Raw genomic sequence first — 72,089 nt, 5'->3', positions numbered from 1 at the left:
ATAAAAATGTGTGAGTATTGGTTTCAACGTTTTAGAAGTGGTGATTTCGATACAGTTGACAAAGAACGCCCTGGTCAATCGAAGAAGTTCGAAAATGAGGAAGCATTACTCGACCAAGATTCATGTCAAACGCAAAATGAACTTGCTGAATCGTTGAATATTGATCGCACAACATTTTCCAAACGTTTAAATGCACTTGGTATGATTCAAAAGCAAGAAAATTGGATGCCATACGAATTGAAGCTGAGAGATGTTGAACGTCGACTTTTCACGTGCGAACAATTGCTTCAAAGGCAAAAAAGAAAGGGTTTTTTGCATCATATCATCACTGGCGATGAAAAATGGATACGCTACGATAATTCTAAGCGTAGAAAATCGTGGGGTTTGCCTGGTCACGCCTCAACATCGACGACAAGGCCGATTCATGGTTCGAAGCTTATGTCCTGTATTTGGTGGGACCAGCTTGGTGTTGTGTACTATGAGCTGCTTCAATCGAATGAAACCTGGCGAACGCTACCGAACACAATTGATGCGTTTGAGCCGTGCATTGAAGGAAAAACGGCCGCAATTCGAGCAAAGGCACGATAAAGTAATTTTTCAACATGACAACGCTCGACCACATGTTGCTCGTGTAGTCAAAAAATACTTAGAAACGCTGAAATAGGATGTTTTACCCCACCCGCCATATTCACCAGATATTGCTCGGATTACTACTTGTTTCGATCCATGTAACATGGCCTGGTTAAGCAACGCTTCCAATCTTACGAAGATACGAAAAATTGAATCGATTGATGGATAGCATCAAAAAATGAGTTGTTCTTTCGACGCGGAATCCGTATGCTGCCAGAAAGATGGGAAAAAGTAGTGGCTAACGATGGACAATACTTTGAAAAATAATAATGTACACAATTTTATACAATAAAGCCTTGAATTTACAAAAAAATCTCTCAAAATTAATTTACAGTCCTAGTATATTTAATTTATTTACTTATATAAATATGTATAAATTAAGTAAACTTACAAGATTCTTACGAAAACCTTCAACTGAAGGCATGATTTTGAAGATGACAGATTTTTTTTCCGTAATTTTACGGCCGCTTTGGTCACGTGAAAATTCAACATTAACCCTGATCATGTCACTAGTGTAATTGTCACCCTTATTCGTGGCCGGTTTCGAGAATATATCGATTACTTGGATGGAATTGTCGTTTTCTGACTTTCTCAGGACCTTCTCCATGAAGCACAGATTCAGCCATGTCGATGTTTCTAAGACCATTTCTGAAATTGGAATTGGAATTAGAGAATTTCCCCGGCGAATCATTTCCGGCGAATTCTTCTCGCCATGTTACGAAAATCAAAAACGATTCTTTACGATAATTTATTGTTCGCGATAAGATTTATCACGTTTTTTTTTCTTTCTAGCCAACTCGCTTCCTTCTTTCTCTGTTTCTCCCCTACATTCCAGCTTCTAGTTTCCTTCGTCATCCCTTTTTCGTCGTTTTTCGCTCGCTTTACCGTCGTTCCATAATGCTAGAATGCCCACGCGAGCAAAACGCAACCGTAGAGAAAAGGATGACGCGCGCAGGCGTAAACTGCGTACTGTGAAAAACGGAAACGTTGTCTCGGCTAGCTTTGGATAGTAGAGGAAAATAGAGATATTGTTTTCTGCCTCCTTCTCACTTTCCACAGTTGGCGACGAGGCAATGCTTCCCGTCCTCTGGCCTCTCACTTTATTTAATACGCATAACAGCGTTAAATATTTTTAATGGCAACGCGCGAAGCTTACATGTAATGTGAACGTGTAATATTGGCACACATTTACTTAATAACCAATATTGGTATTATTGGCACACATTTACTTCATAACCAATATTGGTATTATCATGGATGCAATCACATTGGCAACACATTTATTTTATATTTTTTTTGTAGCCATTATTGATCATCATGGGCACTGAAATATTGGCAGAACACTTGCATTTTGTTAACATCCAATATTAGTTTTACATTGGGAAATATTGGCTAAGACATTTCCAATATTGAGCCAAAGTATACTAATATTTTGTCAATGTTTTGTGCTACTAGGGATCATTTTAATATAGAGTTGTATTGATATTGATGTAAGTAATGATATTCATATAAATTACAAAATTGGACACATTTTCGATATGATTTCAAATACTAATTACAAATACGGAATAAATAGATTAAATAAGAACAGAATATTGTTACGCTCTGGGTCTCTCGTGACGACTTCACTCTGGGCGTCTCGCGACGACTTCGAGATTTATCGAAGACGCGCACTAAGAAAACGGCTGTTGCGAATCGCGTTAAATAAATTAACACTTTTCGAGAACACACAGGAACTTTAATATAAATACAGAACACACTAATAATAGATTAACACAACGGATTATTAATACAATTATGGTTCTTAAACGGAAACGCTTCCGGACAGCTCGACGGCTGTTTTTCGACTCTCCGACTCCAGCTGACTATCGTTGTTTATTAACATTCTTCTTGTCAATGGGATCCGGACAATGGCAGGACGTAACGACTCAGGAGCGCGCGTAACACTGTCCCTCCTTCAAGATTGTCATCCCAACAATCAGCAAGGGGCTTGATACCTAACCTAACCTAACTAATCCGGGCTTGATACCTAACCTAACCTAACCTAACTAATCCTCGCGGACTTCCAGAGACCCCGAACGATATCCTGTTCTCCCTGACCCATTGCTCCAGGTTACCGAGCATCGTTCCGGCCAGGTCCCAATCCACTGGGCAGACTCCCAATCGACTCCTTCAGAGAGTTGGCCAGACTCTCAAGAATCGACTCCAGGACAGCCCCCATTCTAGTCATCTCCCTCGTGCTCAGCATAAATCTTTCTCTCCTTATCTTCCCTTGTCTTTTTTCGGACAAGAGGAGGGTATTCATTGTGGATCCATCGTCCTAAAAGGACTCCTCAAATTCCTGCCTCGGCATTCGCCCTCTGGCTCAAAAACCGTGGGCGAGGCAGTCTTCAATTAAGATCTCCTCTTCAAGTGTTTGTCACAGTAGACCTCTCCGACGCGTTTCCAAAATTTCTTTCCTTTACAACAAAAAACAATAAAACAAGTAACAAGCACTAAACTTTTCCATGCATAACTCTCTCCTTTCGGGCCTCGGAATATAGAACTATTCTCTAATCAAAATAATTTAGGAGTCCCTTCCACAATATTTCGAGGATTACTCTATCAATAACAATTCATTCAAAGAAATAATTGAACCAATACGACCATTATTTAAACGAACACCCGAAGTCACGAATATTGTCATCCAGGCATTCTAATGAAAGAGGTATCCTCTATTCAAGATATATTCGAGTCCGCTTTAATTTTAAACACGTTAGTTCATTCTTTTTAAAAGAGTTTTTCTAAAAAGGAAACATTTTCTACATAATGTTTAAAAAAAAAAAATTACGCATTCGGATCTGACCACGTGCGATTTAGCCATATTTTTAAATATTGCAGCGACTTAGTGAACGCTGAGACCGGCTCCTCCGCAAAAGCTGCAGCTTCTTGTCCTGCTTTGCGGTGATTTCCTCGCGCATTCGCCGTATCTCAAACAACACAGTCTTTAGAGCCGTCGACTCTGTCGCTGCCGATTCCATCGCTTTCAATTCCGATGGCGGTTCCAATTGTTCTCGTCTTCTCCTTTTCGCAGTTATCGTCGTCATCGCTTTTGCTCACAATATCCCGGACGAGTCCCCAAAATGTTACGCCTAGGGCGATGACTTCGAGATTTATCGAAGACGCGCACTAAGAGAAGGGCTGTCGCGGATGGCGTAAAATAAATTAACACTTTTCGAGAACACACAGAAACTTTAATATAAATACAGAACACACTAATAACAGATTAACACAACGGATTATTAACATAATTATGGCTTTTAAACGGAAACGCGTCCGGACAGCTCGACGGCTGTTTTTCGACTCTCCGACTCAGTTGACTATCATTGTTCATCAACATTCTTCTTGTCAATGAGATCCAGACAACGGCAAGGCCGTAACGATTCGGGAGGGCGCGCAACAATATAATTAAACAGAATAAAAATAAACAGCATTGATCCGTTTTTATTTTTATTGCGCTTTTATTGCGCACTAACAAATTTCATTTTCTTTTTTTTCATATTTATATTTTTGTGATAGCTTTTTGATGAAACATTTTTAGTCTGACATATACTTATCATTTTTTCAATTTTTATTTGTAGAATATGCTTTGGCACAATTTGATTGTTTCATTCTGAGATACTTTGTATTTATTCTGAGATACCTTGTATTTCTAGCGATTTTTATATTATTTATATTATTTTATATTATTTAAACTTACACACACATGTAATTATATTACAGAGTATAAATTTGTACCATTCTTTTCGAAGCATAATAATTATCCGAAGGCTTACCATGGTTGCATAATATTTTTTTTTATTTTAATTAACCAAGAAATAAACAAACAATTATGTCTCTTTGATTGATCATTGATAGAAAGGAAATAAAATAACTGTGCACTTACTTATAAGTTGTTCCTCTCAATTTACTTCACTTAATGCTCACACTGCACTCGCCGCTTCACGAAGACCAAACGCGAAATGATATAGCCAGAATAGAAGACAGGTTTTATACTGGTAACAGTGTAATTGCATACTCTCGCAGGAAATTGCAGATCATAAGTATTCTATTTATTTAGCGTCGTGATGATGATGATCGCGTTGTAAATGATGACGAACGGTGACATCTAATAACTCGATTTCTGACAGACTTCCTAATTTATTTCAAGTTGGATAAAGTTTGTCAACATTAATTAATGATAATTTCACAATGAAACGCAAATCGTAATCGTCAATTGACATTGGACGATGGAGATAACAGAACATGATGAAGATAAAAGAAGATGACGGTGCTTATGCTAAATATAGTAAGTTAATAGTTTTAAAGGAAAATGATAACAAATATCTTACATACATTGCAATATATAGATTTTATATATATATCTTATATGAAAATATATATTATATACATATCTTATGTGAATTAATGATTTTTATTCGACACTCCTTAGAGTTTGAATTAATGTCTTATATATATGTATATGTTAAAACTTCTAAAAGAATCCAATATTATATAATTTGTTGGATTCCTTAGATTGCACAACTCATAAAATTAACTTATGCATTATTTGTTTATAATATCGCAATTTTAAAGATAATAGATAAGTTTTTTACTTTTTCCTTTGGAAAAGTACGATAAAATGTTATTTACATTTGTCACGTGTCTTAGGATGTGACATTCATATGTGATGTTTAAGATAAAAAAATCGTCTCTTTGTCCGCTGTTTTAATCAATATATTATTCTTATTGTTAAGAAAATTAACGATGCTGGGAAAGATAAAGCTTTATCAACTGAATATTAATAAATATTTAATGCATAATATTTATATAATATTGACTTATAGGATTTGCATATGTATATCTATGCATATTTAATCCATTTATTTATTCATTATAAAATTATGTACATTAAAAGTTATAAAAGCAAGATATTAAAACAAAAATATATATATATACATTATAATTCCCAGACAGCATACAAATATTCGAAAGACATCCATAAGATGATCATTAACGATATTGAGGATATCCACAGATGATCCGTTTTACGTTCTTCGGACGTTCTGTGGTATATCTGTTTATGAAATTGGTGGACATGTTTTAATCCCTAAATAATAATATAATTTATCTATTTCATATAAAATTTATACTCGCATATTGCACTTTACATTTTAAATCGGTAATGAACGGATTATTTTCGTTTATTTGCTGGACATTTACTTATCTAATTTATAAAGTCAATTTAATATCTGAAATTCTTGTATTGAGATCAGAAATTAAATCAAACAGTATATTTTTATTTGTTACTTTTTACAAACTTTACATAATTCTCATAACTAAAACTTAAATACGAGAAAGATAGCACAAAGCACGTCACATAGAGGTAAACGAACGAACTATATTTACACGCATACACACATCTTCCCTCTCGACTTCTGCTTTTTCTTGCTTTATTTTTCATTCTCTTCCGACTCTATCTTTTCTTCCTGATCGTATCCTCTCTCTCTCTCTTTCATTTCTCCCTCTCTTTCTCTCCCTTTCTCTCTCTTCCCCTCCCTTCCTCTTCCTGTCCCTCTCTCCCTTTCTCTTCTTTTCATTCTCTCTTATACCTCTCCTTCTTTTTCTTTTTATCATCTTTTCTCTCTTCTCGTGCCTTCCCTCCGTTCACCTCCCTCATTCGCCATTCTCCCTCTCCCTCTCTTTTTAAGACTCCCTCTATCATCTCCTGCCATCCCCCTTCCCCGTTTTTCCACTCACTACATCTCTCCCATGCATGCTCCCATGTTTCTATCTCTCCTTCGCATAATCTACACGTTTTCTTTTCTTCTTCCTCTCAATATGTACTCTCTTTCATTTCATTTCCTAGCCTGAACCTTATCACTCTTCTCCATCTGCTTTTTCTTCAATTTTTTTTTAAATATTCCGGAATTCTTTCCTCTTTAATTACTTTATACCACCTATTATATCTAGACTCTTCTTTTCTCTGCTATCTTTCTATATAATCTCTGTTCCCTATCTTCATTAATCAACTCCCCAAACCATATGTCTCCCTCATCTCTTCTTCTCTCTACTTCCTCCGCCCTCTATCCCCTATCCTTAAAGAATTTCTTTCTCTCCTTCTCCCATTTTGATCCTCCCTTTCCTTCCATACTTCTCTTCCTCATTTCATTCCAGCATAATCTTTGTTACTTTGCTTCCCCTCCCTCCAGTCTCCTCTCAAATCCCCAAGCTACCTTTCACGCTCTCTCTCTCTCTCTTAGTTTTCCTCTTTTTATCATATACCCTGGCGTTCTTCTATCCAATCCGAAAGTCCACCTTAAATATAATATCTTTCTTCTAATCTTTTCATTCCTCCTCTCCCTTTCCATCTCCATATCTCTACCCCGTAACTCATCACCGTCCACACTAATACTGTAATAAATTTTATTCTTGTAATAATTAATATCTTTAATATTTTTAACCTCTTTAATTTTTAATATTTAATATTTATTTCTATTTTTAATATTTTACACCGGCTTTGGTGCACGCGGTTCAACCTAGAAGATAATTAGTTTATACGGATGCGAGTTTGTGTAGCAATAAATAACGACACTCTTTTTGATGTAATAATTGGTCCCAGTTATGCAAGAGAAAATTAATTTCAAAAACACAATTTTCCTCTTGAAATTGTTTTATCGAATATATGTGCAATATTGTGCAATATTATGTAAGCGTTTATATATTTAAAATTCTCCAGTAGCAGAAATATTAATAACTATTATAGAATGACTTTTGAGAAATAGAAAGATCTTTTTCAATCAAGTACAAATTACATAACTAGGCATAATTCAAACACGCACGTAATAATGGATAAAATTGTGTCTATGTCTATATATTTTACTTGATATAAATATTGATATGTTATCATGAAAGATAAGTATCATGAAAGTAAGTACGTGAAAAGTACTTATCGTGTTATCATGAAAAATAAATATCTGATATCTATATTCATGATTTTAAAAATCGTATATGATTATGAAATGATGACAAAAGAAATATAATCGTAGATTAAATCAAACTATGTTAATAACTGCTTTAACATTGAGTGATTATCGTCAGATGATTTAACACTAGATATGTTATTTAGAAAATTTCTGTCAAATTATAACATCGTCTACACATGATAAAGAAAATCGATATCGAGTATATCGATATTTGTTGTCTTATTTGATGAATTATAGTTATAGATAGAGATTCGTGAATTATGATTATTAAGATTAGGCAAATTGATAAATTTCGATTAATTTGAAAACTTTGTAATCTATTATGATTAAACATAAGATTAACAAAACGTAATATATTTTTTATTTCGTTGTTTCTACAAATTTCCCTACAAATCTGCTATTTTGAATGCGATTTTCGCTATTTTCTCATCATATCATCTAGAAATTAATGTTTGATAATGATTCAGCACATCAAAAAATATAAAAAAAAACATCCTTAAAAATAGAAAAGTGCCATCGTTAAAATCGGATTATTTTACCCATCGTTCTTTGATGGATTTAACGATAAATTGCTCTCTGTAGAGATCTTTACAGACTTTATGAGCAAACTCTAAATTGTTGCACTAGCTCATTCAAAAGAATGTTGCAATTTGTATGCATTTTAATACGTTTTATCACACCAGTAAGCTTAAATCCTATAAAAAATTTACATTGCCATGTTCATATGCGGATTTACTCTACTCGCATTATTATGCACATTCGTTTAATGATGTTCTAATCTTTTGCAAATGATATACAAAATTTTGTTATTCGGATTATGCAATAATATAATGCAATGATACACTATTTAATAATGCGTGATAAATAAATAAATATATAAATATTTTTGCTGAAGTAATTTCGAATGTAGGTTTAATTTTAACAGAGTTTTAATTTAATCTTTATACAATATATTTCTAATGCTAAATACTTAAAACGAAGAAAAATTCTGCACATAAATAAAATTATGTATAAAATTAAATTCTGTATAAAATTCAATTTTTACAGAAAAAGTATAAAATAGATCTAATCTAATTTAAAATAATTGAAGAAATAAATAAAGAGAAATACAATTTCTTAATAAAATATATATTTTTCATTTAGACAGAAAATATAACTAAATAAATTGGTATATAATTCGGCTCTATGTATTTAAACAACATAATAATTAAGTAACGAGCACTGAGAGCCCAATAAACGCGGATGGCAATGCGTAAATTTTTACGAACATTAATTGTTCGCGAAAAATTTTTTAAGACATATGCACATATGCCAAGTTATAGATTCTCTTGGTTTGAGACTTCTATAACAACCCCTTTACCCCCCTGGAGAGATGTAGACAGGAAAAATATCGGGGCGAAGTCGCTGAATCGGGAATCGAACCCGAGTCTTTCGCTTGCCGGGCGACTGCTCTTACCACTGAGCTATTCAGCCCCACACCGATACTTCTCCTGTACGTTTTTATTAATCGGTGGAAATAATGAGAACACGATAGTTAGCTCCACGTGTAATTCTAAATAAATTGGTATATAATTCGGCTCTATGTATTTAAACAACATAATAATTAAGTAACGAGCACTGAGAGCCCAATAAAGATATAATTGAGAAAATATAACATTTTTCTGCATCTCTTATAAGATTAGATATAAATTATACAATTTAATTTCAAAGATTTTTGATTATTGTTAATCGAAAAAAGTATAGATTATTGCGTGTTTTTTTTTAATACATCATGCCATTAATTTCAATAAAACGACCGACACGTAAAATTTTACATTTCATAGCACAATGTTTACAATACATGATGCTCCTGGAAGCTTAATTTGAGAAATGTCGTCCGGCACATTTCAACATTCAAATATAAGTTTCGTTAAGTCTTTGCATAATACGGATCATTGCGAGAGCTGAATGCAGTCGTTATGTTCTCATCGTGCTCGCTTTATCCATCCACGATGGTTCACTCTCTCGCAACCCTTCATGAAGTACTCGTTTCACAAGTTCTCTCTCTCTCTCTCCTATTATTCGCTCCTCGTTCAAGACAATTGTACAGCATAGGAGACGAAGAGAACTGAAAGATAGTCGAACACTAGCTTTCCGTAAAATCCTCCTTTTCGAATATAGTAACAATTTCTAGTGTTGCTGAAATCCCCTGGCCTAGCGAGCGACTCTCGGGTGAATCACGGGATAATCCCGAGCAATGCCTTCAGTATCGGTTTTACAAGCGATAGCACTTCTTCTAATGGAGCCCGTGTCTGCAATGCATATATGTTTACGTAAACGGCTGTAGCTATCTTTTAAATTTATTTCCGCTGAACGTCGTGATTAATCTTATGGTGGATTTTTTTAAAGCGAAAGTAATCGCAATCTTAACTATAACTTTCCAATGTTTTTAAGTTATTCTGATTAATAAATTAATCAGATAAATTAAATATTAATAAATAGAAATTAATTCTTCATGCATAATGTTTACAACGTATATAATTTTCTGTTAAATTTTAGTATAGTATAAGATTTTAGTATAGTATAAGATTGACATTTTGTTTAGTGAAATAAAGAATTATCAAATAAATTATATTAATGGAAATATAGCTTCTATTGAAACGAAGAAGCAAAAAGATTAATAAAAGTAAACATTACATGCTCGAATTATGAAACTGTGGAGAAATTTATGCACTGCTGTGTAAAATTTTAAAATTTCTGATTGTTCTGCAATAGGCGCGTGCTGTGATTTTTTTTCTCATTAAACTTTATTTAAAAGGACAGTTTAGTATTCGCTAAAATATTTGTGAAAGAAGCGCATTATATTTTTTTCTTCTTTCTCTCTCGTTCTTTTACAGAAATAATAAATACAGAGTTCATTACAATCGCCAACCATAATAATTGTCTCACTTGTATTTAATGCGGTGATGTCACTCGATAGTTATGCGTATTGCGAGACGCAGCGTCGATTGGAATTGGACTTGGCTCAATAAACATTCGCCGTTCCTAAGAGTCTTGTAAGATTATATTTATAATGATTGCTAGCTGATGGATGTTGACAGTAAATGTGTTCCCTGATCCGATGATTCGAAAGCGATATATGCAGTGATGCTCGTTCAATTATTATCAATAAATGTCGTTCTCAAGAGCTGCTCGCTGAGTGATTTTTTATGCTGGAAACGATCGTTAGGCTCTAGATAATCACTTGATAATCGGTGATTAATTTCTCGTTAATGTCGAGCTTCAAAAAGAATTCGATAAGGATTTCCATCAATGTTATGAATTTTTGCATTCTGTTATTTTTGCAGGGAAAGTTTAATGATTATGTTGATTTTTATGATTAGCTAGTTCGAATAATGTCTTATAATATAAATTTCATATATTAAATTTAAATTTTTTCTTCTATTTAAAATTTATTTAATTAATTTATCAAGGAGTTTAATTTATGCGTAATTAAGCTGTTATAAAAGAAGATAAATGGGAATAATTTCATTTTCATGATATTCATATAAAATAAAGATTCATACGAATAATATTACCTGAATAAAGTTACCTGAGAAATCCCGAATACGTTCACTTTGTATACGACCAAATTTATCAGAGGGGACCTAAATAAAGCTGATCCCTCTGTGAAGCTGGGAAGTCATATCGCCCCCGATCCTATGATCACGAAATCCCAATTCCCAATTCAGGAAATGGCGTTGTTACTGGTAGAGTCTGGAGTCTAGTTCGATCTGGAATTAAAGCTTTTTATCGCATGCTCGACAGTAATTCTCACTTCCGAAAATGCATTATTGAAAAGCTCTTAACTACGTAAAACATATTTCCGGACATGGTTAATAACGACTCGATATGCCAGAATGAAAATGTGAATAATTCAATGGAAATATTGCAGCAACGCAATACATGCATTAACATAAATTAAAAGTTATCGAAAATAAGGACATCTCTTTTTTTAATAATTTTTTAAATTAATTTTAATAATTATTTATTTCGCTTAAAAATTTGCATAGAGACATAATACAGGTCAGCGTCTCTTTAACGCTGCTTTTTAAGCCTATTCGTTCAGTGGCCCCTTTTCCGTAAAGGAATTTAATTCTTGTTACACGGGATGGGACCTAGTGCAATCTCAGGATTTAGGGTTAAATAATTAAGAACGGGTTAAATAATTAAATTATACATTAAATTAAAAATACATATATATTATAAAAAAAATAAAGAAAGAAAAATACATCTTAGTAGTTGTAGCTATGCGTGTGTAGGTTTCTGTGTGTATGTATATATTCTCACGTATGCGTTATAGTTAGAATTAAAATTTTTTAAATTCGGCGAAACACAGGTTCAAATTAAAATACAATAATAAAATTAAGATAAAAGATTTACCAAGTCTAAGTTCGAAAATTATTTCATCTATTTCAACGATTTCTCCAAAAGTAGTGATAATACAAAGAAAAATAATATAAAGAGAAAGAAAGAAAAAAAATAATAATAATGCAAGGAATGGGAAATTAAAAGAAAATGAAAGGGAGTAAAGAAAAAAATAGAAATGAAATTCTTGGTAAATAAATCAGAAAAGGCAACTAAAAGGAAATAAGAATTAAGGAATCGTACGCGAACCGCCTTGCGAAGATTCTTGGCGAACAGGGAATTATTCGCGAACCGCCTTGCGGAGATTCTAGGCGAACGGGGAATTATTCCCGAATCGCCTTGCGGAGATTCTAGGCGAACAAAGAAGAATAAGGAATGAGACTGGAGGGGAAGTGAGACAAGGATTAATTGATTGATAGTAATTAGTAAAAATTTATAAATGATTATTAAACCATTTAAAATTATTAGTCAGACATAGGTTTTAAATTGTGAGATAGTAAAATATGAGATAGGAAAAAAATAAAAATTACTCAATTTTACTCACAACTCGTTGGCATCACAAAAATGAGTGGATTGATAAAATTGCAATGGGTGAGGTCGAAGGTTTATAAAATGAAGAGCTGAGTAAGGAGATATTCATCAAAATTCACATGATGTACAATTAAGTGTTAACAAAATCATCTTTACTGTGATATAAAACAGATTAATCAATTGCATATAATAATAATGCAAGAAAAGGGATCCCCGAGGATACATAATTCTAAAATTGAATGACTGAATCTTGACTGGAACTGTGAAACTGAACTGTCAATTGTAGTGCTTATTAGTACTAGTTAACCGCGTTGCACTTTGCACTTGCATTTTAAAGTTATTACTCCTCCTCCTTACTGGATCCTATATCATGACAAATTAAGTCAAATATCTAATAAGCCCAATTCATCATACATAGGCATTCTGTTCATCATAATTTTTTTATAATTCTCATTCTTATAACCCGGAGTACAGCCATCATTGCCCATAAACTCATCCAAATCTTTTGCTTCATCCTTATCGGACATCATTAGCGGTAATGCCGTCATTGATATTATCATTCCGAAGGAAGCCCTTTGCTTCATACTGGCCTTCAGTTCCTCCTTAGTGAATGGCTGCGTTTTGCAATCTAATTGTTTCATAGTCGTCGACAAAGTATCAAGATACTCGTTATACAGAGTATCCCTATTATTTTTAAAGACATCCAGGGAAGGACTTGTGCTGAGGAAATAAATAAGATCGATTGCTGGCGATCCGTAGTAACATAGTTGAAAGTCCACCTGCAATATCAAACCAACTCTTTTGATCAATCTCTTTGACCTCTAAAATACCTAGCAATTGAATTGGAAATGAAATTCGTGCACGGAGAAAAAAGCAAGATTCCTGTTTAGAAAGTCGCGGCGGTCGAGAATTTGTGCGAGTGACATGGGCAAACAGGTGGCGGATGTTCTTGAATTCGATTAACTTTATTATTGCATTATTCATAACATGCTGTATTCTGAAGTATCGCATATTGTCATCAGCTCTTTATTTCGATCGATTTCATAGCTTGTATATGTGGATAATTGAAATACACGTTGTGTATTAATTGTACTCTCCACAGAAAATTATTCATTATATACATATATATCATATATAATTTAAATTTCTTTAAATTATAAAAAAATATATGTTCAAAATGATATAGCAAAGATTTATAGCAGTGTCAATGTTAAAAACTATAATTTTATTGTATATATACGTATATATATACGTATGTGTGTATATAATATATATATATATGTATATTTAATTATATGAATTAATGTATCGAATCTTTTAAATCTGATTATAAAGAATGATAAATAATCAATGAATTTTTATGTTTAGAGGAAATACATGATCTTTTATGATATATGATACTTACGAAAACATGATCAATAGGTTTGCCATCATCATTATATTTGAACATCATATTGTTCACCCAACAATCACCGTGATTGATAACGTTAAACTCATTCTCGGAAAATTTGCACGTATCTATTCCTATATTATATATGTGGTCGACCAATTTAGCAATTTTTTCAGCGTATCTAACATAAAAGTTATATAATTATGAAATTAACATTTAATATATTTTCTAAGCAACACATTTATAATTATGCTTTTTGTTAATGTGTTAAATTTGTTTAATATTTTTTTCTCTTTAAATATTATTTTACTACATTATGTTAACCATATTGGAAAATATTATCTTAGATAAAATATAACACATGTTATTATATTTTTGTGTGTGTTTTTTATGCAAAAAACTTTATTTTTTACTTTACTTTTTCATTCCTGGCCAATTTTCCATTTCCTCTGCTAATTGTTTAGTGCCTTGATAAAAAATTACTCTTACTTCACTCGGATATGCGTTGTTAAACATTGCTCTTGTATACATTTCTTTTTGGTTTGGTTCCTAATAAAAGTACTATTTAAAAAAAATTTTTAAATTTACATCTTTTATCTACATCTATAGCCATAAAATAAAACAAATTTTTATGATTCGCGATAGTTTTAATAGCAATTGATAAATTTATTTGTTAATCCGATTAAGATAATTACATAATATATAACTGTTGCAATAAAATATCTTATTTTATAAAATATCTTATTAATTTAATTTTAAATTAAGATTTTTATTCAAAGATACAAAGTTTCGTAATTTATTTGTCCATGACATATGTTTAATGTGTGATATGTCTAATGTTGACATATGTCTAATATGTTAAAAGGGCTTTATTTTTAATTGTTTATAATTTGAAAAGTTTATATTAATAGAAGTATTAGTAGAATACATTAAAAAAATATCGACTTTAATGGATTAAATTTTTTTTTTATTAATTTGAAAATTGTAAAATATAGCTTTTGAAAAAGGAATTTAAGAATTAAAATTAAAGTTAATATTTCTTTTGTTGAATGCACATAAAATTTTATAATTTTTATTTGTTCTGTTTTTTTAACTAAACATCAAGAGAGAAAGACACGCGCTGCAATAAAAGTTATAATAAAAGATATGAATTTTGTTGAATGTTATTCTTTACTAGAAATTTATCATTAAACTATTTGTTGTATGTAGTTTCGTATTCCCATCTGTCTACACAATTTCTATTTAAATTTATAATTGAAAATAATATTTTGCGAATTTTAAAAGTTTTGGCAATGCTTATTGTATAAAATATCTACTTCTATTTGCTATTATAAATCTAGGGAGTTGTGACAAGAACAGGTTTCGTTTATCTATACACAGTTCTCGATAAAACAAGGCGATAATAAAGTGGAATATTATTTTTGTATGCAATATTAAATCTTACTTAATATTGATTAGCAAATATTTCTATAACATACAATATAATTAAATATATTAAATATACATTATACTAAAGCTGCAATTTTATTTTGTGACTTATATTTTAATAAATTTATAATAATTTATTATTATTAAATTAATAAATATTAATATGTATATATGTGTGTATATATACAGGGTGTCCGTCAATTTTCGACCTTAATGAAATAAAGAAGTAGATTACCTCGAATTAAGAAGGAATGACCTGTATTGTTTTGGAATTGTCGCAATAATTAACGAAATATTAAATAAAAAAGATCGGCCAATCTGCGTGAGTAAAAGCGCGCGGCGACGAGAGTCGTCCCACCGTAATCCGATACTACGAGCGTGGCGAAGCAGTGGGCGGGTCGCTCTCCGAGACATGATGGTGGTTTGCGATATATCGCAATACGCCGAAAAATGACCCGTCCCCCCTTTTCGTGGCGAGAAAATGATGTGCAGAGAGAACGGTTCTCTCTGCGAACCGTTTTATAAGATGCTCTAACTTCGTTACTAAATTTGCGCTGAAGATGACTTAAAAATAAGTCGAAACGTCCGCACACACCTTTAATTCTTATATATATTATATCGATTTTGTGTTTTTTTGAGCTTGTATTATGAATTATTAATATATTTTTTGATTAATTTACCTACATTATTAATTTGATCTTTAGCTCTCTACGCCTATTTGACCACTTTAATATAAAATTAATTATCTCGATTATTGTATGCATTTGCCATGAAATGAAAGTGAAGTGATTTTTCATATATCACTTGCATCGTTTTATATTACTTACGGAAATGCTATTCACATGAATTTTATTATATGAAGTGAATTTCTAGTTATCGCAATAAAGTATTACGCATTAATTCGTAATGATTTACCTTCTCACATATGGCTACAGAAGTTGCATGAAATCTGGCTAATCCACGCAACGCTAATATACAATGATCTAAATCGAGGCCAGAATGACGGCATGCCATACGATAACCGAGAGGCGCAAGATCCTCTAATACCAAAAGAGTTGGATTGTCTTCTTGCACGTACATGCTTTTTCCGCCCAAACGATACTTGGGTTGTATCAACTTATTCATTTTGTCCAAGGTGTCTGTCATCATCGACATTTCCGTGTAAAAAATACGCGACTTTACAATCTGTAAGATATTTTTATTAAAAATCGGTAGAACAAATAGAGAAACTTTATCATATATTTGCAATATTAACCATAATAAAGACCTGAGAACAAAAAGAAGCTTTTTATAAATTAAATGCACGTGTGCCATTTATATAAATAAATGATATTTCTTTCTCAAATTAAAATTTTATAAAATTTTGAAGAATGGTTTATTTTTTATTTATTTGCTTGCATGATTCGCACTTAATTTTTATAATGCCTGAATATATATAAGATATATGTTCTTCAATATTTTTCCAAGAGAATGTCTATGAGGAATCGAATTAAATAATTGGTAATTATAATTAATAATTGGTTATTATGCATAAAAAGGGCCCATCTTCGCACAAATGTGTTATTGACGTATGTTGTGAAGATGTTATCCCTGATTAACATTCTGAAGGTTTTAGCAAATAAATGTGAGAAATATTGGGATAAAGATTCTACTTTATTTGTTCACCGATTTGCTTTATTTTTAAATATGTTATAAGAGAGATCTTCCCAAGTAGTTTCGTGTATATATATATATATATATATATATATATATATATATATATAAGAGTCGGACTCAAATAGTTTTGGAGATATAGGCTGAAGAAGGATAAAAATAATAAATACAAAAATAAGAGAAACCTTCGGGATAAATATGCATAATAACGGACCCAGTCCCAATGATCTTGACCTTCACATATGTTATCAAGATTACTGTGCTGAGTAACATTTAAAAGATTTTAGTCGTCGCTCGTTATTTATTAAAAAGTTATTAACAAAACAATTTTACAATTTTAATGCTTTTTATCTTTGAAAATATTGATTTCAGAAATTATTTTTATTATATATATAAAAATGTATTATTAATTTCTGAATAGATTTTTTCCTCGCTTAGAAGTAAAAATATACTTTAGGCCTTCGGCCCCCCCTCCCGCAACCACCTCACCGGCAAGGTAGACCTGCTTTACAACTTACAGCATATATTCATTGTGATTCAACTAGAGGATGCATTGCGAAGAGTTCAATCACAATGGATATATGCTGTAAGTTGTAAAGCGAGGTCCACCCCCTCTCCCTGCGCGCACATGTGTGTGTGTGTGTGTGTGTGTGTGTGTGTGTGCGTGCGTGTGTGTGTGTGTGTGTGCGTGTGTGTGTGTGTGTGTGTGTGTGTGTATGTGTATACATACATTTATGATATTTTTTAATTGTATTAAGTTGTATTTAATTCTATAAATTTATAATGTAAATTGTATTAAAATTTAAATTGTATTAAATGTATTTAAAATTATTATTTTTTCGTATAACAGCTAAAATAGTAGCTTTATGAAAAAAATGCATATAACCTTTTTTGTAGAGTTTTTCAACGCCTTTATTTTTTGCTTAAAATTTTTTTTCTCAAATCAATATTTTCGGACATAAAAAGCATTAAAATTGTGAAATTCTTTTGTTAATAATTCTTTAATAAACAACGACTGCCGGGTGAAACCTACAGAATATTAATTAGAGATATGATCTTGACAATATTTGTCAATGATAGATTTGTACGAAGGTGGGCCCTTTTTCTGCATAATTACCAAATAATTTTAAACTAAATAATAAAATTTGTTCTTTATTTATTTGTTTGTTTACTTATGTTTTATATATATGTTATATTTAATTTATTTACTCATATAAATATGTATAAATTAAGTAAACTTACAAGATCCTTACGAATGCCTTCAACTGAAGGCATGATTTTCAAGATGACAGATTTTTTTTCCGTAATTTTACGGCCATCTTGGTCACGTGAATATTCGACATTAACCCTGATCATGTCACTAGTATAATTGTCACCCTTATTCGTGGCCGGTTTCGAGAATATATCGATTACTTGGATGGAATTGTCGTTTTCTGACTTTCGCAGGACCTTCTCCATGAAGCACAGATTCAGCCATGTCGGTGTCTCTAAGGCCATTTCTGAAATTGAAATTGGAATTGGAGAATTTCCCCGGCAAATCATTCCCGGCGAATTCTTCTCGCCATGTCACGAAACGCGAAAACGATTCTTTACGATAATTTATTGTTCGTGGCAAGATTTATCACGTTTTCTTTCTTTCTAGCCAACTCGCTCCCTTCCGTCTCTGTCTCTCCCTCTCATTCCAGCTTCTAGTTTCCTTCATCATCCCTTTCTCGTTGTTTTTCGCTCGCTTTATTGCCATTCAGTAAAGTTAGAATGCCCATGCGAGCAACAGGAAGGGATAACGCGCGCAGACATAAACTGCGTACTGTGAGAGTCGGAGCTTCGGTTAGCTTCGGATAGTATAGGGGAACAGAGATATTGTTTTCTATCTCCTTCTCTCACTTTCCACAGTCGGCGATGAGCCAATGCTTCCTGTTCTCGTTGCCCCTGGCCTATCACTTTATTTAATACTTTATTTTATACTTTATTTAACAGCGTTAAATGTTCTTACAGCCTTTGTATATTATTATATTATATATTATGCATTATATATTATATAGCATGCATTATGTATCAAATATACGTATCTTAAAATTGCTAATATATAATACATAATACATACACAATATAAAATATATAATACATATACAATATGAACTAGCGATTACTGATTTTGCGAAATTTTACTTCCACTGACTATAATTAATGAGATATAAGATAAAGTAACAAAAAATAAGCGTTTCTACTAGAATTCAATGAAATACTGATTCAATGAAATAGTGATCTTATTCATATATTTGAAAGTAGAAATTAATATAGTTTCATAATTATATATTGTAACGTGACACTTGGCGGTCCGTCACAAGGATCGCGAGATCTGACTGGTATTATTTTTGGGCTCTCGTTCTCCCCCTGATTTAGGGAGAGAGAGCGAATATTGGAGGCGAGAGTAAGCTCGGAGTAAGACGGGTCTTCCGTTCATCACTGTTCGGCGGACCATTGTACGAGGACGACGGCCCATATTAATCGATCTATCGTGCGGATGCCGAGAGAGCCAAGGACTTCAAGGAGTCATCGGTGAGACGAGCGTCGACCTCCTCAGGCCGTTTTATCGTTAGAGAATCAGGTAGAATTAGCCCGAACAGAGTCCACGCCGAATTGCTGCCGTCGAAATTTCATTATTCGAGATTACTCCGAGTTTCGATAATTGCGTAGTAGAGTACGACGGCTGGCAGATATACTTTGTTCGAGCTACGATAATATTAAGTGCCCTCTCTCCCGGTTAAGCGCCGACAGTCACATTTATTGTCTTTTCTTTTGCGATTATTGTGCTTGTAAAATTTTGATATAAAGTAGTTTGTGATACAACGAACTCACACACGAAGGCGATCGCGATATTTGAGCCGGCAAATGCGTCGCGGCATCGACTCGCGTGTCCCCGCGACGTGAATCGTTCGATCTTTATTATAATTTATCGTTTACGCTTTTGAGATTATATTACCGTTAATTGTTTGCGCTTATGTTCGATCGTTTATCTTGTGTAATTGCCTAGTCGTTCTATCCCAGGTAGCACATAATCGTTTCAAAAACGTTTCTCAAATGTTTCTTCGAAACGTTTCATAACCGACTCTTGCAAACGTTTTTGATTGGTTAAAATGTCCACTCAAGAAACGTTAAGAGATACGTTTCTTGTTTGGCAAAAAAAACGTTTAAAAAACGGTTAAAATACGTTCTCTTCTTTTATTCATGAAAAGTTTGTTTTCTCATGGAATTAATAAAATAATGCATTAATACACACATACACACACATTTTTTAAATGAAATTAAATAAATCATTAATATACATACACACACACATATATATATTAATGATTTATATAATTTCATTAAACAAATGTGTATGTATATGTGTGTATATAAATGCATTATTTTATTAATTCCATAAAAAAAAAACTTTTCACGAATAAAAGAAAAAAATGTTTCTTTTTCCTTTATATATATATATATATATATATATATATATATATATATATATATAGTCATATAAATGCAATAATTTATTTGACTTTAATTTGAAATTAAATAATATATTTTCTGCAACGTTATAATAAAAAGTGTTACAGTTGAATATCACATAAAGTATTTAAATAAATTTTTAATAAGTAATTTTCATTAATGGAATTCTTAGATTTATGTGACTAAATTAAATTCTAAAAAAAAACTAAACATTATAATTATATTTATCAACAAATTAAAATGTGTGTAAAATTGTGTATAAAAAAATTAATTAATTAAGATATTTAATGATATAAAATTAAATTAAAAAATTAAAACAAATAAAATTTTATAAAATTAACATAAATATTTTAGTTTTTTCATGAATATAAATTATTTTTTCTGTACTTATAATTAAATCTCAACATAACATAAATTACTTTTTCTGTACTTATAATTAAATCTCAACATAACATAGCTAGGATATTATGAGGTTATTATGAGTATTTTGAGATCTGATGAATCTTTTTTTCAGTCCATTATTGTTGCTTTTTTCAGTTCATTATTGTTGCTGAAATGTCTTTAATGCCCTAATTTCTGCTAAAGCAACACGAGTAGATGACAACTTCAACCAATCTTTGATAGAATTTTCAATTGTGTTTATTGCAGCATTTGGTTCAACATGTCTTACGGTAGCTGAAAATTATACAAAATATATAATAGTATTATTATAGTATATTATAATTATTTATTATATAGTATTTATTTATTATATAGTATATAGTATCTTATAATTACACAGTAGTTATACAATATTATATATTATAGAATATTATAGAATATTGGCAGCAGTATTGTGGCAATATTGCAGCGTTGTAACAATATTAATAATATTGCTACAATATTCTATGCTGTATAGGCATATAATAAACACATTTAGTAAATATTATTAATGCTGACTGAATGCTTAAAACAAGTACAAACCTATAATCAAATCTTTTATTTTTAAAGCTTTGAACGCTTTTTTAGGTGCTCTTCCTGCCCAATTAAATTTCTTAGCATAATTATTTGTTATTACTTTTTCTAATGTTCTTCTTGTTATCTGTACAATCGTTGTACCACCAGATACAGATAAAATATTCATCTTAAAAAGAACAATGATAATCTTAATTTAATAAAAAAATAGATTAAAAGAGAAAAAAAAATGAGAAAATTTATAAAAGCGACTTAATGAGTTATATTTACCATATATTCAACATTTTGTTTTGTATCTAAAAATCTTTCCATATTTTCCAAATGTTCATCGGTGTCAACTGGTAGTTCAGGAACATTTTCCATATGGGGTATTTTTGATTTTTGAAAATGTGATACAAGTTGTTTGACCATCGGAAGAAGCAAGTTCATAGAATTTTCTAAGCTCATTAATTTTGTTAGAATGAGATAAGGGAAGTCTAGAAATAACATTTTATATTAGAGCTTTTAAAAAATAGAAAAATTAATTTATTTTTTCACTGTTATTATTCTCTTTATCGGTCAAATTATTTTTATTTTAATATATTTCGAAAGTGTGTGTGTGTGTATGAATTGTAAACTAGTTTTTAATTTCATAAGAGTAGCTCCTGACTGTAGAAGTATAAAAAAATGTAATATAAAAAAAATATAATATAGAGAAATTGAATGGTAAGTGTTGCACAGTACGTGGGAATAGTATATAAATATTCAACCAATACGTAAAATTGATACTTAATTAATTTAAGCACAATTATTGAAGAGAACCGACTTTTATATAGATCCAAGTGCAGATTATTCAGGATATTATTTTATACATTATTTCAAGAGCAAAGTTATTGTTAAACTATAGATAATTTTAATAATTACTAATATTATTGCAATAATTTTGTACATACAAAAAAGTTTAATATCTTACCTGATTTGTGGAATTCTGAAATGGTCAATGTAGTTCTGAATTCTTTTTTTTGTGGAGAATTAACTGCTCTTTCTGAAAATCTTGGAGGACTAATTGCAACATTAGATGTACATTTTGAAGAATTGTCAATATCGGCTGTCGATGTTGATGGTTTGTATGAAGCAATTGTAGGTTTTTTCGATAAAATATTATTTTTTGTAGATGCTATTTTAAATGTAGGAGGAGAGATAGTTCTGAATTCTATATTCTGTGGAAAACTAACTATTCTTTCTAAAGATCTTGAAGGACTAATTGTAATATTAGATGTATATTGTGAAGAATTGTTAATATCGGCTGTCGATGTTGATGGTTTGTATGAAGTAATTATAGATTTTTTCGATAAAATATTACTATTTTCTGTAGGTGTTATTTTTAATGTAGGAAGAGATGGGATTTTGCATGATGTTTCTTCAATTTCTGAAGAATCTGAAGAATCCGAACAAAGTCGGAAAGGTCTTTTCACGTTTCTTTTTGGCCGTTGGTATTCAATAGTTGGTTGCAATTCTACATCAGTTTCTAAAGTAGATGTAAATTCAGCATCTACTAATTTTTTCCTCGCATCATCGTAAGAAGCTAAAATAATAATGAAATAATAAATTATAAATTTTTTAAATAATGTAAAATCCAATATCATCAATTCAAAAATTGAAAGCATGTATAATAAAAAATGAAAATTATACTCGTAAATATTTTATAAAAAAATTGTATATTGCAAATATACACAATACTAATCTCCGACAGTACATAATAAAATTACATTATAAAAAAAAAGAGGAATATGTAGTATATATTGAAAAAAAAAAACAAGAGATACTTTAATAAATACGTAGATGAAATTTCCGATATATGTTAAATATTGATATAATAAACAGTATAAATGAAGAAAAAGTATAAATATTTTTACTTTTTCATAAAATAAAGTCAAAAAATTTACCATATGTATGCAATATTCTGCATTTATACTTTATTCAATTTTTGTCCGGTAAGTAACATTTTTCAATAGCCTTACGAATTTGTTTGGTGGAAATTGTTTGAGGCCAAAAACAATACCATATTTCCTTCTCTTTTTCTAACCAAATATTAGGGACCACTTCAACTTCAGGTTTTTGTTCATTTGCAAATTCTATTAGTGAATACATAATCTGAAAAAATAATAAAATGTAAAAAAATAAATATGAGTCCATTTCGTCAAGTCAAAATTCTTAAATATAAAATCAATATTGCACAGAAATATTTTTTTATAAAAACTAACTTTAAATTTCAATAAAATAAAATAAAACATATAAGCTTTTATATGATTATAAATCTCTCTCTAGCTTGAAAATCTTTTTAAACAAATTTATAAACTTACATTGTTTAAAAAATTAACACTGCTTTTCGCCCAAAAATAATATATAATATATACATATACATAGTACAAATATATACAATAATATATATAATAAAATAAAAAGATTAATTAATTAAGATTAATAAATGTATTATAATTCATGAAGAAGAGGAAAGGCAATATAAGTTCCTTTTTCATTTCCGGACAATAACATGTTTTTATATTTTACTGATGTAAAAGGAAATTCTTCTATATTAGATGATATGTGAGACACTTTAAAAATGTTCAATAATTTCGATGAACATGGATAATCATAAAACTCAGAAACTTTTAGGAATCGACGACAAATTAAGGAATAAAATTGATCTTTCAAGCACAGAATGTTTACTATCTGAACAATGATATCTCCTTCCATTGAAACACAATTATCAGGTGAAAAAACTGTCAAAATATATGTCGGCGTTTTCAATTTCTTGTACTGTAAAATCAAATCAGTTGTACCTCTAAGTGTAGGTCCTTCAAAATGTTTTTGCTTAGGCTCTAATTTAGTTATTGATAATTCAGTTTTTGAACAATAAAATAATTCGAATATACGTCTACAAAGTTGTGCATGAGAATTTGCGGATGATCTTACAAGTGTTTTTAATTTTCCTAAATAATTTTCGAAGGGAAAGCAACTAATTGTATTTAAATTACCAAAATTCCTCACATCTGTTACTAAGTGAATTAAACTGTGAACATTATATGTTACTACTTCTTTCCCATAAGATTTTTCAAAATACTTTACAAAATTATACAAAACTTCTTCTGCAAAATTAATATATTTAGAAATATGATTAACATTACTCAAAATTGTAATACCAACATGAAACATTAAAAAATGATTATAAAGTTGTTTAGGCAAAATATTTATTAAAGAAATTGGACCAATATATAATAAAAATAATCTAAACTCATTTGCTTTCCATCGATTTAAGTCCGATATAGGTCTAGGATTTCGAGAAAATTCACGAACTATATAAGGACGTAACGAAATTAATTTATCCGATAAATTATTAATGATTCTTCCAGATAATTTAAAAGGAGGTTTCCCCTTTAATGTCCATAATATCAGCAATTTTTTCATTATTCCTAAATATACTAAATGCATAGGATCTAATGGAAATTGACTCACTATATCTACATTTAGATCCAATAATGGAGATCTTCCCTTATGATGTTCTTCATGTATTTGTTCAATAAAAGTTTCTTTTGTTTTAAGTTGTCCGCTTTTATATGAAAAAATTATTTTATGATTAATATATTCTCCCTCAATATTGTATTTTTCACATCCATGCCTAGAATTATGACCTACACAGCATTTTAGAAAAGCTCGTGCAGGAGCATCACAAATCAAAGATCTAATTCTAATTTGAAATAATTTATGACTTATTTCAATACCATTCTTTAATATATTATTAAGTTCGTGTATCAAATTTTGTAAATAAAGGTCAATAGGTTCTGGCTTTCCTCGGCCAGTGAATAAACCTACAATAAATGATTTATTTGATGAAATTAAAGTTAATGATCTACAAAGAATAGGCCAGACAACCGTGCTATTACTTTTAAACAAGGGTAAACCGTCAATATTAAAATCTAAATTAATTATTTTTGAGCATGGTTCTTTTTCTAATAGAAGATGCAACTGATCATATATACCAAAATAAGTAAATTTTCCATTTTGCAAATCAATTGAATTTGTAGTTCTTGGAGTGTATAACAAAGACCTTCCAGATAATGGTAAAGGTATATTATAGTGATATGGACTTAGTAATGACAATAAGTCATCTAATGCTGATAGTGTAATGTTATGTGTTAGAGCCCACTTCCTCAATTTATTTAGGAAATTATCAGATAATGATTCACACTCTGAAGAATCATGTTCTTCACTGACATATAGTTCTTGAAATGTCTCACATGTAATATTAGAGGTTTCATTAAATAATTTCTTGTTTTTTAATTCATTATTATGAGTTAATTCCTTGTCTTCGAATTCATTATTCTGTTGATTATATCTTTGATCTAAATTCAATTCCGAATCTTGATCTACGTTTGATTCAAAATGTGCATCGATAACTGAATGTGATGTTGATGGTTCATCGGTAATTGAATATGATATTGATTTTGCCTGATTAAATTCATTTAATAATTCCTGGACTTGGTTTTGTATATTTCTTTTTGTTTGCTTTTTACTAAGAAATTTAGTTTCTTTTATTATATTCATATTTAAAAACAATTGAGAATTTTTTCTATTATTTTTTAAATGAGTTAAAATATAATATATATGTATATAATGTATATAATATTATATAATGTATCTAATAATATGTATATATGTATAATATACGGCCAAATACTTATATTCTGGATATATTATTTCCTGGAAACATTAATTACAAGCATTATAATTAAGGAACAAAAGAATAATATATAATTTTGTAAAATAATTTGAATAATATATAATATTAAAATATAATATTCATATATAATATTACATATATAATATTAATAATATATAATATTGTAAAAGTTCTTAATATATCCCTACATAGTAGAAAATGTGAAATGTCAATCAGATATTACACGCAAATTGATATTTTCTTATTAAATGTAAAATATATTACATGTAAAATGATATTTAATTCACATCTCATTGTCATTAAAAAATGTGTTTTTTGTATGTATATAGAAATATATCATGAAATTACGTAATTTAACTCATTCATCAAATATATTATTAAATCATATATAACTTACCTTATTTGTTACAGAAGTGTAATAAAATATATATATATATATATATATATATATATATATATATATATATCCGTGTGTATGTTATATTCCCAATAAGCAAAATGTAAGCAGTATGTCGACAGACTGGCAACAGATTTGATCAAACCATGTCAGCAGAATGACATCTACTGCGTTCTCATTCTGCTTCTAATCTGCTAGCAGAACCTGCTCACAGAATCGGATATCAGATTGTCGGCAGAAACTGAGCAGGATCTGCTATCAATGCTAACATGACTTGATGTCAGACTGTTAGCAGAAATCGAACAGGATCTGCGCGTGCAATTTGATGTTAGATTGTCCGCAGAAACCGAACAGAATCTGCGGATGCAACCTGATGGCAAATGGACAGCAGAAATTTCACAAGATTTGCACTTTTATTAATATTATATAAATGCAACAAAATTGATTATTACAGGTGCTAAATAACAATATTACCGCAAGTTAATTAGAATTTTCTTATAGAAAATGACATATATGTAATATGTTATATCATAGTTATATTTCATATAGCGAAGGACTAATTTCAATTCTATTTAATTAAATTAATAATAAAGTAAATGTAACTTGTAAAACTTGAGATGTAATTTATTTAGAATTAAATTCTTGCTTTATGCCTCAAATAGCCAGTGCATGAATAATTTTCCATATATTATATTGATTCCAATCAGTTTAATATTCTGAATTCTGACTCTCATTTGCTTGTATCAGATATCAGAAATTAAAGTGAAAAATTAAAATGATGATTACTATATTTTTAGTCTTTTATTCATATTCGTGGCTTTATATATATTTCTGACAGAAATTCAATTACGAGAAAGTACAGCTCACGTAGCGGTAAGTGAAAGAACTATCGAATCATGCAAATCCTGTTCCATTTCTGCCATCAATCTGCTATCAGAGATTGTATGCGCAGATCCTGTTCGATTTTTGCCGACAATCTGTTGTCAAATTGCATCGCACAGATCCTGTCCAATTTCTGCCACCAATCTGCCACTAAGTTATGCCGGCAGAATCTGTTCGATTTTTGCTGCCAATCTGGTAACTGATTATGTTAACAAGCTTTGTTATATTTCTGTTGACATTCTGGCGACATCACATGATATATCAGAACCTGCATCGATTCTGTAATCTTTCTGTCGACAACAATTTCTAACAGATTCCCTGACAAGATCTGCTTTAGCAGACTTGGCTATTGGGGTTAATTAATACTTTGTACTTTCTACGGATTTCACTGTGTAGTCGGTGTTTTCTAATCAACATAACCTATATGTGTTATGATCTAACACGTGAATCGATTATAACCTCACTGCTCTTTTTAACACTTTTCCGTATTTCACTCAAAGTATTCCATAGTTTACTTATTATTTACAATGTTTACAAGCACTATATATTCTTTAAACAGCAACGAAGATTTTATGATCGTTGCAAACACTTACTATAAGCGGAAGATAGTGGAATATCTTGCAATAAGACAACGAGGAAAGTGAAAAAGAGAGAGAATGAGTGTGAGAGAGAGAAAGAGAAAGAGAGTGTGAGAGAGAGAGAGAGAGAGAGAGGGAGAGAGAGAGAGAGAGAGAGAGTTGCTGTTACCATAAAATCTGAAATATGAATGTATATATTTTAATCTAATTAAAATAATTGAATTATAATTAATATAATTAATAAATAATATATTTAAAAAAAGGAATATTCATATATTTGGAAATAGAAATTAATATATAGTTTTCATAATTATTGTATATATATATATATATATATATATATATATATATATATACATAATTTAAAATTAATTTGAAATGAATTAAAAATTAGTTTTTATTATGTCCATAGAAACGTGAAACATACGTTTCTTTAACTATGATTTTAAAAACGTTTCTATAGAAACGTTTCTTATTTATACATTACGGTTAAAAAATATTGAATACGTTTAAGAAACGTATATAAAACGAACGTGCTACGATGTGCTACCTGGGATTCTTCCGTTATTACCATAATTCTGTATTTGTTTGATCGACTCACGTGAATAATCGATTCTATTAAGATCGCGTTTGACGAATTTAAGTACCGTCATTATTTAATACTTTTGGTTTATAACAGACGGATGTCATTATTAGAAGCATCATCGCGGTGCTTATTATTAATAATTCAAGCGGAATTTGTAGCTGGCGAGGCCCTGTGACGTCTCGTTTGGCGCAACATTCCAAGACTTTCTTACGCTGTTTTTTTCTATTGTGGGACACGTGATACCGCGGTGATCGCGCTCGAACGCCGGCCCGTTGCTGCCGGAAAATTTCGCTATAATCGATTGTAAATCATCTTGTAATATCCACGTGAATCTGTCTCGTTAAACTTTATCTATTTGTTAAATATATTCATTACTGTTACTCTAATATTTTGTCTTATTTGCAGTCACCTTGTATTCTCTTCACCTTCCTTGTTAATTATTAAAACGGACCGCCCCCTCTGCCATTTTCGAGACGGGGCTAGCCGAGCGTCCGTCGCGATTAATTGAGTAGCATTTTCTGTGTTTCTTATAGCGAGATATCGAATTACCTTTTTTGAAGTGGTGCGGATTACCGCACCTGGCGCCCAAAAACTTTTGGAGAATAAAATTGAGCAAAAATCGCGCCGAAGATGTGCCGTGGACCAATAACACCGGCCAGATCTCAATATCAGTCCTGATTAGTAAAATCAACGGTCACAATATATATATATATATATATATATATATATACAATATATATATATATATATATATATATATATATATATTGCGACGCTTTTCTTTTCAATTTATAATTTTGCAATACTCCTCGTGGTGTTAGGGAAGAGAATGCGAAGGGGAGCGAAAACGCCGTCAAAAACACAGGGCGAATATAGTATACTCACGTTCGGAGAAACAGGGATGGAGGATGTTTGCGCGCGAGTCGCGGCGAAGCGAAGGCCGTCTCGATATCTCGAAGTTGGACGCCAGATACGGCCTTTTACGCATCAATTTTCGCTAAACGCCACAAGGACGCGAAAAACGCTAGCTTGTTTCGCCACGAACCGACTAGCTCGCCTAACGGTAGAGGGGCAGGGTCTTGGAAAAAGTCAATTGATTATGCGAGTTCAGTCAGTTCACAATTCGACAAACACGGGATTCAACAATCATGCGAGACTAACATTCAAATAAATTACGCAGACTTAATAAAGACAAATATAACAAATTTATTAATAGGAAAATAATATAAAAATAAAGTAAATAAGAAATCAAAGTAAGAACGAATATTCACAATAAGTTCGGAAATTTGAAATAACGAAATATATAACAAATCAAATCAACAGTGGTAATAATAATAATAAATCAATTGGATCGAATATTTGCTCGAAATCGACAACCTAAGAGAGCGCTAAGTCATGTCTGATATTTATTCGAGCCCGTTTTTATGGCTGGAGTCTGCTAGGTCAAACAGTGTTCAAGGATGTAACGGAATTTCACCACTCAAATCATCGGCTTATCATATCAGTCTTTTCTCCGTAATCTTTGGTTCGCTATTATAATTGACCGCGATATCTTCGGCAGGATGTTGAATAATTGAACGAGAATAATTAACGAATTTACGAAGTCGATAGATCTCACTTGCGGCGAGCGCTGTTCCTACGATCGATTATCGATAGCCATCGGACGCCGATTACGCAGCTCGCACTTTACTTCTCGGCTCTTTTACTCACGCGACTCCCTCGAATTTCGACAATGTTACAATTTGAATTAGAATCTATCACACACCGCGAGATACTCACACATGCGACAATTATCACGAGATAAGTACGGATCATACAACGTAATAAGCGCGACAAAGACAGAACGATATTCGCAAAGTCACGGCACGCAACACTCACACATACGCAAATTAATACACGCAAATCGCCCGAAAATCGATTACGGGGATGTCTTACGCGGCTTCGACAACTCTATACGACAGTACGGGTAGCGTACGCATTTCCCGCGATTTACCGCGCACGTGGTCGATATACGAGAGCCGGTCGTTACACGTTTTACGAGACCCCGAATCCCGGAGAGAGACGAACGGTACCTTATCAACTACGGCCGTCATTACTTGACGACCGATCGTCCTTGATGCCTCGACCGCTTGTCTCCGGTCATCCGAAATACGAGCGAAAATCGAGCGACAACGAGACACAAAATGGCGACGGCAACAGAGCGGTCGGTTTTCGGACAAAATCGCGTACGTGGCTACAAAACAATGGGCAACCTCACCGATACGCGCTGCCATTTACAGGGGGATGATCCTCGGCTCCGTCCTCTCCTTGATCTCGACAGTGACACACAGAAAAACAACAACGAAACTGAGACGAAAACGACTAAGACGAGCGCCAGCACCAGAATGTATCCCTGGATCTCTCGACCCAGGGGGTCGATTGTGTGCTCCCAAATCCTAACAAACCCTGACAAAAGTGAGCATTTACTTGATTGGATAAATTTCACTATAGTGAAAATACGAAATATTTCACGCGGGTTTATTCAACAAGAAATTTTGTGTCGAATTGTATGAAAAGTGATTAAAAGTGTGTCGAAATCGATCAAAATACATTTTATTTGAAGGCTTCAAGCATTATTCCCAGCAATGGATCACATTCTCATGCTTTTCATGGAAGAAAATGAAAACGAAAATAATAAAATTCAAATAAGAAATTTAAATTTGATAAGAAGAAGATTGAGGGATACGTAAAACCCGTTTGACATTTCCAATAATACATTTATAAAATTATACAGGTAAGTATATAAATATAATGTGAAATTTATTATTTGTTATAAATTATAATTTGTTATAAATTATATTTTCACATTCATATTTATATAATCTTATATTATAATTCCGCGTATATACAATTAAATAAATAAATATATATATATATATATATATATATATATTTATTTATTTATTTATAATATATATATATATATATATATATATATATAATGCAATATTTATACGGCAGGTTACCCAAAATAGCGGTTCAACAGCTAATAGATGAACTAATAAATGTTATGCCAATTCCAAAGAGAATAATTGCAATTCTTCCATATTTACAGATAAATATATATATAGGATTTCTATTTTTTATTAAAAAAATTTTTTTTTACTTTTTTAAAAATAATTTAGATATTTGCAACGCTTCATTTTCTTGCATCCGGTTCGTATCAACGAAAAGTAGGACAAGATTTTTTGTCTGTATGAGCCAAATATCAATTTCTGTTTCAATTCATGCTACAGTGTTAGTTGCACTGAATACAATAATGAGACAATGGATTCAATTTCCAATATCGGATTAAAAAAAACAAATAAAAAAAGAGTAAGTATACTAGCTGTTGAAAATTCATAAGTCCCGGCTTAATCTTCACAAGTATACAATGCAGATGGCATGAACACCTTCATCTTTTACATCAACTCTACAGGCGGCGCTCGACACGTTCTTCTAGCTCACTGTTCTCCTTGCACTGGTTTTGCCACGTTTTGTCTCTCGTCAAATATAATTTAATACTCAAGTTGTTCATTTTTCTTTTTCAAACAGATTATGAGACTTAGGTGCTCGAAAATTATTATCAGTGGCACGAGTTTTTGAGATTGAATTAGACGACGATTGTGAATAAATCTTTTAAAAGGAAAGTATTAAAAAAAAAAAAAAAAAAAAAAAAAATGGCCGATGAAGCTTTTCTAAAAGATGTTAGAGTTACTAAGCTCACGAAAGCAACGTATGGTCGTTGGAAGATCGAAATCCGTGATATCCTAGAAAGTCATCGAATTTGGGAAGTGGCTGCAGGAACGACGCTGAAGCCGAAAGAAATAAAGACCCAGGACGGTACTGTTGCGAACACAAAGGAAATTGATGACTGGAAGGTGAAAGACAGTAAGGCAAGATCTGTTATTCGATCAACTTTAGACGATACGACGTTTGATCAGGTATGTGATTGTGACACTTCGACAGACATTCTAAAAAGGGTCAAAGCTTTTTATGAACCAAAGACCTTGAATGCTTTGTTAGAAGCACTGCGTGAGTTTTTCAGTTATTCGTGGAATTCAGAGGATACAGTTGGCACATTCGTAGCAGGATTGAAGGTTATTGCACGAAAAATCGAAGCTCTAGAATCAGACGATTTTGGAAATAAGTTAAATGAAAAATTGTTGATGGCAAAAATTCTAGGATGTCTACCGAAAACTTTTGATAGTTTTGTTACAAGCTGGTTGCTTTTGTCTGATGAAATGTCTTTAGATAATTTCTTAGAGAAACTTGCTAATGCTGAAAGAAATATTACAGGACAATCAGATGATATATCAGAAGAAGCTTTCAAATTACAGTCAAAATCAGCGGATGGCAACACAATAAAGACCACTGGAAAGAAATTCAAAGTAAAATGTCATAAGTGTGGTAAACTTGGACATTTTAAGCGAGATTGTTGGTCAAAAGTGGATAAATCGGAGAAACGGGAATCGAAGGATGTAAAAACAGAAAAAGGATTAACAGCATCATCTGCTTTTCAATTAAGTGCAGAAAAAGGCATCATCGCAGATTCTGGTGCTAGCGTTCATCTCACAGGTAATATTGAATGGTTTTTGTCTTTTCAAGAAATTGTACCATCACTTACGCTGAATATAGCTAATGGAAAAACTTTGAAAGCGACTCACGTTGGAGATATCAGAATAGAAAAGTCAATTGATGGCAAGGAGTGGGAGAAACGAATATGGGAATCAGTATACTATTGTAAGGATATGAATGGTGAATCACTCTTCTCAACTGTGTTTATGGAGAAAACCAAAGGTTATGGTTTCTATCATGCAAATGGAACTATGCGACTATTGGATGGTCAGAAAATAGTACTCGGTGGTAAGAGAATAGATAACCAGTACATATTTTTTATTTGTGTCATACCACCAATGGCTTCAGTAAAAGTAGCTCGCTCAATTAATTTGTGGTATCAGCGTCTTGGTCATATAAGTGATAATATGATAAAGGCAATGACGAAGAATAAACTCGCTGATGGTCTTGAAGTAGTTTTAACAAAAAGAGAAGAGTGTGATTTTGGAAAACAAACAATCAGTTCCCATCCCACTCGAGAAAAACGTAAGTGTTTACCAGGACAGCGGTTTCATTCAGATGTTTGTCATATTGGAGCGATGTCATGGAATAAGTGCAAATACTTTATGACTCTAAAAGATGAAGCATCTGGCTATCGAAGAGTTTATTTTATGAAGTCAAAAGAAGAAGTATCGGAGCTATTAAAGGAATTCTTTGAAGATGCTAAAAGGGAAACAGGCAGAGAAGCGATATCACTGAGAACAGACAATGGAACCGAGTACGTGAATGATAAGGTAAAAGAAGTCCTCAAAACAATGAACATTGTACATGAGTTATCGCCACCAAATGTAAAACAATGTAACGGAATGGCAGAAAGAGAAAATCGTACGCTGTGTGATACAGCTCGATCGTTATTATTCAATACGAATCTTTCGAAGAAGGATCGACTTCTACTATGGACAGAAGCTGTAGGAACTGCGGCATATCTTCGCAATCGTATACCGAATCGAGGAATTGTTAATACGACTCCGTATAAGGAATGGTACAGAAGGAAACCAAATGTCGCTCATCTGCGAGTTTTTGGAGCAAAAGCGTTTGTACGCATTCCCGATTCAATGAGGCGTAAGATGGATCCAAAAGCAAGAAAGACAATATTTGTTGGATATGACCGTTTTACTGACAAGGTATATCGAGTCTATGATCCGGAAAAGAAAATAGTAGAAAGAGTTGCAGATGTCATGATTGAGGATGTAGCAGACACAGTTAATCAAGTACTTTTTCCTTTGTCATGTGAAGAACCAGAGGAGGTTTTCGAAGAGTCGACTGCTGAAGAATCATCAGTTGAAGATGATACTGATGAAAGTTTTAAAGATGTAGCAGAAGATGTAATTTTTACTTTATCAGAATCTGAACCTGAACAGCAAAAGAAGAGAGGACGACCCCTCGGATCCAAGTCGTATCAAAAACCAATTCCTCCAACAGATCGAGTGTTACGAGATAAGTCAAACAAATTGGCTCACATTGCAGCAATGAAAGTGTCACTGGATCCTATTTCTTATGAAGATGCAATCTCAAGAACGGACTCAACGTTTTGGAAGAAGGCTATGGATGATGAAATATCATCACTTTTGAAAAATCAAACATGGGAGCTTAAAACTTTACCTGAAGGACAATCAGTAGTTTCATGTCGATGGGTTTTTAAATTAAAGTTAGAATCTGATAGTACAATCAAACGCTACAAGGCAAGATTGGTTGCTCGTGGCTTTAGTCAAACCAAAGGAATAGATTATTTTGAGACTTTTGCACCTGTAGTACGATACGAGTCAGTGAGAATCATTTTATCAATAGCTACTAAACATAATATGGAATTAATGCAGTTTGACATCAAAACAGCTTTTCTCAATAGCCCTATTGAAGAAGATATATATATGCAGCAGCCAGAAGGATACGAAGATGGATCGAATCGTGTCTGTCACTTAAAGAGAGGTATTTATGGCCTCAAGCAATCGTCTAGAAATTGGAATAATAAATTCCATGAATTCGTCACATCTCAAGGACTTAAACGGTCAGAATCAGATCCATGTGTCTACGTAAAGGAACCAAATACGGATGATTGGATGATTCTGTGTTTATATGTCGATGACGGGTTAGTGGCGTGTAAACGAAAGGAAGTCCTAAACAACTTCATTACTTCACTGAAGTCAGAATTTGAAGCTACATGTCATGAACCATCGTGTTATGTTGGCATAGAAATAAGTCAAGATCAGAAGACACAAACACTTTGCACTAATCAACGAGGATATATTTCTCGCATGTTATGTCGTTTTGGATTGGAGAGTTGTAAATCAGTGACGTCTCCAATGGATCCTTCTGTTGATTTAACTAAATTCGACAATGAGAAGATTGAGGAAAAACGTTTTCCGTATAGAGAAGCAATTGGTTGCCTGGTTTATGTTGCCACAATATCCAGACCAAATATTTCATACGCTGTAAGCAAACTGGCTCGGTATTCGAATAACCCACAGGAAATACATTGGAAAGCAGTAAAGCGTGTGATGAAATATCTCAAGGGTACGATTGACGTTTCGTTATATTTTCATGGAAGATCATCAGATGATCTAGTTGGATACTGTGACTCCGACTACGCTGGTGAACTGGAAGAAAGAAGATCAACATCTGGATATATGTTTCTGCTTCATAATGGACCAGTAGCCTGGTCATCTAATTTGCAACGGGTTACTGCTCTATCATCGTCAGAGGCATAATATATATCAATGTCAGAAGCATTGAAGGAACTGCTTTGGTTAAAACCGTTTGTTGAGTCTCTTGGATTAAAACAAACGGGGCCAACAGATTTGCGAGTGGATAACCAGGCAGCTATAGCGATGTCGAAAAATCCTGAATTGCACAAAAGGACCAAGCACATTGGGGTTCGATTTCATCGCATTAGACAAGAACAGGAAGCTGGTAATGTTAATGTCATCTATGTGCCGTCAAATAACCAAGTGGCGGACATGCTTACAAAACCTCTGACATGGCCAAAAATATTACAATGTCTTGTTTGGATGAAGATGACGCCAGGAAGAGGAGGTGTTGAAAATTCATAAGTCCCGGCTTAATCTTCACAAGTATACAATGCAGATGGCATGAACACCTTCATCTTTTACATCAACTCTACAGGCGGCGCTCGACACGTTCTTCTAGCTCACTGTTCTCCTTGCACTGGTTTTGCCACGTTTTGTCTCTCGTCAAATATAATTTAATACTCAAGTTGTTCATTTTTCTTTTTCAAACACTAGCATATAAAAAAATAAATACCATTATATTCATTTCTCTTTAAACAATGTAACATTATTCTTAAACATGAGATTATCTTAATAATAAGATAATCTCATGTTTAAGAATAACAAAGAAATTGATAACAAAGAAATTGAAAAATTATGTTTTTCATGAGATTTACTATATATATATTATATATATATATATATTATATATATTATATATATATACAATTATAAAAAATATATATATTACTATAATCTATTTTAAATTTAACAATAGATTTTTTGAAAAAAACTGGATTTCCTGGAGTAATTGGCGCTATTGATGGGACTCACATAGCTATTTTTCCACCAGAAAGTAAAAGAGAACATTTATTTATTAATAGAAAATTATACCATTTATTAAATGTGATGATTGTAATTATAAAACAAATATTATAATTTATAATAAGTGTGTGTACATATACATATATTATATTAATAATATATTGTCGGTTGCTTCATATAACAGTGAAGTACTGGCAGGACTGCATGGAGGAAGGACTAGAGCTTTTCGCTCTTCGAATCTTTTTTAATATTTACAAAGGCAACACAGCAAAGCAGATGAAAAAGGTTCCTGGCTTATAGGTAGATATGATTTATTATTTGATATTATTCCTGCATTTCCTATTATACAGGGTGTTCGTCGATTTTCGACCTAAATGAAATAAATAAGTAGATTGGCTCGAATTAAGAAGGAATGACCTGTATTGTTTTGGGATTGTCGCAATAATTAACGAAATATTAAATAAAAAAGATCGGCCAATCTGCGTGAGTAAAAGCGCGCGGCGACGAGAGTCGTCCCACCGTAATCCGATACTACGAGCGCGGCGAAGCGGTGGGCGGGTCGCTCTCCGAGACATGATGGTGGTTTGCGATATATCGCAATACCGCGCCGAAAAATGACCCGTCCCCCCTTTTCGTGGCGAGAAAATGATGCGCTATCATTTCCACACCACCTTGCGGTAGATAGCATGGTGCGCTTTTTTTATAGTGGTTTCCCCCATAGGCCTATTCCACTCTCAATTTAAAAATTATTCAAAATGCCATTTACTGTACGCTGAATATATCGTAAATGTAAAAAATTAATGGACAGTACCTTTACAAAAATTGATTCGTGGTTGAAAATCCCTCGATAAAATGTATTGCACACGTTGATAATGTGATACGATGATAAAATTCTTCAAGAATCCTTTCATCATCTCGTACACGAAGACGCACTGCTGGACCGGTTATCCCGATATTATGCACGACACTCAGTTTTACATAATTATTGCATAACACGTAAAATTGTACGGCCACTTGGTTTTCGCAGTAAGCGTACGTGTGAGTTCGACGCCTGCGCACTATGATTACACTCGCATGTCCGCTCAGCTGTCAGCTGTAGTTGCGTGCTGCTGGCGTACGCAGTCTGGTAACAGCATGCGAGAGCTAAGACGTTTTAATAAAAATCTTGTGTTTGCGTAGTAAATTAACAGAGAAAATGAAGTGTACTCTGCAGGAATATACGGATATGATTGTGGCATACGGACTAGCGGAAGAAAATACTTATCGTGCGGCCGCAATTTACATGGAATCATTTCTCGGGCGTGTACGAAAACCAAGTGGCCGTACAATTTTACGTGTTGTGCAATAATTATGTGAAACTGAGTGTCATGCATAATATCGGGATAACCGGTCCAGCAGTGCGTCTTCGTGTACGAGATGAAGAAAGGATTCTTGAAAAAATTTTATCATCGTATTACATTATCAACGTGTGCAATACATTTTATCGAGGGATTCTCAACCACGAATCAATTTTTGTAAAGGTACTGTCCATTAATTTTTTACATTTACGATATATTCAGCGTATAGTAAATGGCATTTTGAATAATTTTTAAATTGAGAGTGGAATAGGCCTATGGGGGAAACCACTATAAAAAAAAGCGCACCATGCTATCTACCGCAAGGTGGTGTGGAAATGATAGCGCATCATTTTCTCGCCACGAAAAGGGGGGACGAGTCATTTTTCGGCGCGGTATTGCGATATATGGCAAATCACCATCATGTCTCGGAGAGCGACCCGCCCACCGCTTCGCCGCGCTCGTAGTATCGGATTACGGTGGGACGACTCTCGTCGCCGTGCGCTTTTACTCACGCAGATTGGCCGATTTTTTTTATTTAATATTTCGTTAATTATTGCGACAATCCCAAAACAACACAGGTCATTCCTTCTTAATTCGAGCCAATCTACTTATTTATTTCATTTAGGTCGAAAATCGACGGACACCCTGTATAGATTATGATTAATAAAGTAATTCTTATTTTTAAATTAATTTAATCCTGATATGTAATATATAATATACAGTGACCGGCAAAAATAAAAAGCCACCTTAACTATAAAACTGATTTGATGCTAAAAGGTAAAAAAAATTTATTATAAAGTTTTTTATAACTAAAACTGAAAATTTATTAAGTAATTTAATGTTTTTAATTAAAAAGAAATCATTTTTTATTTAATACTGTATTTATTTCTATATAATCATTTATTTAAGAGTGACAAAATAAAAAAACCAGTTAAGGTAACATAGTATTACGATTTAAAAAAACAACAATATTATTTTAATTAATAATTAATATGATTTCCTTTAGCCTCAATTACTTTTTGCAGTCTTTTTGGTATACTTTCAATTAAATTTTTTAAATGTTGTGGATCCAAATTCTCCCAGGCTAGTTGTAATGCTTCAAAATAAGAATTCTTGTTAGTTACTCCGCTTTTATTAATCCTGTTATCCAAAATTGCCCACAGATTTTCGATAGGGTTCAAATCTGGAGATTGCGGAGGCCATTCAAGTTGTTTAATTCGGCAGGAACGAAAAAAAGCTTGACTTTTCTTTGCTGTGTGTTTCGGGTCATTATCTTGTTGGAAAATAAAATTATCTTCTAGTCCGAGTTTCAACAAACACTCCTCCAAATTTTCATTTATTATATCAATGTAGACATCTGCTGTCATAATTCCGTTAATTTTGACAAGATTTCCCACTCCTGCCCATGAGAAACATCCCCAGACTAAAATATTTCCTCCGCCATACTTTACAGTTTTCTGAATATGACGATCTTGAAGCTCTTCGCCGTGTTTTCTCCAGACTCTAATCCGCTTCTTTTGTCCAAATAACTCGAATTTGCTTTCATCTGTCCATAAAATATTTTTCCAGAAGTCCAATGACATATTTGCATACTTCCGAGCAAATTGCAAACGTTTTTTCTTATTGGTGACGCTAAAGAAAGGTCGTTTACGTGCAAACCGGCTGTGTAAATTTGCTTCATTGAGTCTTCGACGTACAGTGCGGTCAGAAACAGTAAGATAAATGTTTTCCTGAATTTCTCTAACAGTAATCTTTGGATTTTTCTTAACTTCACGGATTATTTTCATATCCTCCCGCTTGGATGTTGCTCGTTTTCGACCTCTTCCGATTCTATCTGCCACCGATCCAGTTGATTGAAATTTTCTTCTGATCTGTTCTACTGCTCCTCTACTTACTTCATAATTTTTGGCTATATTCCGTTGGGAAAGACCTTTTTGAATATCTCGCACAATTAAGTTTCGAACTTGTGTGGAAATTGATCTTCCTCCCATTTTTGACCGCGAATTTTTTGTAATAATCGAGATAAGCCAATGTTGCAAAAATGATTAACAACAACGAGAAGTGAGCGCAATAACACGAACATGTTGACATGACAACCAAACAAAATATTGTATATATTAAATCGAACAAATCTGAATGGCTTTTTTATTTTGTCAATATAATAAACAGCAATATTTAAGAAATATAAATAAAACTGAAAAGTAAAAAATAATTTATGTAATTGTAACATAAAATTTTAAAATAAATAATAAATACTTCTTCTTTCATCAATGAAAATCTCATCGTTTTAATATTTTTACTCTTTCATTAAGCAAAACAGTATAACTAGGAAAGTGGCTTTTTATTTTTGCCGGTCACTGTATGTCTTAACATGCTTTTTAGCAGCTTATCCACTTCTGCCATTTCTATTAAAACCAATTATGAATGCACCTGAAGGATCACCGGAAGCTATACAAATATATAAAACATTTTGTTCAAGCACGGTCTGCAATAGAAGGATGCATTGGAGTTTTAAAAGGTCGCTGGCGATGCTTGAGAAAAGAAAGAGCATTACATTATCGGCCAGAATTTGCAGATATTTCAAATAATATTATATAATTTTTTTTATGGGAAAAGAAAGAATTAAAACAAAAATTGATTGAATCCTAATAAGTAAAAAAATATATATATGTATATGTATATATTTATATATATATATATATATATATATATATATATATATAATTAAAGTAATTATAGTAATTTTTATGATTTTTTAGATTCATACCGAAACATTTTCACTATCTTCAAATGAACATTCCTTTTGTAGAACAGGAGATTCTATTCGATATGAATCCATCTTCCAAGTATCATTGAAAAATATTTCTCTCGTGTTTTCTTTAACATTATATAATGGAGAAGTTTTATTAGAATTAGAATGTAGCATCACATTTTCAATTCTGCCCTCAGATATTCCTGTTAAGCCAGTAGAGAGAGAAGTACTACATGGGAGGCCTATGTCTGTCTCTTTTGCTAGTATCTCATTGGTAATTTTGTTTCCCGCCTCGATGGGCAAAAGAAGAGACATAGGCCTCCCATGTAATATCTCTTTCTCTACAACGGGCGCTCGCCTGTATATCGCAATGCTCAGTCCAGTGTATATGTCGATGGGTGAACCACCCATGCCTGTCATATGACTTTTATGCTTTGCAACTTTCTTTAAAGTATTAGATTTTCAATCTCTCCATGTCTAAAGAAACAAAGTGTAATACATCTATAACAAGTAGAGAAACAAGAGAAGAAATAAGTAATATTTGATATAATAAAATAATAAGCAAACAATTTTGCTTGTTAGGCCCTGCGCACAATGAAGAAAATATTAGAAATAAATATTAAATATTTGGAATAGGAATTATTTAAAAATAATAAAATCTCGAAATGAGAGATTGATATGTATAACTACAAATTCGGGTATAAAGGGCTCTTATACTCTTATACTCTAATTAAGAGTCCTTTATACTCGAATTTGTATACCACTCTTTTTGATTTTATTATTTTATAATCATTTCTATTGCTAATATTTAATATGTATTACACTATTTTTTCTATTTTGTGCAGAGCCTTATGTTTATATTATGTTTGTATTATTAAGAGCGTTTGTATTATATATGGAGTTACTAAGAACAATCGCAGTAACTGCAACAGCTCGCTGGTGTTCATCCATGTTTGCAATTTAGTGTTTAGTTTTCAATTTTCCCGCCGGAAAATTATGACGAGTGCGTTCTGATTCCATAATCCTCTTGGATACTTTTTGTTAGGCTCTGCCCATCACCCACTCATCCGACTATTACCCACCAGGTGGAGAATCGGAACACAGCTTTACTGAGGTCAAATTTTCGTCACATGACTATTTTGAGTAAAAAAAAGTCATTTTGACTTTTTCTTGACTTTAGTGTGTTCCTTGGGAAGGTTTGAGAATTTCTTGTAAATAATATTTAATATAGGAATGTAATCTTATTATAATGTATCGAGAACTAATTAAAATTAAAAGTCGTATTTTATAAATATTCTTTTCATTTATTCGTATGTATCCATGTGGTGCATCGACTATATTAGATAATATCATCAGGTGACCACATCACATGATCATTTGTCTCCCTTTCGTAATACATAATATTTGGAGATAACTTTTATATACGATATAAGGAAGTAAGCAGTCTAGTATAATATAGATGTCTGTGGTCAATTTCTGCGCGCAGGGGTGTGAGGATTCGCGGCCAATCACGCCGCGATACGCGAGGTATCCTTAGGGTGGATTTTCCGACGCTCATCTTTTAGCCTCAAAAAATCACGTGACTAAAAGTAAAGATTTCAATTCGTCATTTTTTGATCACATGATGTCTTTTGACGCTAAAAATGAGCATCGATCGTCAAGTGAAAATCCACCCTTACGCTTCGCGACAACGCCGTATCGGGGACCGTAACGGCCCCAAACTATTCAAAATCTTTCGGCCGACGACCTGGCAAACGGCGATCCTTTTTGAGGCCGATTACGTGTCCTCCACCTTGGAGGGTGGAGCCGACCGCGGGCTCTTGTACTTCCTTACTTGAAGGCAGCTTCTACCCGCGGCCTTTCGCTGTTTTATTCCTTGGGCGCTACTTCCTCTGATGACTTTCAGGTTGAGAGTGCCGTGTCGTTTATCGCCAGAAATTCTTCTTGATCTTCCTGAAGTTTTCCGGCGGGTTGCCCGATATATCGCATGATACAAAATACAAAAAAAATAATTAGAACGATGTAAGATATAATAATGATTCGCCTCTCCGGGGGTCTCAATACGGCTCTCGCAATCCTCTCTGGCGCGGCCGCTCGGCTCGCGCCCCGAAAAGATTTTCCGGGGCGGATGGACGCGCGGGACGGCAACGTCACAATATATATATATAAAAAGATGTCTTTTTTAAGTTATCTTTTCGACAAAACGAAAAGATATCTATATAAAGACATTTTTTCGATTTGTCAAAAAAGATGACATAAAAGAGACATAATAGTATGTGGCACGTGTTTCTTCGCTTGCCGCTACGCGGCGAGCCACTCTTAACTTCTACAGCACCGACAGATTGCAGAAACATTGCATCCCAGATAGCACAGTGAATTCTAGTAATCTTTAAGTTTTCTCTTTTTTAAATTGTAATTCTTTAGGAATTCATAGATGAATACAATAAGAATGATTGTGGAAGTTACATGCACCATGATTGAATTCTTGAGAACTTCTTAAAGTATTCATATAGTATTCATATAATATTAATATAGTATTCATATAGTATTTTTCCATTTCCAAAAATGAAACTTATAAATGTAAACTTTATGAATTCAATGGGAATAGTATTTGGAACACTAAAAGAATATACTAAATCTAAAAAAATAATTGATTTCAATATTTGCAAGAAAATATTTATTTATCTTAAGCCAAAATATATTTGAATCATTAAAATATACATGTATATTTTGCTGATTCAAATATATTTTAGCTTAATATAAATAAATATTTTCTTGCAAATATTGAAATCAATTATTTAAATAAATATTTTCTTAATTTAAATAAATATTTTCTTATAAATATTGAATCAATTATTTTTTTAGATTTAGTATATTTTTTTAAATATAAGGAATTTTGTAGGAAAAATTAATATTATTAATATTTTAACTTTTTTTTAATATCACATATTATATTTTTTAATATCACATATTATATTAATATTTTAACTTTTTTTAAATATCACATATTTAAAAAGAAAGTACCAGTTTTTGTTACAATATTTCTTATATTAAATCATGCATCTGGAAAAATTTCATACAAAATGTCATACATACATATATTTACATACACGTACGATTACAAAATTAAATAAAATATTTTCTTTATTCTACATAGTATTTATTTTAATTTCTTCAAATATACGATTCAAATATACAATTATGACGTAGAACTCAACTTTTGCAGCAATGTTCGATATTTATAGTAATTGAAATATTGTATTATATTCATTACCATAAACTCGATCAAATTAATATTTGAATAAATAACTCACGAGTCTCTCTTCTTCCCTCCCTTCCTTTTTTTATACGATCCGATGCGTGATTTAACCATGATTGTATAGCATCTTCCATTTTTTTCATACATGATGATGTGTGCAGCGACGCTACAGAATCTTTAATAGACCAAATATTACTTTATATTACTTTACGTAGACTAAATCATTTGGTGGAAAAGAAATGTACATGAAAAGAAGCGTTGAAGAAATAACAAAAATTTCATAATTATAATTTTGGAAGATGTATATATGTATTATACGCAAAATTTGTTCAATTTTACATATATAATTAAATAAAATGTATGTATGAATGTTATAGTTTTTTACGACTTACTCAGAATAAGTTTTGAAGTAAATGAATCTTTAAACCGGATAGTATTCTTTTGTCCGCTCCAAGAATATTGCACAGCTAAGAGATCTGCCATTATTCTCTTCATCGCTCGCCTTATATGGTCTCCAGCGTCTTTTCCACCTTCTTGCCTTATAAAAGTTTTCTATAAAATTAAAAAAATTATTTGCACTTTTCTAAATAAATAATTGAATGAGATAAACAAAATAAATATAGTTTTCGATAAAATAATAATGTGTTAACGACATTACTAATGACAAAATATAAATAAATATATATATATATATATATATATATATATCCCAGATAGAACAGTGAATTCTAACAGTAATCTTTAAGTTTTCTCTTTTTTAAATTGTAATTCTTTAGGAATTCATAGATGAATACAATAAGAATGATTGTAGAAGTTACATGCACCATGATTGAATTCTTGAGAACTTCTTAAAGTATTCATATAGTATTCATATAATATTCATATAGTATTCATATAGTATTCATATAGTATTCATATAGTATTCATATAGTATTTTTCTATTTCCAAAAATGAAACTTATAAATGTAAACTTTATGAATTCAATGGGAATAGTATTTGGAACACTAAAAGAATATATTAAATCTAAAAAAATAATTGATTTCCATATTTGCAAGAAAATATTTATTTATATTAAGCCAAAATATATTTGAATCATTAAAATATACATGTATATTTTGCTGATTCAAATATATTTTTGCTTAATATAAATAAATATTTTCTTGCAAATATTGAAATCAATTATTTAAATAAATATTTTCTTAATTTAAATAAATATTTTCTTATAAATATTGAATCAATTATTTTTTTAGATTTAGTATATTTTTTCAAACATAAGGAATTTTGTAAGAAAAATTAATACACAATATTATTAATATTTTAACTTTTTTTTAATATAACTTTTTATTTAAAATTAAATGTATGTGCATACAATATATATTATATTTTTATACGCATATATAATTAAAAAAAGTAAATATATTTGTAATATAATAAACAACTTATATTAAACGCTGTAATTTAATTAATGCATATAAATTCAACTTACTTTTATTTTCTATAGTAGTTGGTTATTCTTCAGTTTCGTCTAAAACTTGTATTGTGATACGTGAGTGACTTTGATAAATCTGTAATAAAATATATGTATGAAATTATATAACAATATATTATACATTAGAAAGACTAAAGGAATAAGACATTCTATATAAAAGTAATATATAAAAGTAATATATGAACATATAATAGAAGTTTGTATTCATATAATCAGAAATCGCCTGTTGAAAGAACATGAACTACATGCAGACAAATATTTATCCAAATTTATCAATAAATAGAGATTTTATTGGAATTTCTTTATAGCAGGGCGAATAAAAAATACATGTGTTACAACGGCGTTAAGTAGACTGACTGAGAATAATAAGAAATACATAGACAAGTAATCGTATGATAACCGTGGCAGCGCACGCCATCTGTCTGATAAAAGAAAAGGAAAAAATAAGACACAATATATCATATACGGCGAGCGCGATACACAAAACTGATTAACAGAAAGGATAAGTGAGACAAACGTCACATAATCAACATCCCCTCTTGCCGTAGTCTCACTTTATATTGAGAATATTGCAGCAGTTGAGCAGCTTAGGGCGGGACAGGGGCTTCGTTAGCATATCTGCTGGATTTTCTGTGCCAGCGACATGCTTGACCTCCACTATATTATCTTCAACAGCCTGGCGTAGAAAATTGAAACGAACATTAATATGTTTCGTCCTCTTCTTGATCTCCTCGGACTTTGACAACTTGATGGCTGATTCATTATCGCAATAGAGCACCGTCGGACCCTCAAAAGATGACATTAGCTCTTTCATCAGATCTCTGATCCACATCGCTTGTTTCGATGCTTCATATGCAGCCTGTAGTTCAGCAACAGTCGTAGAATCTGCGACAATCGTACTCTTCCGCGATTCCCAGGATATCGGCCATCAATACAAACACATGCCCATATGTACTTTTAGCAGTGTCTAGACATCCAGCGTAATCGGAATCGCAGTATCCAACGATCTCATTTTTACCACCACCAAACTGAATTCCAATTGACGTTGTTCCCTTTAAGTAACGGAAGATCCGCTTGACTTCTCTTACATGACGTGGTGTAGGAGGCTCGGTTACAATTTGTCATGCCAAAACGAGCAAGCATGCTTTGGATGTAAACCTCTTGATTGACTCGAATCATCCTGATTTCCGGTCAACGTTCAGTTCTAAGCCTAAGAAATAGGTCGGTTCTTCGATCTTGATCTCGAATGCGTCATTCATAAAGTTCAGCAGTTCGGTCACTACTTCTTCTTGATGTCCTGCCACGAGGATGTCGTCTACATAAACCGCCAACAGTATACGTCTCCTCTGACCATTGCCATAGTAAATGCACGGGTCTGCATTGGAACGAGTCAGCCCAAAGGTGGTGACAAGCTCATTAAACCTCTTGTTCCAATTGCGAGGCGATTGCTTCAGACCATACAGAGACTTCTTCAGCTTCCAAACTTTGCCTTCCTCGATGTCGACTTCATCAGGAGGCCGTACATAAATTTCCTCCTCGATTTCCCCGTAGAGAAATGCTGACTTCACGTCACATTGTTTGAGTACTAAATTTTCTTGAGCTGCAATAGCTAATAGAATTCTGATAGAATCCATACGAACCATCGGTGCGAATGTTTTTGAGAAATCAATTCCACATTTCTTTGACTATATCCGCGACAAACAATTCTGGCTTTCAACTTATTGATTTCATCGTTTGGATATCGCTTGATCTTCAAAACCCAACCAGTGTCAATAGCTTTCTTCTTTGGTGGCAAGGCACATATCTCGATAACGTCATTTTTCACAAATGAATCAAGTTCATCCTGCATAGCTTGTTGCCATTTGACAGAGTCTTTACCTTCGAGAGCCTCTTTTGCAGTCTTGGGTTCTTCCGCAATCAACGCCATTAAAGCTTCGTGACCCTCTTGTAACGTTTCAGTCGGAGCTTCCTCAACAACAGGATGACGATTTCGGAGCGTCATGGTTAGCGGTCCGCTTGGTTTACGTACATTTGCTTGTTTCGGACGTGTAGATGTCTTAGCGATTTCCTCAGCAGAAGCGCTTTCTTCATCTCTACTAGTCTCGCCTCGATCATCATCACCAACGGGTGATGACTTTATCTCGTCCTCCACGTAGAAAGAGTTCTGCTTTTCTTCATTAAATTTTACGTCGCGCACAATGCGAACATCTTGAAGATCTTGGAAATAAACACGATACAGCTTCGTACTTGGTCCATAGCCTATCAGCTGTCCTTTTCGAGCTTTCTTATCGAACTTGTTTCTCTTTTGTTTTGGGATGTGCAAAAGCGTCACAACCGAATGCACGTAAGTGCTCGATGGACGGCTCCTTTCCATGCCAAAGTTCGTAAGATGTCTTCTTCAAATCACGGGTGGCTACAAAATTCGACAGATAGCAAGCAGTAGATACACACTCAGCCCACATAAACTTTGGTAGGTTTGCACTTGCAAGCAGAGAACGAGCCTTTTTAGTAAGAGATCGGATGGCACGTTCAGCCATACCATTAGACTGCGGTGTATACTCGACACTTGTTTCATGCTTGATCTTGTGCTTCTTTAGAAGATTTTTAAATGATGTCCCTGTGAATTCCGTTCCTTGATCTGTTCGCAAAATTTCTATTGGGCGTCCCGTTTCTTCTTTTACTTCCTGGATTACTCTTGTGAATTCTTCGACAAGTTCCTTCTTCTTTAACATAGCGACTTTCTTGTAGCCGGAACTCTCGTCAATGAAGACAGCAAAATATTTATAACCGCTAGCAGAATCTATTGAGACCTTTCCACTGAGATCGCAGTGAATTTTTGTACCTGGCTTGAAATCCTTGTTAACGCTTGTCTTGTATGGTCCTTTGGTCATCTTTCCAAAAACACAAGCTTCACAGAAGAAATCTTCACTTCCAGTCGCACCGTATCCTTTAGATTTCAGCAGCTCTTTTACTTTGTCCTTTCCTGCGTGTCCAAGTCTGCGATGCCAAGTTTCCCATGACGCAGAGACCTCCTTCTGAACCACACAAGCTTCAGCCGGTTTCTCTACTTTGATTAACATTCGATACGTCGAATGTCCTTTCTTGACACCACGGACAATAACGTCGCCTTCTGAATTCTTAACCATCACCGTTGACTTACTGAAATGCGCTTCATAGCCCATGTCGGTCGTGGCTACAATAGAGAAAAGATTGAGCGGCCCAAAATCAGGAACTAACCTTACATCCTTGAGACATCGTGGTATCCATTTTTCTCCATCATGGACTTTTACATTTATTTTACCGACAGCTGTAGCCTTTAGAATCCTGCCATCGCCCACTTTTACTTCTTCCGGGGGATTCAATGCCTTCAACTCAACAAACCAATTATTGTTTCTAGTAATATGTTTATACGCACCTGAATCGCCGATCCAGTCATCAACGTCTTTCAGATTTTGTTCTGCCGCCATCGCCACTCGATTATCAGACGAACTTCCTCCTGAGCTCTTATCTTTCTTCTCAGATGGACAGTCACGAGCAAAATGTCCAAAGCCTTTGCAATTATAACACTGCAGCTTCTTCCTATCCTTTTTACAAACAGCTTTCTTCTTGCTTTTATCATCGCGACCTTTCTGACCTGATAGTGCCACACCGTGATTTCCAGATGGCGTTGCTCCAACATCGCGTTCGACATCTAGTAACTTTGCTTGCAATTGTTCCACCGTAATGTCCTTCGTGGGACAAATCCGCCATACTTGCTTGAAATTTTCAAATTTTTGCGGTAGACCTCGAACGATTTTTGTAATGATCATTTCCTTTTCGATATTTATTTTTTGTGCCTTGAGCTTGTTTTCTATGAGCATAAGTCCCGAAATATATGACGTTACAGTCATATCCTCTTTCCAATGATAATCATTATACGCTTCCAATGCAGCTTGCCTTGTCGTGTTCGAAACCTCATCGTAATGACTCACGAGAGTCTTCCACATGTCAGTCGATGACACACAAGCGACCACCATGTTAAAATGCGCATCATCGAGGGACTTACTTATTAACGATCTCGCCAAGGCATCTTTCCTTTTCCAGTCGGACAGCGTAGCATCCGTTGGTTGCACTCTCGATCCATTGGCCACATCAAATACCTCTTTAGCTTCAAGATGAGCCTGAATCTCAAAACGCCATCGAACATAACTGCTCGAGTTCAGTTGCGTGACAGACTTCAAATTTATTTCCATCCTTGCAGTTTCAAGCAACGGTACTTGGACCTCTGTCTTTCTTTGTACACTGTGCCCCTTTTTATTTTTGATATCTATTAGCAGTTCACATGCCTGGGCCCATAATCTATTGGGATTTCTTTATAGCAGAGCGAATAAAAAATACATGTGTTACAACGGCGTTAAGTAGACTGACTGAGAATAATAAGAAATACATAGACAAGTAATCGTATGATAACCGTGGTAGCGCACGCCATCTGTCTGATAAAAGAAAAGGAAAAAATAAGACACAATATATTATATACGGCGAGCGCGATACACAAAACTGATTAACAGAAAGGATAAGTGAGACAAACGTCACATAATCAACAGATTTTGATTGACTCTGTTGGCAAACCAACTAAAACAGCTTGTTTACTGAATGAATAAACAACAAAAATAAAGACTGCATGCGTTTATTTCGAGGTTAGGTAGTAGGAATATATTTAGTTTAACACACACACACACACACACACACACACACACGCACACGCACACGCACACGCACACGCACACGCACACACAGATGTCAAATATAAATAAATTTAGTAAAGTTTGTTTTAACATGATATTAAAAAATACATAGTTCTGTCTAAACAAAATATAACAATTTCAAAAATATGCTTATTATTACATTGCAAAAAAAATACAAAATAATAGTGTTAGAAAGATAACATTTTTTTAATTTTAATTCAGATGCTAGGAATAATCCAATTGACGTTAATGAAAATGACATAAACATTTCCAACATTTGTAAAAGTAATACAAAAATTATTTTAAATGAAGTTATCCGATAACATTTATTTGTATTCCTTGCATGATGAAAAGTAAAAATGCAATTCTCCAATTCAATGCAATACTTAAAATTATATGTACATACACATGTAATACGAATATTAAAATTAATTCATTTTTATATACATCCACAAAACAAGAAATATATACAAATTGGAGAATTTAAGTTCTATAAACATAATTATTAATATAATTGATTGAAGTACAATAAGATAAAAATAATTATGATAATATAAAAACAATGATGTTAGGTATATGTCCTCAAAACATTAGCTCACAGTAACAACAATATGTTATAATTTATGGTTCAACAATGTAATTGTATTGCAATATATCTTGTACATAACATTTACATTGTTGAGTGGAAAATTATAACGTTTAATGTATATTACTGTTCGCTAGTATTTTGTGGGGATATATTTTTTTTATATTATCATAATCGTTTCCATTTTCTTGTACTTCAATCAATGATAATCATGTTAACAATTACGTAACTAAAAATTAATTTTCCAAAATATTGTAAATTTATGTATATTTCTTGTTCCAAATATGAGTGCAATGTTTGTGATATATAATTATCATATTACATTTATTTATGAAGATACATCACAAACAGTTTTGATGAATAAAAGGACATCAAAGACCACAAGAAGTGTCAACAATATAATTGCGAACAGATGCAATTGTTGTCCTTGCATAAGTATGTATAAATAAAAAAATGTATATAATTACGAAGTTAAAAAAATTCCTAATATGTAAATGTTCAAAAGAAAAAATATATATATATAATGTATTTTGGCAATTTTCCAGACAAGATAAATAGGAAATTGGATATAATAATACAGCATATATTACAGTCAAAAAATAGAAACGAAGGAAATAATAATGCTCAATTGGAAAATGTTGAATTTTGCCAATTAAAAACAAAAGAAGAATTTGATGCATTAGAAAAATCACTTGCGGAGGATGCAAAGAAACGAGAACAATTAGTAAGTATAAATACAATTTTTATATGTGTTAAATCTATCGAAAGCGGACTTTGTCAAACACTTGTTATTTACAAGTGTGTTATATACATGTGTTATCAACAGAGTAATGACAGAATCAACTTCTTGTAATGATTGTCATAATAAAATTATTTGAGAACAAAAATGAAGCAAATTTCAATGTGACTTAATTAACAACCATCAAATGCATTAAATTTCTAGCATTAATTGAAGTATAACAAACACATTATTATAATAATGATATATATATATATATATATATATATATATATATATATATTTATAATATTTTGTCATTAGTAATGTCGTTAACACATTATTATTTTATCGAAAACTATATATATTTTGTTTATCTCATTCAATTATTTATTTAGAAAAGTGCAAATAATTTTTTTAATTTTATAGAAAACTTTTATAAGGCAAGAAGGTGGAAAAGACGCTGGAGACCATATAAGAGAACCGATGAAGAGAATAATGACAGATCTCTTAGCTGTGCAATATTCTTGGAGCGGACAAAAGACTACTATCCGGTTTAAAGATTCATTTACTTCAAAACTTATTCTGAGTAAGTCGTAAAAAACTATAACATTCATACATACATTTTATTTAATTATATATGTAAAATTGAACAAATTTTGCGTATAATACATATATACATATTCCAAAATTATAATTATGAAATTTTTGTTATTTCTTCAACGCTTCCTTTCATGTACATTTCTTTTCCACCAAATGATTTAGTCTGATTTAGTCTGATTTAGTCAAACGTTCATAATTTTCACATCATAATCTTTTATTAAAATAATATAATTTAGAATTGTCTCACATTAGATCCTCTGTGATGCTTTTCTATGGTTATCATTTATAATAATATTCTATATCATGACAAATTAAGTCAAATATCTAATAAGCCCAATTCATCGTACATAGGTATTCTGTTCATCATAATTTTTTTATAATTCTCATTCTTATAACCTGGAGTACAGCCATCATTGCCCATAAACTCATCCAAATCTTTTGCTTCATCCTTATCGGACATTATTAGCGGTAATATTGTCATTGATATTATCATTCCGAAGGAAGCTCTTTTCTTCATACTGGCCTTCAGTTCCTCCTTAGTGAGTGGTTGCGTTTTGCAATCTAATTGTTTCATAGTCGCCGACAAAGTATCAAGATACTCGTTATACAAAGTATCCCTGTTATTTTTAAAGACATCCTGGGAAGGACTTGTGTTGAGGAAATAAAGAAGATCGATTGCTGGCGATCCGTAGAAACATATTTGAAAGTCCACCTGCAATATCAAACTCTTTCGATTGATTGACCTTTAAAATACCCAACAATTGAATTGGAAATGAAATCCGTGCATGGAGAAAAAAGCAAGATTCCTGTTTAGGAAGTCGCGGCGGTCGAGAATTTGCGCGAGTGACACGGGCAGATAGGTGACGGTTGTACTCGAATTCGATTAACTTTATTATAAAAATATATGTTCAAAGTGATATAAAAATTTACAGTAGTGTCAATGTTAGAAACTATAATTTTATTGTATATATACAGGATGTCCCTGAGCATGAGCTCACGCACTTGTGAGGAGGTAGAGCGCAGTAAATTAAATAAAAAAATCTTATTCCATGTAACAATTTTTGTAATAATAATTGAAATATTAATTATTGAAATCGAACGAATGAGAGAAGCGCTCAACCGTTAGAGCTATAGTACGGTCCACCATGTCAGACATTGTCTGCCGCGCGGCGAAACATGAAGATGGCGATGTCGGTAACCACGGGTAGTGACGCGCAGTCCCACCCCTCGCCGCGCTGTGTAATGTATCACTTAAAACCCTACAACTTTTGTCTGAAATACTTTCCTACAGGACCACTATATTTGGAGATAATTCACCGTTTCCAGACTTTCAAAACCACCTTGCATATATATATATATATATATATATATATATATATATATATATATATATATATGAACTTTATTGTGAGTATAATGATTAATTATAAAATTTATCTGTATTGAAGAACGCAGAGATATATGTAATTTTTTTTATTATAATGTAGATTTTTTAATATAATAAAAGTTGTAGCGCTGTTTAAAAGGAATATAACGATGTATGATTTAATGTAAATATTTTACATATTATATGAGATTTTCCGGTTTGAAATATCGCGGGCGATGTCCATCATTTCATTTTCGGCCCTGCGATATAGCCAACTTCTGACTGAGTATCATGATTAAATGGCAACATGACATACGTCAACCTCTAATGCACGAATCAGAAGTTGGCTATATCGCAGGACCGAAAATGAAATGGTGGACGTCGCACGCGATATTTCAAGCCGGAAAATCTCATAATATGTAAAATATTTACATTAAATCATACATCGTTATATTCGTTTCAAACAGCGCTACAACTTTTATTATATCAAAATATCTACATTATAATAAAAAAATTACGTATATCTGCGTTCTTCAATACAGATAAATTTTGTAATTAATCACTATACTCACAATAAAGTTCAGGTCAAGCCATTTAATTTCACATATATTTGTTATGATCTATCTCTTTTAGTTTAAAAGATAAATATAATTATATGAATTAATGTATCGAATCTTTTAAATCTGAATATAAAGAATGATAAATAATCAATGAATTTTTATGTTTAGAGGAAATACATGATCTTTTATGATATATGATACTTACGAAAACATGATCAATAGGTTTGCCATCATCATTATATTTGAACATCATATTATTCACCCAACAATCACCGTGATTGATAACATTGAACTCATTCTCGGATAATTTCCACATATCTATTCCTATATTATATATGTGGTCGACCAATTTAGCAATTTTTTCGACATATCTAACAACAAAAGTTATATAATTATGAAATGAACATTTAATTATTTATATTTTCTAAGCAACATATTTATAATTATATATGCTTTTGGTTAATATGTTAAATTTGCTTAATATTTTCTCTGTTTAAATATTATTTTACTATATTATGATTAACATATTGGAAAACATTATCTTAGATAAAATATAACAAATGTTATTGTATATTTTTGTGTGTTTATATCCAAACTTTACTTCTTCATTCCTGGCCAGTTTTCCATTTCCTCTGCCAATTGTTTAGTGCCCTTACAAAAAAATACTCTCATTTCACTCGGGTATGCGATGTTAAACATTCCTCTTGTATACATTTCTTTTTGGTTTGGTTCCTAAATAAAAGTATTATTTTTAAAAAAATTTTAAATCTACATCATTTATCTACATTTATAGCCATAAAATAAAACAAATTTTTATGATACGTAATAATTTTAATAACAATTGATAAATTTATTTGTTAATCTGATTAAGATAATTACATAATTATATAATGTATAACTGTTGCAACTTTTTGTATAAAATATCTTATTAATTTAATTTTAAATTAAGATTTTTATTCAAAGATAGAAAGTTTCGTAATTTATTTGTCCATGACATATGTTTAATGTGTGACATGTCTAATGTTGACATATGTCTAATATGTTAAAAGGGCTTTACTTTTAATTGTTTATAATTCGAAAAGTTTATATTAATGTAAAACACATTGAAAAAATATCGACTTTCAATTGATTAAAATTTTTTTCATTAATTTGAAAATTGTAGAATATAGCTTTTGAAAAAAGAATTTAAAAATTAAAATTAAAGTTAATAATTTTTTTGTTAAAAGCACATAAAATTTTATAATTTTCATTTATTTTGTCTTTTTAACTAACCACCATGAGAGAAACACGCGCTGCAATAAAAGTAATAATAGAAGATGTTGAATTTTGTCGTTGAACGTTATTCTTTGTTAGAAATTTATCATTGAACTATTTGTTGTATGTAGTTTCGTATTCCCATCTGCCCACACAAATTCTGTTTAAATTTATAATTAAAAATAATATTTTGCGAATTTTAGAACTTTTGACAATGCTTATTGTATAAAATGTCTACTTCTTTGTCACAATAGATCTAGGGAGTTGTGACAAGAACAAGTTTCGTTTATCTATACACAATTTTCGATAAAACAAGGCGATAATAAAGTGGAATAATATTTTTATATACAATATTAAATCTTATTTAATATTGATTAGCAAATATTTCTATAACATACAATGTAATTAAATATATTAAATATACATTATTTTAAAGCTGCAATTTTATTTTGTGACTTATATCTTAATAAATTTATAATAATTTATTGTTAATAAATTAATAAATATTAATATATGTATATATATATATATATATATATATATATGTATATATATATACATATACATGTATGTATATATATTGTATGTATATATATTATATATATGTTTTTTTAATATTATTAATGTGCAGTATAAAATTTTTAATTATCTTGATTATTGTATGCATTTATCAAGTAAAAGAAGAAATCTTACAGCAGCGTATGTAATGTTTAAAGTATGCGTTATTTATGCAATCAAATAAGATATGCAATAAGAGTGAAGTGATTTTTCATATATCACTTGCATCGTTTTATATTACTTACGGAAATACTATTAACATGAATTTTATTATATGAAATGAATTTCTAGTTAATGCAATGAAGTATTACGCATTAATTCGTAATGATTACCTTCTCACATATGGCTACAGAGGTTGCATGAAATCTGGCTAATCCACGCAACGCTAATATACAATGATCTAAATCGAGGCCAGAATGACGATTGGCTATGCGATAACCGAGAGGCGCAAGATCCTCTATTACCAAAAGAGTTGGATTGTCTTCTTGCACGTACATGCCTTTTCCGCTCAAACGATACTTGGGCTGTATCAACTTGTTCATTTTGACCAAGGTGTCTGTCATCATCGACACTTCCGTGTAAAAAACACGCGACATTTCAATCTGTAAGATATTTTTATTAAAAATTCGTAGAGTAAATAGAGAAACTTTATTATATATTTGTAATATTAACCATAATAAAAACCTGAAAAAAAAAAGCTTTTTACAAATTAAATGCACGTGTGCCATTTATATAAATAAATGAGATTTCTTTCTCAAATTAAAATTTTATAAAATTTTAAAGAATGGTTTATTTTTTATTTATTTGCTCGCATGATTCGCACTTAATTTGTATAATGCCTGAATATATATAAGATATATGTTCTTCAATATTTTTCCATGAGAATATCTATGAGAAATCGAACTAAATAATTGATAATTATACATAAAAAGGGCCCACCTTCGCACAAATGTATTATTGACGTATGTTATGATATTATTGAAGATGTTATCCCTGATTAACATTCTGAAAATTTTAGCCGGCGGTCGTTCTTTATTCAACAGTTATTAACAAATAAATGTGAGAAATTTTGGGATAAAGATTCTACTTTATTTGTTCACCGATTTGCTTTATTTTTAAATATGTTATAGGGGAGTTCTTCCCAAGTAGTTTCGTATATATATATATATATATATATATATATATATATATATATTGCGACGTTTCTTCAATTTAAATTATACCAACTATTCGCAACACTCCTCGAGATGTTGAAGAGGAGAGCGCGAGGGGGGGGGGGAGCGAAAACGTCGTCAAAAAAGTAGCGAAAATAATATACTCGCGCTCGGCGGAACTGGGATGGAAGGCGTTCGCGCGCAAGCCGCGGCGGAGCGGAGGCCGTCTCAATATATCGATATAAGTTAGGCGCCAGATGCAGTCTTTCACGCATCAATTTCCGCGAAAGACGCGAAGAACGCGAAAAACAATAGCCTGCTTCGTCACGGGCCGACTAACTCGCCTAACGGTAGAGGGGAAGGGTTTTGGGAGAAAGTCAATTGATTGTGCGAGACTTCTAATTCTATAGGCGACGGACACAAAAACGCATATCGACAACCACGAGAGACTAACACTCAAATAAATTACGTGAGCTTAACAAAGAAATATAACAAGTTTACTATTAGGAAAATAATATAAAAATAAGATTGAATAACAAAGTAAAGTAGGAACGAAGGTTTACAATAAATTTAACATGATGAGAAAACGAAATATACAATCCAATCAATAAGGGCACGAATAACAAGAATTCGCTCAAATCGAATGTTCGCTCGAAATCGACAACCGAAAGGAGAGCGCTAAGACATTCCTGTGAATTATCCGAGCCCGTTTTTATGGTCGGAGTTCGCTGAACGGAACGATATTTCTCAGAATACGACGAATGTTCGACACTGAAATGTTTGCGAATAATAGTTTCCCCAGACGTACCGTAATTTCGGCAGCCCAATCGACGTCTTATCGCTTCGATCTTTTCCTCGCAATTTTCCAGCTTGCTATTATAATCGACAGCAGAATAAGAATTCGACAGCGTAACCATGTAGCGAAAATAATCATTAATGTTGCGAAGATAGATCTCGCGATAGGTGGGCGATATGTTCGATATTCGATGGCCGGTGGCGGCCGGAGATTTTTCTTTCGCGGCGTTTCGCCTCTTTTCTCTGCACAAGCAGCTCAAATTTCAGTACAGTTGTATTTGTGCGATTATCTCGCACCGCGACACATTCGATAAACGAAAAGGACCACTAAGTACGCACCACTCACGGACATATTGAGCGCGACAAAGACGCAAATACCCTCACGCATACAATATTCGACGCTCACACGCACACTTAACAATCGATTACATCCACGCAATTAAACACAAAAAATCGCCCAGAGATTGCGGGAATATTCTACGCGGCAACGACAGTGATACGACAACACGGGCGGTGTACGCTTTTTGCGATCCTTCGCGCACGCAGTCGATATTCGGCGGTCGATAGCTACGCGTAATGAACACCCCGAAACCCGGAGAGAGACGAACGTTGCCGTATCACTTAATGCCTACGTTACGACAGTCCGCTATTCCTCGGTCGCTTGTCTCCGATTGCCCGAAAATCTACGAAAATCTACGAAAATCGACGGCTCGGCACAAGGCCCGAGCGGTCGCGAAACACGAAAATGGTGACGGCGACAGAACGGCCGGCCGGCAGACCGAATCGCGTACGTGGCTCACAGAGAAAAGATGGACAACCTCACCGATATCTCGCTCCTCCTCGCAGGGGATGATCCTCAGCCTCTTCCTCTCCTTGTATCTCGACAACGATAACACAATAACGCGACAACGACGACAATACAAAAGCTCGACTGCAGGCTGAGAACGCTCGCACCAGAGTGATCCCTGGATCTCCCGATCCAGGGTCGATAGCTGCGTCAATGACCGCGCAGAGGGATGCGTAGTTCCGCGGCCAATCAAATCGCGGCACGCGAAAGATCCTGGCGCCTCGCGATATGCGAGGTATTTTGGCGCCCCGCGCGAAACGGCCCCAATTCAAATTCCGCTGTCGCGGGCCCATTTTTAATGGTCCGATGGAGGTGCTGCTATCGCTTTCTCCTCTCGGAGGGTAGCTCAGGTCGGACCTCCTAATTATCGAATGAGGGGTGATGTTATCCCCTCAGCGTCCTATGGTTCGATTTCTCAGGCGCTATTTCCTTCGCCGTTGGTTGTCGAAAAGCGCCATGTCGCAAGTCAGAAATCCCTCGATGTGCCTCTCGGATCTTCTCCGGCGAGTTGCCCGACAATCGTTCCGTACACAAAAAAAATTACAAAAAAATTAACAAAAGCGCAAAATATAATAGAATCGCTCGTCTCTCCGGGGAGTTCGATATCGCTCTCGCTATCTGGCTTCTGGCGCGGCCGCTCGGCCCGCGCTCCGTCAAAATTACCGGGGCGGATGGACGCGCGACAGGACGGCAACGTCACAATATATATATATATATATATATATATGGGGCGTTCCACGCCAAATTGGACACCATTTAGCTTTTGCATCGCCGATTTTTTTGAAAATTTTTTATGTTTTAGTATTGGTTGAAAGAGGCCTCCATGATTTTTTTCAATTTTTTTTGTCGAATCGTTTTCAAGATATCGATTTTTCAAAAATTACGTTACTTTTTTTTTAGACGTCCATAAGTTTGCGAAAAATGGGCCAAATGAGACGTTTTTTTTTTTGAAATTTTTCTTTTTAAACGCACTTTTGATAAAAAATATCGAAAAAATTTTTCAAACCGTATTTCTATAAGATTTTCAAGTTTTAAATATAAATTGTTGATTTACCAAAAACACGTACTGATCGATTTTCTTAAAAATTTTTTGTAAAAAACTGTCATTCATTCCACAACTTTTAAGCCTAAGTAGATAATGGGATAACGATGGGATCTATTTTTTTCGATTTTTTTATTTCCATATTTTAATCATCCGTGTTGAAAATAAATATTAATCTTTTTTTCAGGCTCACCGGCAACGGTCATTGTTATTTATTAAATAAAATAGATATATCTTAATCATTTAATGAACGATGACCGATAATTTTTATTTGAATAAACCACAATATATATAAATTTCAACTCCTCAACAATTATATGACTGGGCAATAAAACCAAATTCTTTGCCAAATATTTATGCTCAATTCTTCTCTAACGAAGATTACATTCGAGCCAAAGAATTATTAGAGAAACGATATATGAGAGCAAAGACAATAACAGGGACGCAAAAATATCATTGTGTAATTCCAGACGGAGAAGACACTTTGAGATTGAAAGAATTTTCGTTATCTGTTGAATCTCGAATTTATAAAATATTTAAACGTGTGAGAAAATAAATGCTACTGAATAAAAAAAACTTTATCAAGCATAATAAGTACTTTATTTCGCCTGTATCTTTTTCCTGAAATCAATCTGTGAACTAATTAATAATCACTATGTGTCAGATAATTATTAATAGTAGCTCCTGTGTATAGTATTTTTTTCAGATATTTTTCAACAAGGATAACTTAAATATGGAAATAGAAAAATCGAAAAAAAATAGATCCCATCGTTATCCCATTATCTACTTAGGCTTAAAAGTTGTGGAATGAATGACAGTTTTTTACAAAAAATTTTTAAGAAAATCGATCAGTACGTGTTTTTGGTAAATCAACAATTTATATTTAAAACTTGAAAATCTTATAGAAATACGGTTTGAAAAATTTTTTCGATATTTTTTATCAAAAGTGCGTTTAAAAAGAAAAATTTCAAAAAAAAAAAACGTCCCATTTGGCCAATTTTTCGCAAACTTATGGACGTCTAAAAAAAAAGTAACGTAATTTTTAAAAAATCGATATCATGAAAACCATTCGACAAAAAAAATTGAAAAAAATCATGGAGGCCTCTTTCAACCAATACTAAAACATAAAAAATTTTCAAAAAATCGGCGATGCAAAAGCTAAATGGTGTCCGATTTGGCGTGGAACGCCCCATATATATATATATATGTATATAAGGGTCTATTTGATCTGACTATTTGATCCGATCCTTATATATATATATATATATATATATATATATATATATATATATTTAAGGGTCGGATCAAATAGTTTTGGAGATATAGACTGAAAAAGGATAAAAATAATGAATACAAAAATAAGATAACCTTCGGAAAACTCATCTATATGAAATAATGGATAAGATTACCGAATTCTTATGTATTTTTATCTCCTGAACACGAATATGAAACTTAAAAATAGCGGTCAAACTCGCAAGTCGAAGAAAAACGCAAAAAAGGTAAATTAAAGATAAATAAAGAAAATAAATAAACAATTTAAATTTATATAAAATTTAATACAATTAAAAAATATCACAAATGTATATGTGTACACACACACGTGCGCGCGCGATGGTGGCCTTCGGGCCCCCTCCCGCAAGCATCACGCCGATAGGGAACGCATTACGAAGAGTTCAATCACAATGGATATATGCTGTAAGTTGTAAAGCGAGGTCTACCCCCCCACCCCGCGCGCTGACGCGTGTGTGTGTACACATACATTTATGATGTTTTTTAATTGTATTAAATTGTATTTAATTCTATATAAATTTAAATTGTATTAAATGTATTTAAAATTACTATTTTTTCCTATAACAGATAAAATAGTAGCTTTATGAAAAAAATGCATGTAACCTTCTTTCTAGAGTTTTTCAACGCCTTTATTTTTTGCTTAAAATTTTTTTTCTCAAATCAATATTTTCGGAGATAAAAAGCATTAAAATTGTGAAATTCTTTTATTAATAACTCTTTAATAAACAACGACCGCCAGGTGAAACCTTCAGAATATTAATTAGAGATATGACCTTGGCAACATTTGTCAATGACAGATTTGAAGGAAGGTGGGCCCTTTTTCTGCATAATTATCAAATAATTTCAAACTAAATAATAAAATTTGTCTTTTATTTATTTATTTATTTACTTATGTTTTATATATATGTTATATTTAATTTATTTACTCATATAAATATGTATAAATTAAGTAAACTTACAAGATCCTTACGAATGCCTTCAACTGAAGGCATGATTTTCAAGATGACAGATTTTTTTTCCATAATTTTACGGCCGCTTTGGTCACGTGAATATTCGACATTAACCCTGATCATGTCACTAGTGTAATTGTCACCCTTATTCGTGGCCGGTTTCGAGAATATATCGATTACTTGGATGGAATTGTCGTTTTCTGACTTTCGCAGGACCTTCTCCATGAAGCACAGATTCAGCCATGTCGGTGTCTCTAAGACCATTTCTGAAATTGGAATTGGAATTGGACAATTTCCCCGGCAAATTATTCCCGGCGAATTCTTCTCGCCATGTCACGAAATGCGAAAACGATTCTTTACGATAATTTATTATTCGCGGCAAGATTTATCACGTTTTCTTTCGTGTTTCTTTCGTGTTTCTAGCCAACTTGCTCCCTTCCCTCTCTGTCTCTCCCCCTCATTCCAGCTTCTAGTTTCCTTCGTCATGCCTTCTTCGTCGTTTTTCGCTTTACCGCTGTTCTATAATGCTAGAATGCCCACGCGAGCAACACGCAACCGTAGAAGAAGGGATGACACGCGCAGGCGTAAACTGCGTACTGTGAGAGCCGGAGCCTCGGCTAGCATTGGATAGTATAGGAGAACAGAGATATTGTTTTCTATCTCCTTTTTACTTTCCACAGTTGGCGATGAGCCAATGCTTCACGTTCTCGTTGCCTCTGGTCTATCACTTTATTTAATACGTGTAACAGCGTTAAATGTTTTTACAGCCTTTTTGTATTTTATATTATATATTATGCATTATATATTATATAGTATGCATTATGTATCAAATATATGTATCTTAAAATTGCTAATATATAATACATAATACATACATAATATATAATATATAATACATATACAATATATATAATACATATATATATATATATATATATATATATATATATATATATAATATATTGTTACGCCCGGGGCGAGGACTTTGATATAAATCGAAGACGCACTTATAAAATCGGGCACTGGCGGGACGCGTGAAATAACGAGACACTTTTAGGAACAATGAGACACTTTAATGAAGAACACAGAACACACAACAGTGAATAATAACAAGAAACATAGTGACGATTCGTAAACGCGTCCGATCAGCTTGACAGCTGGCACCAGACTCCAAATGACGGCTGCTGCTGTCAACAACGAGATCTTCTTCCCTTTTCAAGACAGACTCAATCGCGACACGAACCAGGGACGTAACAATATACAATACATAAAATAATGATGATAATATTAAATACACATAAATTTTGAATTCGAAAAGAATATCTTAGTAAATCTAATAACGTCACTTTTTTAATGATATTGTTTTTGAATCATGTGCTAAAATTATATAAGTATATGTAAAAAATTTTATTCACAGCATATATTGTTCTAATCTCTATATAAGAACAAGCATTATATATATAATATGCATGTGTGTTTGTTATAAAGATAAAAACAATCTATTATAATGTGAATAAAATTTTTTGCTATTCATTCAAGTGTAATAAAATTGCACATCAAGCGTAACATATAATTACTTACACTAACATAACTATTTATCTGACACTGACTTAAAGAGTACAAATAAATTTTTTTTGCACGTTAGCATGATATATAAGAAAAGTTTCCTTTTAACATTTTCTGATTAAATACTATAATAATCTGTTATATACAATAAAGCAGGTTTTTGTGTTACATCACACTAACATATTAATAACTAGTAAAGAAGCATTGACACACACATTGAGAGAATTATATTTGCATGAACTGTTCATAAAACTTGCGCATATGAATAACAAATTTATTTTCTCAAATCAAAAATCTCAAGTATATTATATACAATTTTGAAGAGCGCAAAAAATTTACTATGACATATTTAAACTTTATTAAGAAATAAAAGAAACTACTTGCCCCGTACATACTCGATATTTACATTATTAAATTTTAAAGTATAAGATTAAGAAATAAAAAGAATCATTTACGTGACTGTAGATTTGTCTGTAAAATCCACAAGTATTTCGTAAAAACTTACAGCTGTGTGGCATGCAATTTTTACAACTTAACTCTTTCTTGCAAAAAACGCAATTCACACAGATTACTCGGCGTTAGCTGAGCTTAAGATTCTCTGTTGATACATTTTTTTAACCAAATTTTTTCTCAAATTACGTCAATTATATTAGGTTGTATATTACTCACAGAATATACAAAGTATAGAATGGAATGATCAATCCATGATAATACGTTCTCAATAGAAAAAAAGAATATTATGTACAAATCTCCATAATTTAAAAATACTTTGAAATGTTATAACAAAAAAAGTTAATTTTTCATTTCAAAATGAATGACAATATATTCCGTCGTCTTCTCATTGTAATTTGAATGTTCATATATTTCAAATATATGTATATCAAATGTACATATATTTTGTTCGAGATATTTTGTTCGAACTTTTTGTTTGAGAATAATCATTTTAATATAGAGTTGTATTGATATTGACGTAAGTTAATGATATTGATATAAATTATTATACAAAATTGGACACATTTTCGGTATGATCATTTTCAAATACTGATTATAAACACGATTAGATGAGAACAGAATATTGTTACGCTCTGGGCGACGACTTCGAGATTTATCGAAGACGCGTATCATGAGAACGGCTGTCGCGGATTGTGTTAAATAAATTAGCACTTTTTGAGAACACACAGGAACTTTAATATGAACACAGAACACACTAATAACAGATTAGCATAATGGATTAACACAATTATGGCTCTTAAACGGAAACACGTTCAGACAGCTTGACGGCTGTTTTTCGACTCTCCGACTCAAAATATATACTTATCATTTTTTCAATTTTTATTTGTAGAATATGCCTTGGCACAATTTGATTGTTTTATTCTGAGATCTTGTATTTATTCTGAGATACCTTGTATTTATAGCGACTTTTATATTATTTAAACTTACACACACATGTAATTATATTGCAGAGTATAAATTTGTACCAATCTTTTCGAAGTATAATAATCCGAAGGCTTACTATGGTTGCATAATTTTTTTTTAAATTTTAATTGACCAGCAAATAAACAAACAATTATGTCTCTCTGATTGATCATTGATAAAAAGGAAATAAAATAACTGTGCTCTTACTTATAAGTTGTTCCTCTCAATTTACTTCACTTAATGCTTAATACACTGCACTTGCCGCTTCACGAAGATCAAACGCGAAATGATATAGCCAGAATAGAAGTGACAGGTTTTATACTGGCAACAGTGTAATCTCATACTCTCGCAAAAAATTGCTGATCACAAGTAATTTATTCATTTAGCGTTGTGATGATGATGATCGCGTATATGATGACAAACGCTAACATCTAATAACTTGATTTCCGACAAACTTTATATAATTTATTTCAAGTTGGATAAAGCTTTTTAACATTGATTGATGATAATTTCACAATGAAACGCAAATCGTAATCGTCAATTGACATTGGACGATGGAGATAACAGAACATGATGAAGATAACAGAAGGTGACGGTGCTTATACAAGTATAGTAAGTTAATAAGTTTTAGAGGAAAATGATAACAAATATATTACATACAATATATTACATACATTATAATATATAAATTTTATATATCTGTTATGAAAATATTTATTATATATATTAAATATATATTATATTCATATCTTATATAAATGAATGATTTTTATTCGACACTCCTTGGAGTTTGAATTAATGTCTTATATAATATGTATATGTTAAAACTTCTAAAAGAATCCAATATTATACAATTTGTTGGATTCCTTAGATTGCACAACTCATAAAATTAACTTATGCATTATTTGTCTATAATATCACAAATTTAAAGATAATAGATAAGTTTTTTATACTTTTTCTTTTGGAAAAGTACGATAAAATGTTATTTACATTTATCACGTGTGTTATCTTAGGACATGACATTAATGTGTGATGTTTGAGATAAAAAAATCTCCTCTTTGTCCGTTGTTTTAATCAATATATTATTCTTATTGTTAAGAAAATTAACGATGCTGGGAAAGATAAAGCTTTATCAACTGAATATTAATAAATATTTAATGCATAATATTTATATAACATTGACTTATAGGATTTGCATATGTATATCTATGCATATTTAATCCATTACTCATTATAAAATTATATACATTAAAAGTTATAAAAGCAAGATATTAAAACAAAAAATATATACAGGGTGACCCATTTTAACTTAGGCAGCCAAATAACTCGAAAAATAAGCACACTACGAAAAAATGGTTAGAATCAAAATTTCGTCATTTCGAGGGGGACGTACAATGACGTTAAAATCAGCCTCCCCACCCCTCCCCCTGGGCGGTGAGGGGGGGCAAGTTTAAAATCTTAAATGGGAACCCCTATTTTTTATTGCATATTCCTGTAGCTTATCTCGAGAGCTTTCCAAAACACTAAGTACCTTTTTATTAAGTACTTTTTGAGTTATAAGGCTTGAAATAATTTCTTAATTTTACATAAACCATAAAATATCTAGTAAACCATTCATTTTTCGATTATCTTACCTTCATACTTTTATGTACAAAATAATGAGAGGAATCAATTGGTGTAAAGAAAACACATAGTTGTTTCTAAGAAAAAATATGTAATTTGCAATTAACAATTCCTCTCGAGATAAGCTACAGGAATATGCAATAAAAAATAGGGGTTCCCATTTAAGATTTTAAACTTGCCCCCCCTCACCGCCCAGGGGGAGGGGTGGGGAGGCTGATTTTAACGTCATTGTACGTCCCCCTCGAAATGACGAAATTTTGATTCTAACCATTTTTTCGTAGTGTGCTTATTTTTCGAGTTATTTGGCTGCCTAAGTTAAAATGGGTCACCCTCTATATACACTATAATTTTTTATAACTTATTTCTCATTTCATTCCTATAAATAGTTTTACTTTATGTTAAATTTTAGACAAATTTTAGACAAATTTTAAGATTTTGATCAATTGCAAAAACACTATAATTTTATGATAGTTTAGCAATTCAGTAAAAAATATCATATATGTTGAAACATTGCGATACAAAAAGTTCATTAATATTATCTGTGATAAGAATATTCGATAACTTTCAATAGGAATCATTTATATTATAAAGAAACATTGTGTGTAAACTTGGAATATAATGTAGCGAAAGTAAATTATATAAGCTTGAAGATGAAAACTATTTTTTTACACATCATCAAAAACATTTTTAAAATAATTGAGTTTTCATAATTTTAATATTGACAATTGTTACATATTACATCTATTGATAGCGATAATAATAGATCAAAAAACAGATTTTGATACGATAAGATTATTCGTATCATGCGTATATTTATCGAACATTTTCAATTTATGTACACGCACCGGCAGGAATGGTGTGCCGGTATGCTTGTATGACACTCACTGACGTCACACTCACATAAATGAAGCGCGCATGTACGCGGGCAACGAGAGAGAAAGTGGGGATAGAGTAGAAAAAATATGTAATTGTTAATTGCAAATTGCATATTTTTTCTTAAAAACAACTGTGTGTTTTCTTCACACCAATTGATGCCTCTCATTATTTTCTACGTAAAAGTATTAAGGTAAGATAATCGAAAAATGAATATTTTACTAGTTTTTTTTACGGTTTATGTAAAATTAAGAAATAATTTCAAGTCTCATAATTTGGAAAGTACTTAATGAAAACTAATTTAATTATAGTATTTTGGAAAGCTCTCGAGATGAACTAAAGGGAATATGCAAAAGCATATAGGGTGTCCCATTTGAAAAGTTGGATGTGACCTTCACATGACCTTCAGATGACTCTTCAATGTCAAACTAATAACATCACCTTATGTCCCCCTTCAAGCCATATAACTTTTGTCTGAAATATTTTTTTCTACAATCAAAATTAAAAAAGTTATTCGGGGTGATCGATTAAAATGGGATACCCTGTATATTTTACTTGATATAATTATTGATATAGAATTGTTGATGTTATCATGAAAGATAAGTATCATAAAAGTAAATACGTGAAAAGTACATGTTATCATGAAAAATAAATCTGATATCTATACTAACGATTTTAAAAATCGTATATGATTACGAAATGATGACAAAGGAAATATAATTGTAGAAAAAAAAATCAAACCATGTTAATAATTGCTTTAACATTGAGTGATTATCGTCAGATGATTTAACATCAGATATGTTATTTAGAGAAATTCTTTCAAATTGTAACATCGTCTACACATGATAGAGAAAATCGAACCATGTTAATAATTGCTTTAACATTGAGAGATTATCGTCAGATGATTTAACATCAGATGTTATTTAGAGAAATTCTTTCAAATTGTAACATCGTCTACACATGATAGAGAAAATTGATAGAATATCGACATTTGTTGTCTTATTTGATGAATTATATTATAGTTATAGATAGAGATTCGTGAATTATGATTATTAAGATTAGGCAAATTTATAAATTTTGATTAGTTTGAAAACTATGTAATGTATTATGATTAAACATAAGATTAACGAAACATAATATATTTTTTATTTCCTTGTTTCTACGAATTTCCCTACATATCTGCTACTTTGAATGCGATTTTCGTTACTTTCTCATCATATCATCTAGAAATTAATGTTTGATTATGATTCAATACATCAAAAAATATAAGAAAACATCCATAAATATATAAGAAAGGCCATCGTTAAAATCGGATTATTTTATCCATCGTCCTTTGATGGATTTTACCAATTTTTTTCTTCCTTGATAGGACAAAGCGCATGTATCGTAGTTATGTAATAAAAATACATTATTTATTTTCATATCGATAAAATGCAACGATCAGATGTAAAGGAATATTTGTGAAAGAAGCGTATTATATTTTTTTCTTCTTTCTCTCTCGTTCTTTTACAGAAATAATAACTACAGAGTTAATTACAATCGCCATCCATAATAATTGTCTCACTTGTATTTAATGCGATGATGTCACTCGATAGTTATGCGTATTGCGAGACGCAGCGCGTTGTCGATGCGTCGTTGATTGGAGTTGGAGGACTTAGCTCAACAAACATTCGCCGTTTCTAAGGGTCTTGTGAAATCGTATTTATAATGACTACTGGCTGATGGAAGTTGACAGTAGATGTGTCCCCTGACCCATCTCGGTTTTTGGAAGGCGATAATGCAGATGATCGTCCAATTATTATCAATGAATGTATCTCAAGAGCTGCCCGCTGAGTGATTTTTATGCTCTGCTGGAAACGTAAGGCTCTAGATAATAACTTGATAGTCGATGATTAATTTCTCTTAATGTCGAGCTTCAAAAAGAATTCGATAAGGATTTCCATTGATGATATGAATTTTTGCATTCTGTTATCCTTGCAGGAAAAGTTTAATGATTGGGTTGATTTTTTTCTACGATTAGCTAGTTTGAACAATGTCTTATAAATTTCATATGTTAAATTTAAATTTTTTCTTTTATTTAAAATTTATTTAATTAATTTATCAAGGAGTTTAATTTATGCACAATTAAGCTGTTATAAAGAAGATAAATGAGAATAATTTCATTTTTATGATATTTATATAAAATAAAGATTCATATTAATAATATTAAAGTGACCTGAGAAATTTCGAACACGTTCACTTTGTATACGACCAAATTTATCAGAGAGGACCTAAATAAAGCTGATCCCTCTGTGAAGCTGGGAAGTCATATCACGCCCCGATCCGATGATTACGAAATCCCAATTTCCAATTCAGGAAATAGCGTTGTTCCTGGTAGAGATCTGGAATTAAAGCTTTTTGCATGCTCGACAGTAATTCTCATGTCTTCCGGAAATGCATTATTGAAAAGCCTTTAACTACGTAAAACATATTTCCGGACATGGTCAATAACGACTCGATATGCCAGGATGAAAATGTGAATAATTCAATAATGGAAATATTGCAGCAACATAATACATGCATTAACGTAAATTAAAAGTTATAAGAATAAGGACATTTTTTTTTTAATAATTTTTTAATTAATTTTAATAATTATTTATTTCGCTTAAAAATTTGCACAGAGACATAATACATCAATGTAATTCCTTTAAACATTTTTTGTCTGCGTGCTGTTATTAAGACTATTATATTTATTCCAAAAAAACCTTACAAAGGTAAAAAAGATTCGCCAAGTACATAAAAAATATTCCACCTTGTATGCAACAAAACGTTTAGTAAAAAAATACTCTTATAATAAATAATTTATAAAAATTTTCCCTAAACAATATATACAATAATTTTCCTAAATATATAATTTTCCTAAAAAAAATCAAAATTAAATATGAAATCAATGATTAATTAGCCAAGTACATTGAAGCAATTGATAGGGATTTGTAATTTGAAATATTTGTCACAAATTCAATCTTGCATTTATATATTAGATTCTCGACAAAATAAAAATAATTTTCAAAATAAGTTCCAAGTAAATTTGGAACTAAAAAAATTAAGACCAAAACAACTTACAAAAACTTGGCGTGCTCGGGTCGTATTATAATTCACATATTTCTATAATTGAAATTAATTACAGGTATATAATTCGCAAACTTTGTAAAATTATATGTATTATAATGTGACCCGAGCACGCCAAGTTTTTGTAAGTTGTTTTGGTCTTAATTTTTTTAGTTCCAAATTTACTTGGAACTTATTTTGAAAATCATTTTTATTTTGTCGAGAATCTAATATATAAATGCAAGATTGAATTTGTGACAAATATTTCAAATTACAAATCTCTATCAATTGCTTTAATGTACTTGGCTAATTAATCATTGATTTCATATTTAGTTTTGATTTTTTTTAGGAAAATTATATATTTAGGAAAATTATTGTATATATTGTTTGAGGGAAAATTTTTATAAATTATTATAAGGATATTTTTTTACTAAACGTTTTGTTGCATACAAGGTGGAATATTTTTTATGTACTTGGCGTATCTTTTTTACCTTTGTAAGGTTTTTTTTGGAAGGATTTCACATCTTTTTGTAAAATTTATTTATATTTCTGCAAAAAATATATATGCATTTTTAGCACTTCTAGGCCAACTACACTTTTGTACTATTAAATCATTTATTAATTGCCATCCGGTATATTACTATATATTATACGTCAAAATTGATTTAATTAAGTTTTTATCATTACATATTTACTATTATAGATTTCATTATTATTGCATTATTATTTATTATAAGATAAAATTTTGTTTCACGTATGAAGAATCAAAGAAAATTTTAGAAGTTCAGATTTAATTAAAATAAGACATTCTGCAATTCTGTCATTATATTAGATTTCTATCTTAAATAAAATAAAATTTAAAGTGAAATTTAGCCATTACTAGGTTTAAAGAGAAAAAAAGAAGTTAAAAATTCGAAAACAGATATATATATATATATATATATATATATATATATATATATCGATACGCAACAAACTTATATTAAACTTTTACTTATATTACTTATATATATATATTTATATATATTTACTTATTACATATATATATATATATGTAATAAGTAAATAATAATAATATAATTATCATAAAAGTTTAATACAAGTTTGTTGCGTATTGTAATAAATATTATTTTATAAGGCAGCATCAACATATATAGTACATCCTCCCACAACTTAAAATATATTTCCAATTTTTTTACAAATATAATATTACACTTTTCCTACTTCTTTGCAACATCTAAATCTTATTCTTCTAAGTAATCTATTCATACAAGTTATGATTACGCAGAAAAAGATTATTTATGTACATAATTATATATAAGTATGTATATCTATAACTCTATAGTTCTATAGTACATAATTATTGTATACATATATATATATATACACACACACACACATATGTGTGTGTGTGTAGAAA

General features: G+C 31.8%; 5 protein-coding genes and 1 pseudogene across 9 annotated transcripts in view; 2 read left to right on the top strand and 4 right to left on the bottom strand.

Annotated features, from left to right (window-relative positions):
* LOC105247775 overlaps positions 1–4,756 on the bottom strand; it is a 14,502-nt gene extending 9,746 nt beyond the window's left edge. The window contains exons 1-2 of the mRNA XM_025406682.1: positions 4,556–4,756; positions 1,022–1,278 (exon numbers count right to left, since the gene is read on the bottom strand). Of these exons, the coding sequence (XP_025262467.1) occupies positions 1,022–1,276 (255 nt within the window). The 5' untranslated portion in view covers positions 1,277–1,278; positions 4,556–4,756. The remainder of the gene's footprint in view (positions 1–1,021; positions 1,279–4,555) is intronic.
* An 8,161-nt stretch (positions 4,757–12,917) lies between these two features.
* LOC105254559 lies at positions 12,918–18,519 on the bottom strand. Its single transcript, XM_025406700.1, has 5 exons — positions 18,265–18,519; positions 16,285–16,554; positions 14,360–14,490; positions 13,957–14,122; positions 12,918–13,330 (listed from the first exon to the last, which is right to left on the bottom strand). The coding sequence occupies exons 1-5, from the start codon at positions 18,517–18,519 to the stop codon at positions 12,935–12,937; spliced, it is 1,218 nt and encodes a 405-aa protein (XP_025262485.1). The 3' UTR covers positions 12,918–12,934.
* Positions 18,520–20,948: 2,429 nt separating this feature from the next.
* LOC112637299 lies at positions 20,949–26,607 on the bottom strand (annotated as a pseudogene).
* Positions 26,608–32,318: 5,711 nt separating this feature from the next.
* LOC112637301 lies at positions 32,319–33,374 on the top strand. Its single transcript, XM_025406699.1, has 2 exons — positions 32,319–32,599; positions 32,682–33,374. The coding sequence occupies exons 1-2, from the start codon at positions 32,336–32,338 to the stop codon at positions 32,742–32,744; spliced, it is 327 nt and encodes a 108-aa protein (XP_025262484.1). The 5' UTR covers positions 32,319–32,335; the 3' UTR covers positions 32,745–33,374.
* A 17,549-nt stretch (positions 33,375–50,923) lies between these two features.
* LOC112637300 lies at positions 50,924–52,409 on the top strand. The gene is made up of 3 exons (XM_025406698.1): positions 50,924–51,402; positions 51,513–51,691; positions 52,115–52,409. The coding sequence occupies exons 1-3, from the start codon at positions 51,252–51,254 to the stop codon at positions 52,283–52,285; spliced, it is 501 nt and encodes a 166-aa protein (XP_025262483.1). The 5' UTR covers positions 50,924–51,251; the 3' UTR covers positions 52,286–52,409.
* A 56-nt stretch (positions 52,410–52,465) lies between these two features.
* On the bottom strand, positions 52,466–65,545 carry LOC105252332. Of its 5 annotated transcripts, none has more exons than XM_025406694.1 (6): positions 65,294–65,545; positions 62,114–62,370; positions 56,359–56,628; positions 54,816–54,946; positions 54,420–54,585; positions 52,605–53,000 (listed from the first exon to the last, which is right to left on the bottom strand). In XM_025406694.1, the coding sequence occupies exons 2-6, from the start codon at positions 62,366–62,368 to the stop codon at positions 52,605–52,607; spliced, it is 1,218 nt and encodes a 405-aa protein (XP_025262479.1). In that variant the 5' UTR covers positions 62,369–62,370; positions 65,294–65,545. The 5 variants fall into 5 exon arrangements, with proteins under 5 accessions (XP_025262482.1, XP_025262479.1, XP_025262480.1 ...); XM_025406695.1 differs by lacking the exon at positions 65,294–65,545 and adding an exon at positions 63,112–63,361 and having other exon boundaries at positions 62,114–62,872; XM_020027863.2 differs by lacking the exon at positions 65,294–65,545 and adding an exon at positions 63,112–63,361 and having other exon boundaries at positions 62,114–62,831.
* Positions 65,546–72,089: the final 6,544 nt, after the last annotated feature.

The sequence above is a fragment of the Camponotus floridanus genome, unplaced genomic scaffold, assembly GCF_003227725.1.
Source record: "Camponotus floridanus strain SB8 unplaced genomic scaffold, Cflo_v7.5 scaffold151, whole genome shotgun sequence".
Taxonomy (NCBI): Eukaryota; Metazoa; Arthropoda; class Insecta; order Hymenoptera; family Formicidae; genus Camponotus; species Camponotus floridanus.
This window is presented reverse-complemented; position numbering and strand designations above follow the sequence as displayed.

Coding starts and splice junctions, on each gene's coding strand:
- LOC105254559 (XM_025406700.1), bottom strand. CDS start 18,519: ATGGCCTTAGAGACACCGACATGGCTGAATCTGTGCTTCATGGAGAAG. Junction 14,491..16,284: donor CTGTAGCCATATGTGAGAAG/GTAAATCATTAC, acceptor TACTTTTATTAG/GAACCAAACCAAAAAGAAAT. Junction 14,123..14,359: donor AATTGGCCAGGAATGAAAAA/GTAAAGTAAAAA, acceptor CTTTTATGTTAG/ATACGCTGAAAAAATTGCTA.
- LOC112637301 (XM_025406699.1), top strand. CDS start 32,336: ATGGCCGATGAAGCTTTTCTAAAAGATGTTAGAGTTACTAAGCTCACG. Junction 32,600..32,681: donor ACGATACGACGTTTGATCAG/GTATGTGATTGT, acceptor ATGCTTTGTTAG/AAGCACTGCGTGAGTTTTTC.
- LOC112637300 (XM_025406698.1), top strand. CDS start 51,252: ATGAGTGCAATGTTTGTGATATATAATTATCATATTACATTTATTTAT. Junction 51,403..51,512: donor CAATTGTTGTCCTTGCATAA/GTATGTATAAAT, acceptor GCAATTTTCCAG/ACAAGATAAATAGGAAATTG. Junction 51,692..52,114: donor CAAAGAAACGAGAACAATTA/GTAAGTATAAAT, acceptor TTAATTTTATAG/AAAACTTTTATAAGGCAAGA.
- LOC105252332 (XM_025406694.1), bottom strand. CDS start 62,368: ATGGTCTTAGAGACACCGACATGGCTGAATCTGTGCTTCATGGAGAAG. Junction 56,629..62,113: donor AAGGCATTCGTAAGGATCTT/GTAAGTTTACTT, acceptor AATATCTTACAG/ATTGAAATGTCGCGTGTTTT. Junction 54,947..56,358: donor CTGTAGCCATATGTGAGAAG/GTAATCATTACG, acceptor ACTTTTATTTAG/GAACCAAACCAAAAAGAAAT.